The sequence below is a fragment of the Adiantum capillus-veneris genome, chromosome 17 (genome assembly GCF_014529385.1).
Source record: "Adiantum capillus-veneris isolate H3 chromosome 17, ASM1452938v2, whole genome shotgun sequence".
In the NCBI taxonomy this organism is placed as follows: Eukaryota; Viridiplantae; Streptophyta; class Polypodiopsida; order Polypodiales; family Pteridaceae; genus Adiantum; species Adiantum capillus-veneris.
Genome location: NC_140947.1, coordinates 59,001,527 through 59,073,615, shown reverse-complemented (window position 1 = coordinate 59,073,615; position 72,089 = coordinate 59,001,527). Strand labels below are relative to the sequence as shown.

The 72,089-nt window shown below is 41.9% G+C and overlaps 1 protein-coding gene and 2 pseudogenes across 2 annotated transcripts; 1 reads left to right on the top strand and 2 right to left on the bottom strand.

The window, feature by feature from the left end:
• Nucleotides 1-15,337: 15,337 nt before the first annotated feature.
• Nucleotides 15,338-15,896, bottom strand: LOC147437324 (large ribosomal subunit protein uL5 pseudogene; annotated as a pseudogene).
• Nucleotides 15,897-34,001: 18,105 nt separating this feature from the next.
• On the bottom strand, nt 34,002-34,692 carry LOC147437323 (uncharacterized; annotated as a pseudogene).
• Nucleotides 34,693-37,036: 2,344 nt separating this feature from the next.
• ATCSA-1 (Transducin/WD40 repeat-like superfamily protein) lies at nt 37,037-56,596 on the top strand. 2 transcript variants are annotated; one of them, XM_086486876.1, is made up of 9 exons: nt 37,037-37,393; nt 52,830-53,090; nt 53,213-53,372; nt 53,448-53,632; nt 54,841-55,009; nt 55,111-55,265; nt 55,344-55,433; nt 55,986-56,060; nt 56,150-56,596. In XM_086486876.1, exons 1-9 carry the CDS (start codon nt 37,229-37,231, stop codon nt 56,204-56,206), a joined length of 1,317 nt encoding a protein of 438 aa, XP_086343002.1. In that variant the 5' UTR covers nt 37,037-37,228; the 3' UTR covers nt 56,207-56,596. The 2 variants fall into 2 exon arrangements, with proteins under 2 accessions (XP_086343002.1, XP_086343003.1); XM_086486877.1 differs by lacking the exon at nt 37,037-37,393 and adding an exon at nt 49,527-51,373.
• The last annotated feature ends 15,493 nt before the right edge of the window (nt 56,597-72,089 follow it).

Genomic DNA, 72,089 nt, shown 5'->3' with positions numbered 1-72,089 from the left:
ATGTGACTACAACACCGTGGCCTAATGAAGTGTGCCAATGGGGAAATCATCAAGATGCTTACAAAACATGTGTACAAACAGGAGACAAAGTGCGAAGCTAACCTTGAGAAATGATTATGGGCGTACATGACATCCTACAATGTGGCCATGAACTTTACTCCATTTGAGCTAGTTTATGGTGGCAAAGAGGTAGTGCTACGAATGCATACACAGGTAGGAGCATTGAAGGGTATGTGGCGAGTCATGCCACTCAATAGGATGTTTTGTAGGACTAAATTGATAGTCTTGATGCCTTGCAGATGAATAGGGAAGCATCAACGGGTTTTTATGTGAAGCAGCCAAGAGAAGCAGGTTATGAAGTTCAAACAAAACCTACCAGACAAGAAGATATAGGAAGGTGACCTTGGGATGAATTATGAGAGCTACCTTGATTTCACTTTCCAAAAGAAATTCAAGAAGAAGTGGATAGGTCCATCCAAGGTGTATAAAGGTATTCCTAAAGGTACATATTAATTGGTGTGGACGAATGGTAAGCCTCTTAGGCATAGGGTAAAACGGTGCACGGCTCAAGCTATACTTTGACATAGGTTTACTGCTTGACGTTCATCAAATTGTGTTAAAGGGGGTTGGACAACCCACCTCAAGAATGATGGTGTGCAATGGAGATAGAGCCTTGTACATATTTTTTTGTACATATAGTTGTGGTTTTATTAGTTTGCTTGGTTGTTTGCTAGGTGTTGCAGTTTCAAGTTCAATAGACATGTTTGTGGTTGAACATGAATGTTCAACAAGGTCATTGGGAAATTATGGTACAACTATAGATGGCTGAGGCTAGAAGTGGTCATAGGAAGAGGAATATGTGCATACATGTGCATGGTGGGGTGCTAAAGCTAGTGTAAGGTCGAGAGCAGCTAAGGATATCGGAAAGTGTATGTTTATGGTGGTTGTTTAGGCTAAGAAAGATCCATATAGGGCTAAACAAGCTGGCTTCTCAAGGTTAATCAAGTGCTAGAAAAATGTAGCTGGATGTGGTCTTCAAAATTCTCTCGAAAGACGTCTAGACAACTCCTCAATCGGAGCTACAGGGTGAGAGTTATTGCAGTTTGAAGGTGGAGTGCTTTTCAAGTCCCCAACAGATTGGAAAGGTGTAGATGGATGAATAGAGTAGATTTGATTGCATAGATCTGAAGTGTCTTGTTGTGCAAAGCATGTTGGTCTTTTTGCATTGGCAATCGGAGTCCAAACAACCAAGTTATAAGCAATTGAAGTTTTTTTGGGGGTTAGGTATGTGCCAGTTTGATCGCATCGATTGGTGTGCCATCATGAGATTTTTTGGGCTTACCAGGGTCTTCATTGGTAGTATGCAATGTATGAGGTTATCCAAAAGTGATTGGGCCTCAATCAGAATTGCGGTTGGCAAGATATGCCCGATCGAAGTTTGTGGGTAGCAACAATAAAGTGGAACCTAGGGGTTTCCCCCGCTTTGGGGCCGGTTGTTTATAGCCATCAGATGGTCCAAGTGTAGCAGGGTTCTTGGGGATTGAAGTCAAAAGCACGGGCTTCTATTGTGGCTCTATAAAACTCCAGTCTGACATTTTAGCAAAAAAATGAGGCAGTTCAAAATGGGGGAGAAAAAGTGGTTTTTTTGGAAGCTTCATGAAGTAAATCCTTGAATTCATGAGAGAGAGAGAGAGAGAGAGAGAGAGAGAGAGAGAGAGAGAGAGAGAGAGAGATGAAGACTTGAGAGTCATAAATGGGCATTGCCCTACCAAAAAATGTAGCAAAAGATGCTAAACCAAGCTACAAAGGTGTCCAATGAGGAGAAAGTTGCCAAAGATGTAATCTCCCACCTATAAGGGGTTCGTTTAGTCTATTGGACGGCTTCTTTTTGAGAATTAAAGTCTATAAAGAGGTTTTTTTGACGGAGGAGTGTGTCTACCAAACCCATGAGATGTTTTTTTGTTGGGGATAGCCATAGCTTTGGCAATGATGATGTTGTAAATAAAATTTTTGAATCAAGATCAAGCCCATTTTTGCCTTGATTGGTGTCATTTTCCCTTCCCCCCTTCTATTTCTCCTACTCTTATTGTGTTCTGCAGTGTTGGCAGCAGATGTGTGTGCCCCCCAAACCAGTGGTGTTTGTGCAAAGAGAGTGAGATAGAGTAGTTGTGTGGGGTCAAGACAAGCTGTGATGGTGCATGTGGGTTGTAGGCTGATCTTGCTGAGTGTGTGAGTATTGGGTGAAGTGCAGGCGAGGTTCTTCTAGTGTAATTTGTATATTTTTGAAGGTGTTTTTGAGAGGACAAGGGTGTTGCAAATGCTTTGAGCTATAGACAGGTATTCTGTGTCTGTTTCAGGTGTGTTCCCTATGCCCCCTCTCCAACGTGCAGGAAAAAGGCCCCTTATGGAGCATGTGTGACGATTTTAGCAAGCTCCTCTTCACCGGACACATGTCCAAGTTCCCCTTGATATTTACAGCATGGGTGATTGCATGGAGCACCCCCCTTAAAAAGCCACCCATGTGCACCAGTTTCAAAGTAGAAGGCCAAGTTTACCTCATTGAAAAGGGGGAGACCCCATGGGTGCCCACGGTGTGAATCCGCCCCAACTAGACACCAACAATCCACCAACAAAGAGTGTTGACAACCGACAACACACACCACAGAATAGACAACAGAGTCATTGATGACGGCCAAGAGTGCCATAGCACCACCCCGGCGTGTCTAGCATCAGGGCAGTGCCCCGTATGTGCCCCCGCTAGGAGGGGGGTGAGGACTCCATTGGAGCCCTCTCTCCCTCTCTTGTGTTGCCAATAGCTATGTCTCCACACAATATATATACTTTGTGGCCTTGGGCCCTTTCTTTGCATGTGGGTTAAAGCCCTACCACGTGGCAACTCTACATGAGCCACCCACCCTTGAACTTTAAAAAAAAAAACCCTTTTCTTGTGTCTCTCTTTGAACTTGCCCCATTCATTGCAAGGGTGATCTAATGGAATTTCCACAAAATCCTCCCAGAAGCTCAGGTTCTTGACTACAACTCCCAACACTTGCTCTGCACTTATTTTATCATGACCTCAAATGGCATGCCTCAAAATGGCAAACAATCACCAGATTCCACACCGCCTTTGCTAACCAATAACTTCAACTAACAATATCCCCGTGCTCATAGCTCTGATCGACATCTTGTAACTTTTGGCTAGCTCCATACATTGCATACCATGTTCGCAAACCCTAGAAAACTCAAGAAAATCCTTGATGGTACACTTATCGAGGCAACCAAACTAGCACATAACTAGCCCTTGACAAAACTTTGACTACTCGTAACTTGGTTGTTTGCATTTTGATTGCCGATCCAAAAAGACCGATATGCCCCATAAGTCAAGAACTTCATATCCATCCACTCACATACACTTCAATGCTTTGTTGCACTAGTCCATACCGGTGGGGATCTACAAATCACCTCCACATTTCAATTGCCATATCCTACACTCCATAGCTCTGATTGAGGAGCCACCTAGACCTCCTAGGAGAACACTTCAAGGGACACCTTTGGCATTTCCATTTTTGCACTTTGAATACTTTGACCAGCTGCATTTCATAGGTATGTGGCAAATGACCTTGACTCAAAAAAACAACATAAGGTATACATTTCCGCAACCACCTGCTTGCACATGACCTTCATACCTGTTCTATCTCTTTAGCATGCACCTATAGACACACATAGCCCTGCTTTCCCCTCTTCATAGCATCGACCAACTTTAGTTGCACCATCATTGCCACCCCCCTTGGTGAGAATTTATGCTCAACCATAGTATTATGTAGATATATTAAGACTGCATCAAAGGAAAGGATAGATATAATCTTTATGGTAAGAGGGTATAAGAAGAAAATGACATATAATGATTGCTTAGTATAGAGAGATATGGAGAAAAGAGATCATTAGCTTCACAAATTCACCAGTGCTGGATGGAACCACAGGGATTATTATTGTAGTTGTAACTGCAAAACTCAAGAACACTTTGAGTAACTACAAAAGAAACCACTATTATATGTACAAAGTTTTATTCTTGTTGTCCATAACATGTGTTTAGGTGAGTTTCCCACCCCCTTCAACTATCACTTGATGCATGGAGGCACCAATTCTTTTTTAAAATACAACTTGAGATACATTCCATTGACCCTACGTTTGAGATGTCTACCATTCAACCTCGCCAGCTAGTAAGTACAATAGGGAAAAACCTAGTGAACTTTGTACGATCTTGTCCATTTCTTCTTAAAATTCCTCCAGAAGGTGAAGTACAGATAGCTCCCGTACTTCATAACTAGATCTCCCTTCTCTATCTGCTTCTTCGAAAAATGTTGCTCGAACTTTGTAGTCCTCTTTTACTGCTGCTTCACATAGAAATCTATTGTTGCTTTCATGCCATCTTTAAGTCTTCAAGGCAAGTGATTTTGTCCTGTAAAACATATTGATGAGCTTTTTCAAACTACCGCAAACCTTTTAATGCTTCCAATTGGACATGTACAAGGAGCACTACCTCTTTTCCATAGGCCAACTCATATGGATTTAACAACATAGTTTATGTCATCATATCTTACACAGACATGTTGTGGATGGTGCAGGCAATGGGACTTGCTTCCAAAGAAGCTGTCATGGCTAAGATTCAGTGTGTTGTCTATAGCTGTATGGAAGTTGACATCGACAAGAGAGTCAAAAAATGCGTGGTACAATGTCCTTGTGGCTCTGATGTCGCAGCTATTGCATACAATAAGTTATATCATTATGCACATAAGTGATCTCTTAGACTATGTCTCAGATGTCTCCCTAGTAATGTTAGTGTCTGAGATTCTCCTCTGTATTGCACCACAATGCCATGTTTATTTGTGTTCTACATAAGAAATTGCCAAACAAGGCCATGTCCGTGTTCCATACCTCCTGCAAAATGAAATATGCTCATATAAGGGTGTGAAACTACACCTCTTACAGTTTCAAAATGGCATTTCTAGGATGCATTCCTCTCAAATAAGCTTCCATGTGAAGCTCCACAACTCTTTAGGCTTACCAACCATGCTAGAAGTTATGATCCTGCTACAATAGTGGAATCAAACTCTTCTACTGGGGTTCTTGTCACATCCTTGTAACTATGGTCCTTAAGATTTATTCTCGTCGTGGTTTCCATATGTCTCAGGTAGATACTGTTATAACTCCAATCTTGGACCATTTTCAATTGTCGCATGAAGGGTCTTCCTAGAATGATATCATTGTTGTTCTTCTTGCCAAAGTCAACAATAGTAAAGGTTTTCTCATATTCAATGCCATAAGAAGAACAAATGCTTTTTATAGCAATCCTATGGGCCTTTCTATGGTGTCTGTCTGTGAGCTCAAGTTTCATCCTTGTAGCCTTCACTGCTGGTTTTTCCCATTTTTTCTAGATCTCTTTTGTTGCAATGGCAACGCCTACTCCACTGTCAAGGATTGCCATGGTTTTTACACCTTGGAATTTCATAGGAAGAGTGGTGTTCCCATCTTCTCCCTCATAGTACTCACCTACCTTGTTTATTGGCATTGGTCAAGTGTTTAGATGAGGCATTTCAAGCTCTTTGATCCCTTCCTCGATTTGAGTCATTGGTTTTTTTACACCAAATTTCTCTAGGCATTTTCCCATGGTAGCCCACATGTTTGGTCGTATTTTGAGCAACTCGGCTAACGTTATTGTACAATTGACTAGTGTCGACAAAATGTATATCAATCCTTTTGAATCAATGACCTTGCTGGAAGACAATCTCTGTGATGGGACTGTAATAACATCTGACTTGGCCTCGTACTCTACCGTATAGGATGGTAGTGTTCTTAGCGAATGGGGCTGACTATCCATAGACTGTACAGATCCTTTGTCTCCCCAATAGGATACCACTTCTAGATTCATTTGAGAACCAGTCTTAATTTCCTCTATTGGTGGAAGAGACAATCCTCTTCCATCACTCATTTGGTTTACTCATCTGCTTAGCTCACTCGCTTCATTAGCCTCTTTGACTTGTTTCCACAATCTGTCAAGACCATCTATTTCTTTACAACCCTCAGGTATAACTATGTGAAATCCCTTGGAACAGATATCCGTGGTATTTAACACTATCTTTGGTTCTAATGATGGGTCCTTGATCTTTTTTTCATGCTATTGATTGAAATTTGGCTCTTTTCTTTGTTGGTTTGCTGTAATTACTGGTGTAGGTGGGACAAGGAAAGGACAAGGATCACACCCTCAGGTTTTCCAGTTGGTGGTTCTAGCAAAGCGTGGGCTGTTTGAATCATTTTCTGGCACATTTCAAGCCAGTCCTTTTCTAGTTCCGCATATGGATATGCCATCCACCTCTGTTCTTGGGTTTGGTTGTTTTGGAGCTGCAGTTCATAGGCTTTCAATAGGGCATCTAATGGCTCATTAACCTTCTCTTCTATGGATGGTTCTTCTAGAGGTTGAAACGTCTGGCAAGAGAAGGTGCAACCTTTTCTTCATGTTGTCTTATCTTCTCTTTAGCTTGGGTGAGCTCCTCAGCTAGGGATCTCTGCTCTCGTTCCCTACGTGCTTTCATTCTTGCCTTTCTAGCTTTCCAACTATTCCGTTTTCTCTTGGTTTTTTGACTAGGTACATCGATCTTTGGTTCACTCATCTCTGGACTCACGTCAGTTTACGTTTTCTCTATCTCTTGCTTCTCCTCAGCTTCATTTTGAGCTTGTGCTCTCGTAACTACTTGAACTGGTATGATGTTTTTATTTTTTGAGCTGCTGGGTAGCTGAACAATTCCTGACACATTCGTTATGATCTTTCTGACTCGGTTTGGGTCTTTTGGACAGTTGGGGATCAAGTGAATGACACCACATTCAAGACAATAGGCATTCACTTGAGTCTCCGTCTGAGGACATTGTTTGACTAAGTGGTTGTCATGGATTTTGTGATAATCTACCTCTGGTTGAGGAGATTCTTCTTGCAATTCCTCTTGGCTATAAATAGGCTTTGACCTGCTAAGCATCTATTCACAATGATCCGCAATGTCCTTTCGTCCATCTGACACCTTCTTTGTTCATGTCAAAACGCAAGAGGTGGAGGTTGTATCAGCCTCACCACTCCATTTATTTCTCTCATCTTTTGTCGCTTCAAAGGACAATACCCGCTTTGGTTGTTATAGTACATTGCAGTTGGTACTAGCACTTGTTTATTAGATGCTTCCATCATCGGCATGTATCTCATGTCTATAGGCATTTTAGCACTTGGTAGCAGAGGTTGTTGTCCCAAGACAGGCTCTGGTGTTGTAACTCCTACAAGACGTGGTGCATTCCTCATAATGTATCTAGTGGAGTAGGTGCTACTAGAATAGGTTGTACATACCTCTCTCTAGCATATTCCATGCCATAGTGACACTCTTTCCTCATGTGGTTTGTCCTTTTTTCTCAATTTCCCACCACCTAAGCTCCCTCGGATCAGAATTTACAAAAGGAGCTAACCTCTTGACCATTTTGTTTTGATAAATGTTTCTTAATTGATAGGTGCCACTGGGTTTTCTATGGACTCACTCATCTGTGAATCACTGTGTTGAGAGGATGTGTTGTCCTCTTGACTCTTACAATCATTTTCTTTATATTTCTCACAGTTATCCACCAGATAAAGAGATTCTTTGATAAAAAAAATTAGTGTCATATGCACATCCTTCTGAAGACCCGCATGTCTCATTCCTTGGATATAGAGCAACATTAATCGTGCTTGCGTAGGATGTTCTGCTCTTGGATAGAACTTGACATATCTCTTGAGCCGTAATGATGCTTTGCGTATTGATTCACCCTCTTTTTGTTTGAATCTATGAATTTGCGAGACAATATTGTGAGCTATGCCTTTCTATAAGAATTCTTTGATGAATTCCTCAACAAACAACTCGTCTAGAGTCTCAAAATCACATCTTTCTGAGTAGAACCATGTAGCCACGTCATCTTCTAGAGTCAATCCAAACCTCGCAAACTGTGTTGCAAAATCCAAAACTTCCTCTGCTTTAATCACTCTTCTGAAAGCCGCTACATGATCTCTCAGATCTTTATCTCCGACATATTTCCTCTTTACCCATTTATGGACCTGGGATGGTCTAACTCACCGATTGTCTACAAGTCTAACCATAGACTCTCCCAATACTTCTCTCGCTTCAGGTCTTCTACTATGCCTAGGTTCTTCTTTAAAGGAATTGGTCATTCTCTTGGAAATTGCTCCTTGAGAAGGCATGTTTGCCATCTTTGTGATCACTTCATCTCTCCTTATGGCTCTAGAAGGGAATCCAGGTGGCTCCCCTTTTGGAATTATCGTGTTTGGTGGAGGTATATGTGGTTCTTCATTGACCAAATATCCACCTATGTCTAACCCCGGGGGATTCACCATGGAAAACTTTCCGCACCATGTAAGTGCAGGGGAGGGTTTTTTTTTACAAGTTACATAAGTGTATAAATCAGGGGTAGGCCCCTAATAATTCATCTCCCAAGCTTAAAAATAAGGGAGGGGGGTATCATATTTATGGGTAAACCGGTGGGTGGAGGGGAACCTGACCCGGGTTGATTATTTGTAATGATTGGTCACTGGTGTACACTAGAACTTGGATGAATTTTGGGGAAGTTTTTTATCAGGTCACACATAAAATTTGCATCAAGACGGTCATAGACAGGGGATGATCTGGAGTAGGTCAAGGGTTGATTTACACCAACTTCGGATGGGTCAAAATTGGATGAGTAGCCACAGTGCAAGCTGATCGGGCATATAGTTTGAAACTCAAAGTAAGAAACATTGAGGGTACATCTAGTTATCAGTAGAAGTGGTTCCTTAGTACATTGTCAGTCACTATGCTACACACTCTTTGACTAGTTTTACTTACATAGATCATGTGAGACCTAAATTTTATATGTAAGATAGGGGTATGATAGTTTTCTTCATTGATTGTCGTATAAGCATAGAAAGGGGGTCATATTTCCTAATATAAGTTGTATATAGGGTTTTTATCAAAATTGTTCGCTCGCACGTCGCGACCCATTTTTATATGGAGTGAATCCCCCAGGTGTCTAATGCAATCCGTGGATTTGTGCTTTCTACAACTCTATATTCTTGTCCATACTTGTCAACAACTATAGATTTTCAGTGCTAGTCAACTCCGTATGTATAGACATTTAAGAGCTTGTAATCTGTCATCTCTTTTGGATATGGCTCTGAGCACCTATAAAGGTTAACCTTGTTGTCATCAATATATCTATATAGTTCCTCACTCTTAAGATATGTCATCCAAACTCTTTCAACAAGCTTAGTATTTATCAATTGCAAGTTTGGAAGATCCATTATGGGCGGATGCTCCTCTATCGCCGTTGGGATCCTGAAGCTTGTATAAGCTGAGCTTGACTCTAAAGAGGACATGATCTATGGGCTTAACAACTCTAGCTTAATGTAAGAAGGCTTATTCCAAAGTGTTCAAGTACTTCGGTTAGGGAAAAATTGAAACTATGTCCAAAACCGTGATCGTTTTCTCACAATTCTCTCAAATTGTCGGGTTTAGACATCCCTAACTTTCGGATGAATTTTGAGGCCCTAAACAACGTTTTTTTGGATGTTGACCAACAATGAATGATAGAAGAGCCTTTAATTGTTGTTTAAGGATAACACTAAATCTTGTAGAGCTACTTTGGAGCTTTGTTTTGATTTTAAAAAAATTGAATCCGATATTGGATGCTCAAGTTATGGCCAAAACAACCAATCTGTGCCTGAAGAATTCATACGCGTATAATGCCTACTGGCTCAAAATTGCTCCAAAATTTAATCGTATACTCTCCTTGATGTTCTCTAGCCAGTCAAATTCTCAATTGCAAGTTTTAACTTCAGTCTTGAGACATCATACACATATGATGTCTTCTAGGCCAGATTGAAGTGACTTTTAACCAGAGACTCCTTATCACTCAAGCAACTCTCTCAACAACTTTCAAATTTCAATTTGAACACTTTTTGTGCAAGTTATGATCACTACAAGCAGGACCTTGCCCATTTTCTATCTTTTTGGCACTTTTTAGCCCAAATGAGCTCCAAATGCAATGAAATTTTGGCTAGGGACTTCTTTTATGCTCTAGGATACTAGGGTATACTCAAATGTTTGATTTGACCCAAATCTGAACCCTAAAACATCATACACGTATGATGTCTTTTTGTTTAGATTTCACTTAGATTTCTATGTAAAGCCCCTTGGGGAACTGCCTAAGAATGATCCTCCCAACCTCCATTAAATAGCCCCTTGGGACTCATTCCCTATGCACACTTGCAGCCGGCCCCTTGGGCCTGGTCCTTGACCACCGGGCATTGCCCTTGGCATGATGTTACTCCCCCTTGGAAAAGCGTTTTCATCCTCAAAAACACAAGTGATGATATCTTCGTAAGAACACTAATGTTTTCCACCGGGTCACCCCTCATGGATCCAACGGTTCGTTAGAGCGGAACCCGGTTCAATAGGAGGTTCAATGAAATCAAGAATAACATCTTGATTTTCCACATTGTCGTCCATGTGTAACCATCTTGGTTAACCGACTCATAACCAACATAGCGTGAAGACTCCATGTAGAACTAACTTGAGAATGCTAAACAAATTATCACAACTAAGAGGTGTCTAAATACAAACCCAGGTTTCAAACTTTTTGAAGATACTGGAACGTGCAATAAAACCTCTGCTCAACTTTCCATGAAAGTAGTATGGTGGCATACTCATCGGTGGCGACAACCAAGTCCTTGACTTGCTGTTGTTTCTTGCCAGTAGAGCGAACCTCATCAAAACTGATGATGAAGGTTGAGAACTTGAGAATAACAAGCAGAGACTAAAACTAGTCACAACATGCCTTTCATCATATGAAGCAAACTCCCAACCAAAAAAGTAACCAATCCAATTGTGTCGCTTCGTGCTAACGTATGCACTTAACATATCCTTTAGCGTGGTTTACTAACGTATGCACTTAGCATATCCTTTAGTACTAAATAGAATGCTTGTAAACTGTCCATCCAACGCAGGGTGAATAATAGAGAATAAGAGTGAGGTACTTTCCCCAATCAATTAAAGAGAGTCTTCCATGACCGACGATAACCTACGACTAACCAACTGAGGTTCCAATCGGATACTTGATGTGAATTGAGTGAAGTAAATTCATAGAGTTTAGATCATCCAATCCCAAACACCCATACTAAACCATTATTGTATATGGCCGGGTGTAAACTCATACTAAATCCACTAGAGAGGTTGCACTTGAAGTGCAAAAACTTGCAGAAATAATAAAGTCCATGAATTTGCATGCCGCTTCGAACAAATTTGTGCTAAACACTAGGGCGCATAACACCTAGTGTGCATGCGTTTAACTCAAACTAATTTGAACCGCAATTTCATGACGAGACTTTCCTTGGTACTGACGTGAAAGCCGTGCAACATAAGTTGGGCCATAATAGAATGTGAAAACGCAGTCACACCTAGGTATCGTGAGACATTCTCATTAACATAGCGTACTTGGCTATACGTAGAAACGACCCTCTGTTAAGGTGGTTTCACAACACTTGTAATCACAACAAGTCTATACTTATACCAAACAATTTCTGGCCACTGAAATTGTTCCTGATACTGTGTGCTCCAAATGGTCTAACAAATAGAGGCGACCAGCACCGACGGACGTCATCGCGACACATCATTAGGAATTAGGTGCCAGTGTGAGTCCTAGAGACTCATATTCTCCACATGTGGAATATGTCTCAAATAAGGATGTCAGGAAAAGTGACATCCATCAAGAAGGAGTTGTACTTGTGTGTGGAGGTAACTACAAACACTCTGCGATGCGAGTGAGAGGGACCCTCATTATCATGCTCCACACTGGCTAAACTGAACTCCTTGAGTTCCTAGACCATGTTGTATCCCATGTGACAACATGTGCCAAATCGAACACGACAAGTGGGTTATACCTGCATAATGTATATTGGACACTACGGCCCAAAATACTTTGTTCCGACATGCCCTTAGCATGGCCCTAGGGATTGAACTAAAAATTCAATTACCCGTATTCAAAATCACAGGAGCACGTCTCCCACCTGTGAAAAAACCAAACAACATTGCACTGGAAACCTTGGGTGTTGCCTTCGCAATCCAAACCCGTAGAATCTACCTAGTCAAACCCCTTGGGAAGACCCTGTGTAGAAACTGCTCAACTAGCAGGTAACGGTAACCAACATAGTTAACCGTGTACATAACAATGGGAATCAACTTGAAAAGTTGAATTTGTCCGCTACCACGTGGTAGATTGTGGAATTCTTTCCTTGAAAGTATAATGGGAATAGATCAAACCGTGATCCTCAATGCCTATGGGGTGATTTAGTAAGCACCGTTGGGTCTTACCCCAAAACTATGCGTCCATAGACACTCGTAGTGCTATAGAGAGAGCAGGAGATCTACACAAGTGAAATGCCTAGCTCTTATAAACAGCCATGCTGTCGCAATGGTTTGTTGCATCTAGACTCCGTGGTAGAGATCAGCTAATGTGATTTTATCAAAAACTCAACTCGAACGTCGCACTAAAAACATGTAGTGCAAAAATGACACTCTAAACATCCGTAATGACAAGACTCTGGCTTGTCCATTAACATCGATGTGTACTCCACTGGGTAGATTTGTTCGATCTTAAGAACAATCACCCAAGGAATGCCAACAGCTATGTCGTACCCGAGATCTAACAATGACTCTTAGCCAACGTCTGTGGCTCATAGCCCTTATGGCAATTAGTGTTCAATCGACGAAACAATGAAGACTAATGTAGAGGGCATCTTGCCCAATTTCTAGCTGAGAGTTAGAGCACCTTGGCTTAGGTTGACTCCCAAACAAAATAGGTATCAAAAGATTCATAAAAGGTTTTCATTATTCTTCAAGAGAAAGAATAAAGAGAGAGAGAGAGAGAGAGAGAATGATGGGCTGAGGAACTTTCCTTAAGTTACTACCTTGTATATACTGTACCCATGCTCGTGTGCATCTTATGCGCAGTGTGCAGCTTATCCTATAAGCATGCAATAATCTTGTTGTATAACGCTCTCATCAAGAGAGGTAACAAAAAACTCAAGTCACATCTTGCCCCATACCATGTAGGGGATCGTGACTGTATGAAAATGACTTAAATATGGCACTTTGCCGGTGAACTAAGTCTTAGATTTAGGTTCCTTTTAGTGTTGTTGTGAGTTGATAGCAACCAAAAAATGATGTTTAAACAATCCAGAACTTATCTTGTCCGTGACAAAGTGGCGGGTGTTATAGCGGAAGCATATTGCATGAGGCGGTAGAATTGAATCTACCTAGCTAGCATGCCGTGCATGCAAAATTTTAAGCCCTTGGCAAAAGTGATGGCCTCAAGCGTGAGAGCCAAAACCGTAAGTGACTTGCACATATGTACTGGTAGGGATGAGTGATATTCCCTATTTTGCCAGTTCCCCACACTTGTGTGCCACTGCCCTTGATGCCAAGTCATTGGGCAGTACCTTGGAACAAGGGAGAAGCCTTGCTTCATGTAAAATTGTCAGAGCACTTTGTGTTGTACAAAAGTAGTAGTTCCCAATGTAAATGTATAAACATGGAAAAATAAACAGTTGTGAACATGGTCTAACCTGGTCATCCTACTGTAACCAGTTGTTTTGAAATTTGGAAGGGCAAACGCAGTGGAAGATGGCTCATAGACATAGCTGCTGCGTGAGAGAGAGTTGTTGCGTATCGCATATACGCCCTCTTTGCATGTAATGAAAGAACACACAGACAAACTGACAAATTCCTCCAAGTTTTTAAGCTCATTGCATAAGTCGGACGGAAAAATCTCAATGCGACATGCCAAATTGGAAGCCTTGCTTCCCTTAACAACTTATGGAGTTCCTGAGAGCTCATAGCTAAAGGATATTTATGCTCACAAACAGATGTTATAGCAAAACAAAGTCTACCATGTCAACCATTCACAAAAAATAGACCTTGTCCATTTGTAGATCTGTTGGAAAAGCAGAATTATGTGTGCAAAGTATGTGCATCTCGTACATACTTAAATCTAAGAATGATATCTGTGATCAATCGTAGATGTCGAGGATTCCCAAACCTCGAGCAAGATTTTCCGAGCAATCCCTAAACCGAGCAAGATAGGGCAAGGTACACTATTAAAAAAACAAACAATGAAATAATCTTTTTGAGATGATTTCAAGCACAAACAAGAAATATAAACAATACTCCAATTATTTGTAACGCTAAACCCATATTATATTTTTGAGTAGAGAGATATCCTTGAGCATGGGCTTGGTAGAATGTTGCTCTTGCTAGGCTATAACAGTTAGAAACATTATAGTCACACCAGGGACACTATATTCAGGTGGTGGCATGACGTTGCTGAAGCTCGTTATGGTGACAAAGGTGATGAGGAAGGTGGTAGGGTTTATTTATGGTGCTTTAATAGAAGAGTTACCAAGGCTGATAGATTCATGAGGGATATACTGGGGACAACTTTGTGCTTGTACATTCCCCCTCCCTTTCACCTACTCAGACGTGTTTACTCATGCTTACAACCTCTCCACTTCTTGGACTCTCTCTTGGATCTTATTTGCATGTGTTGATTCCTACTGACAATGCTCAGAAAAAAAAATGTCTAGTGTAGTCCCACCTACAAATTTTGAGTTTACCTTTAAGATTTAAATTTGAAGGTGTGAAAACCTACTAGTTCTATATAAAATTAATGTGAAAACCTTGATATATATAGTCTTCATGTTGTTTATTTTGAGCATGTATCTGCCATGGCCTCGACCCATTTTCCTCGTGCAACGATCAACCTTGTACAAGGGGCTCAGCTAGTGTGCACACCTCTTGGAGCCCTGGTTGAAGTTCTGGCCGCTATAGCAATGTAGCGACTCCGCTCTTAGTCTCTCTCTCTCTCTCTCTCTCTCTCTCTCTCTCTCTCTCTCTCTCTCTCTCTCTCTCTCTCTCTCTCTCTCTCTCTCTCTCTCTCTCTCTCTCTCTCTCTCTCTCTCTCTCTCTCTCTCTCTCTCTCTCTCTCTCTCGGCATACAACTCTGAAAATTCTAGGTAGGCTTTGCGATACACAAAGCAGACCTAAAAAAACCACCACACAGAATTTCCAGCCAATAGTAGCTCGTTTACATAAGTATTTCAGGCTCTGAAAATTTTCAGGCCATCAAAGCCGTAAGTCCTGAGATCGATATATGATGTAATAGTCACAACCCTCATAAAGCTACCCAGATTTGAAATCATGGGACATTAGATACTAAAGTTTGATTTACCACCCTACAAAGATTAATTTGTGATGGCTTGAGATCTGTTCAAAATGACTCCTTCATACTTCACTTGGAACCACTTCATCGCATCTTCCTTAGTCACCTGGTGGTGGATGCCAACATGTGCCTTGGCCCGCCCTCTTTCTCCTACCAACTCTGTAGCCAGCACGCTCAAGCACCACATTGAAATCCATGCCATAAATACCAGTAGATGGGTCATATTTGATACCCAGATCAATGTGCTCTTGAATGCCGAAACCAAAATAGCCAATGTCACTGAAATTTCTTCTGATGAGCTCATACTCTTTCACCTTCAAGCCACTCTCAAGGAGTTTCATGGCCTTAGCTCCCCGAACAATTACATAACAGGCAATCTTTTCGTTCCTCCTGATTCCAAAAGACCTCACAGTGTAGCGAGCCTTGGAAAAGACTAGAGTTTTCCCACTTAGTTGCTCAAGAACCTTAGCAGCCCTTGTGAGACGATCACCACTCTCACTGACTGATATGTTCAGCACAACCTTTTGCACTTGTATCTCCCGCATGGGGTTGGCAGCCTTCTTCTCTGACACGTCCTTATTTGCGACGAGAAGAAGCCCCCACCGATCTCGCTCATGCACTGCTCTCTCTCTCTCTCTCTCTCTCTCTCTCTCTCTCTCTCTCTCTCTCTCTCTCTCTCTCTCTCTCTCTCTCTCTCTCTCTCTCTCTCTCTCTCTCTCTCTCTCACACACACACACACACACACAGAGTAACCCCCATTCTCAGAGTGCATATGATGTGTCGATTTCAACATTCATCCATTCATTCGTACTTGAGGGTATAAGCATATGTGTGTGTGGGTGTGTGGGTGTGCAAGAGCCGCCTTATCTGGTGCCAATAGAGGGAGAGAACTTAGAAGCTGTTGCCTTTGTGTTATAAGGGCATGTGCGATGCTTCCTGTAGCAAAAGACAATTTAGTGCAGTCGGAGGAGTTTGTACTGTGCCACTTCAAGCATGGATTGCACCCTGCGAGGTTCCCGTTGTCAGCTGGAGCAATATCGTCATCATTATCCAGTCCCGCCCACCCTCCTAAATGCATCTTAAAAAACTCTCTCTAGCCATCCGCGCCGGCACGGACTGCTAGAGGGCGATTGCTTGCACCCTGCGAAGCTGCCAGGTGTTAATATGCCATCCACCTTTGCCCACCCTCCAAAGTGCAAATTGAACCTTTTAAAACTCTCTCTACCCATCCGCGCCGGCGTGGATGGCTAGAGGGAGAGGAATTTATTAAGAGTTGAGTGAAAAAATGATCATCCTCCTTATATAAGGGGTCCCACGTGGAGGACACAAATCTGTCATAGTTCAGGAACTATGGAGGGGGTAAGCAGAGTTTACAGGTTTTGACTCGAGTAGCCAATTCGTCCATGCTTTCAACCTGTAGATGCCCGTCCACCCAACTTTTTTTGCACCATATGGATCTTGGCCTACCTTCGCACGCTACCAGCTAAAACATTCTCTAGTTTCCAAAAGTTATAGGCACCTTGTATAAACCCATTGGGTGCGACCTGCTTTTTGTGGAGATAGCAATTTGTAGCATTAATCCAACCTTATAGTCCTGGGAACCCCACTACCTCCATGCCCGACTCAGCTCTAAGGGCGCACTTAGAGTGCACAGCATCCCAACATGAATTATTCCCTTTTCTAGCATCCTCACATCTATACTAAAAAAGAAAAGGTCAGCAAATGAAGCCAAAAATGAAGCAGCAAATGAGATACGAGCTTGTGGTTTAGGGTTTTTGGAGCTGTAGACGAGGGTCAGAGATCAAAACATCGTCCGTGTTTTGCACCAAAAAGAACCGGACATGCCTCTGTTTTGAGAGGAAAAGGCAATCCGACCGTCTAGTGGGTCCAAAAATTGAGCACCTTTTCTAAACCAATGGAGGCTTGCCACCTCAATTGAGAGTATGAAGGTCTCGGTAATCCGAACCCCCCTAAATTTATTGCATGGCTAACTAGATTGGATCTCTCTCTCTCTCTCTCTCTCTCTCTCTCTCTCCAACCATGCCAGCTAGAATGGCTTAAGAGAGATTCGCCTTCAATCTAGCTTCCCTTTATTGCTCTAAATCTACTCCTTTTGAATAGCACGTCTTGAGGTCAAGGCTCGTTGAATAAATCTTTGAGGTCATTTGGGATTGTTTGTACAACGTGAAAATTTTATTTTTCTTCTCTCTCTTCTCTCTCTCTCTATATATAAATGAATATATATATATATATATATATATATATATATATATACACACACACACACACACACACACACGCATATGTATATATAAATATATAACAATATGGTATGAGATAGATGCTTCTTCTTTTTCTTGCTCTCTCATGTTCTTCGCTACTCAAAACAAAGCATTTAAATATTAGTCTTCGTTTTAAGGTCAAACATCAAGTAAATTGAGTTTATGTCCAAACTTAAAGTACTTACAGGGATTTTGTAACCAAAAAAGTTCCCAACTTTTTACCTTGAAAGTGAAGGCCACATGAAATTACAATCGTGATCTGTTTGTTTAACTAGGGAATCTAAAGCACAATCCTAAATAGAGAAGCAGCCGTGCTCTCTCTATCACTATATCTGTTTTGAGCTTGACATGTTTTTATGCATCCATGTAAACACTCACACCCCTAGGGTTTTGCAGTTATCACATTGTATCGTAGAAAGATCCTAACCAATGTACTTGACAATGGAGCACTATGAACATCACCAAAAAAATTGAAACACATCATGACTTGAGAATTGATATAACTAGAGAGCTAGAGTTGTGCTAGATGCTTACAGATGCGTACAAAAATTTGCTCGGGCTTGTCTTTGCTCAAAAAAAATCGCTCGGTCCGTGGTAAGACTCTAGACGTCCATTCCATACCATAGTTATCAAGCACATGATCAATAAACAAATATCAATTGCGTACCTCATTAAGTACATCTGCCGACGAAGCTTGCCGCCATAAGAATCGAATGAGTCACCAACAAGAAGAAAACCGAGAAATGATTTTTCTAGATACCGATGTGTGGTTCAACAGACATGGCCGACAGTCTATTCAACGTCACCATTTTGGATTGCCTGCATCTTAGAGTTGAATTAATGATCGGCCTTGCCAATCACCGTTGCCTTATAAGGCACAGGCCACTCCTGAGTTGTCTTTACAATTAGACAATCGTGCCTCGTAGAAAATCGTGTAGAGGTTATCTCTATCGAAGCCGTGCTCCTTAGTCCAAATCATGGTAATGACTACCAAAATTGGACGTAATATGTTGACCTTGGTCATGACGGTTTTGTGTGGTGCTAGCAAATAAAAGGAAGAATACTTAGATATCAAAAGAGGTGATGCAAACCTGTTGTATTTGTCGTAGGTAATGAAAATCATCGATAATTAGCCATGCTAATTACATGATGTTTAGGTAAGGTCATCCCTTCACATGCGTTGCTGGTGAAGCATTGCTATTCCGTTGGAAGCCGACCGGCCATACGGAGCTCGCTCAAAAATATTGGCTATAGCGAGGGTTTCGAACCGCAATCTTCTTCTTGAATTCCCGCAAGCTCCTTCTTGAATTCTTGGATTTTTGAGATTTACAAAAATTCTGCATGTCGAAAACCCTTTGCTACTCCGTCGTTTGCTCACCCCAATACGGTGGCTTGCCGTGGTGCCGAGAACGGCAAGCAAAGAGATGAAAGAAAGAGGGGGGGGGGGGGGGTAACCCGCGGGCACCCTCCCTTGTCTTGATTAGAAGGCCCTAAGGTTCTTGACCTTGGGTGCTTGAATCTGAAACCGAAGCTCCCTTGGAGCTATGGCGTCGATGCAGCGGCAGTGCACAAGAGAAAGAGAGAGAGGGCGCCTGATGTGAGGCTCCCCGGCTTGCATGGGTGTGTCGTAAATTGTTAAGCAGGTCGAAGCGACCTTGCCAAGCCCTCCTACACCTAATTTCAAGCAGGTCAACCCGCCTTCTTCCCCCTTTGCTAGGGTTGCTGCACACGGCCCTTCACGACTCCGACTTGATCTCAACTATTTCCCCTAGGACCATGCCCACACCATGTCGGCTTCTCCACACGTCTTGGATGAACATGCAAAAAAGTGCAGATGAGGACCACGCCCTTCCCTTCAAAAACGTGAGGCTCTGATACCAATGTAAAGCCCCTTGGGGAACTGCTTGAGAATAATCCTCCCAACCTCCCATTAAATAGCCCCTTGGGCCTCATTCCCTATCCACACTTGCAGCCGTCCCCTTGGGCCTAGTCCTTGACCACTGGGCATTGCCTATGTAGCCTTTGTATTGCATGTGTATCCGTTGGCCCTTGGCCAAGTCCATGCCCTCCTATAGTCCTACCCTTGGCATGACATGTACTTGGGGAACTGCCTGAGAATGATCCTCCCAACCTCCCATTAAATAGCCCCTTGGGCCTCATTCCCTATCCACACTTGCAGCGGCCCCTTGGGCCTGGTCCTTGACCACTAGGCATTGCCCTTGGCATGACATTCTACCCAAGGTACTCCTTGATGCATACAACAAGAATATGTGATCACAACAAATTTTGGATGTCAAAATTGCTCAAAATCACCACTTTTTCACCTTTACCTTCTTGTATCTACAAAAATCTCTTTAAATGCAAAAGTAGGTGACCAAATGAGTTGAAATTTCACAAGCAAGCTTAAATCATCATTCCCAAATCCCCTATGTGGTCAAAAGTGCAATTGGACTGTCAGATCTAGCCTTGAGACATCATATGCGTATGATGTCTATGTGCTCAGAACTAGATGAAATTTGGTATGTGAGCTTGTTTTGTGGTGCTAAACACCCTGGTATGCTCAAATTTCAAGTTTGGTCCCTAAAAGTGACCTTTAGACATCATACATGTATGATGTCTAATTGGTCAAATTGAAGTAAATTTCACTCCACAGGTTCCTCACTACACTAGCAACTCACAGCAAGTTTCAAAATTGAATTTGACCACTTTTTGTGCAAGCTATGGTCAATTCAAGCAATCACTTTGCCTAGATCTATCTGTGGTCTTTGCAAGCCCAAAAATGCTTCAAATTTGATGAAATTTGGCCTATATGCTTCCTAAATGTTGTAGATCACAAGGGTGCACTCAGTTGTAACTTTTGACCTCAAATCTGGCCTATAAGACATCATACGCGTATGATGTCTAGGTGGTCAGAATTCAGTTGTGTTTCTACCAGAGGTGCCATTGGTGTGTACAACAAGAATATGTGTTCACAACAAATTTTGGAACTCAGTAATGCACAAAATCATCTCTTTCTGACAAGAAAATCCCCTTAATCTATAAGCCCAAACGATATGAAATTTGGTGTATGTGCTCAACATAACATGCAGAAGATGGGTATAATGTCAAAAGTTCAAATTTACTGTTAGAATCATCCCTCACACATCATCATAGCGTATGATTTTTGCTGATGAATGTTTGGACATAATTCATTCACAAGCATCCCCAAGTCTCTAGCACTGGTTTTCAAGCCCTTCTACCAATTTTCATGGAAAAATGTGCTCAAAATCACAAGTTTCGCTTTTTTTCCATTTTTGACACTTCGTCTTTTGTCTTTTGGGTGTCAAGAGTTGGTCAAAACTCTAGTCTCAGTGTGTACCTAGGGTATAACCCCCCTTTTGAACACTCTGGTGCAATCAAATTTTTAAAATTTGGTCTCCAGATGCCTCTTGAGACATCATATGCGTATGATGTCCCAAGTTTACAGAATTGCAGTTTTTGTTCACAGAACCCTTGCACATGCCCTCTTATATGCACAACACCAATTAGTCATGCAAAAAATCAATAGAAAGCTGTTTATTGCATTTTTTTCTCAAAAGCAGACTTTTCAAAGATTCTAAATGCAAACAAGCACTTTAACAAATAAATGAGTAATGAATAGCTTTAGATCAGAATCATATCACTTACCTAAAGCTACTCCTATAAATCATCTGGGGTTTTGCAATTATGAGTAGAAAAAAGCTTCAATGCCACACACGGACTAGCAAACTCTTTTATCACCTCACAAACCACTCAACCACCAACAACTACTCTAATCTACATCTAATACTATAAATCCTAACTAAATCTACTTAGTAGCAGACCCTCGGCAAGACACACGCTTCTTGGCTATCCACTTGATCTTAGAATAACCTCTTCCAGATGCACTTAAGAAAAATGCTTCCTTTAGCCAAAACTAAAGCAAGCAAGCAACCATCACATGAGTGTTAGTAGGATTACCTACTCAAGCCCTTGTGTCCCCGACAGTGGCGCCAATGTTGCGGGAGCAAATTACACCACCCATAAAGTGCATGCAACACAACCTAGATCAACATAATGTCAATCGAGCACACATATGACACGATAAACGCACAGAGACAATCTCTTTAGCTTATCAGGCTGAGACCATCCCACGCATACAACACTCTTGAAGGCTAACTAAACCACAATCTAGAATCTCGCTGCTCTCAACTACACCACTCAACCCACATACACACAAACGGAAGGAAACTCAGTAAACCATACCAGAATTGTACGAAACGTAGGGAACAACATCCTCTCACTAGGATACACCTGTCCCATAGCCTCTACATTTAAAATCCTAACTCTAAACCCATCTGTGGAAAAAGCGTATGAAGACAGAGCCAGATTTCAAAAGTGCCCAAAACTGAAGTCTATGAGTACTTATGCGTAGCTTATGTCGCCACGATTCTAATGACTACTTACACGCAGAAAACAGACACCGTTTGATATACTTATGGCTGCAAATAGCTTGTAGACAAGTGAACGTGTGGGCTCCGTTCCGCAAGGAATGCTTGGCATTGTCGCGTAGCTCTTGCCGAGGCTAGCGCAAGGGTGTTGTCAAATCTCCAATGTGATGAGCCAACGGGGAGTTGCGTCAGGGAGAAGCTCACGCTCTCTCTCTCTCTCTCTCTCTCTCTCTCTCTCTCTCTCTCTCCACAGTCGATAGCGCTTCTTCGCCTTCTAGGTTAATTCATGCCTTAGTTGCAAACATATGGATAAATATGCGATAAAAATTAATATATTCCAAGAAAGAGCTCAATTCATATACATTTTGCGGTGCTCTTGCTTGCTGAACACACTTAATATTATCATTAGCCATCTCAATACCATTCCTAGAGATAATGTGTCCCAACAGCTGACCTTCCATACCATGAAAATTGATGTAAACGGTTTCAAGCAAATCCTCTTCTCCTTGCATCTCTCAAAAACCGTCTCTAGAAAAAGTAGATGCATTTCTTCTAGAGAAGATAGTGAAATCATCCATAAATATTGCCAAGAACTTGTGCAAGAATTTGCTGAATATTTCTATCATACACCTCTAAAAAAGTGTCTGGAGCATTACAAAGTCCAAATGGCACGACTATGTACATGAATGCTCCCCATTCAGTGATAAATGTCATTTTGGCTCTTATTCTAATGCTATTTTCAATTGATTGTAGCCACTATAGCCATCCATAAAACTATACATCTCATAGCCAACAATCTTGTCGAGAAGCATATCCGTAAATGGGAGTGGAAAGAAGTCTTTAAAACTTTGAGTATTTAGCTTCCTATAGTCCATACACACCCTTAACTTCCCTTTTTCTTTGAGTATTTAGCTTCCTATAGTCCATACATACCCTTAACTTCCCTTTTTCTTTGGAACCACTACAATTGGGAATAGCCGGTCATCACTGCTTGCAACCTCAATAATGAACCCTTCCTTCAGGTGATTGCAAATCTCCTCTTTGAGCTTCTTAGCATAGCTGGCGTTCATCCTGTATCTCTATAGTTTCACTTGTCTCACATTAAGTTTCAGTGGTATCTGTTGGGCTCGAGTATATGGGGGATGTCGCCTGAGGGCCAGGGCGAGAATCTGTGCGAGTTGCAGAGAACGAGAAGGTTGAGAGAGAGAGGAGAGACTCGACACAAGCCAAAAACAAATAACACACTATATTGTATTGAAAGCCTTACAATATAAAAGGTAACCTTGCCATGCATAACTTGGAGTCCAAGTGAAGTCACCTGCATGCTCCACAAAGGGAATTTCCCATAAGTAGATGACCGACAAGGGCTTGAACCCAACAATCCCCCCCTCAAGCCCGAACTGGACAAGAAACTCATGATACTTCGAGTGTTTGGTGTACTCATCAATCGTGAGTTTTAGGTTTTCTCACAACCAAGGATTTGTGGTGTATTCATAACCTGGTGCTAGGTGAGTAACCCCCCCCTTGAACAGATAGGGTGTAGGTCAAAAAAGTTAGCTACCCAAAATGATTGGAGTTTTTGGTTCACTGCCAAACCTTGGGTTTAAGGTGTACCTAGTAAACTCATGAGAAGTGAAAACAACAGGCTGAGAATTGACAAAATGGGAGGTCTTCCCATTTATGGATGGCAGTGTCTATATCCCGTACAAATTTTTATCATGGCATGACTGACAACAGATAGACTAAAAGAGGCTTTGAATGAAAAATATAATTTTGTTGACAAAAGACAAACCATAAGTCTATGATACTTAACAAAAAAACAATTTTGGATTGTGTATATGTTGTTGTAGCGAGTGATAGAGCTTGCTATGCATGCATTTGAATCTTGTCCAATACTGACATAGACTTAGAAAGTCAAATTTGGAATGACATACGGACCTTTATTGCTCACGGACCTCGCTAGCGCTGCCTTTATTGCTCACGGACCTCGCTAGCGCTGCCTTTATTGCTCACGGACCTCGCTAGCGCTGCCTTTACTTCTCACGAGCCTGGCTGCCGTTTGTTAGCCCACTGTGGTGGAGCCAACTGAATATTCAAAATCTTTTTGCTCGCAGCTTGTCTTCCTGCTGTGAGCCGACTTGAGGGCCTTTTGCAGCGCCCTAGCCAACTTGGCTATGAAGCAACAACGCTTGAGAGCACCAAAGCTCTGATACCATCTGTTGCGGTTCGATTCTATGGGGGATGCTGCCTGAGGGCCATGGCGAGAAGTTGTGCGAGTTGTAGAGAACGAGAAGGTTGAGAGAGAGAGAGAGAGAGGAGAGACTCGACACAAGCCAAAAACAAATAACACGCTATATTGTATTAAAAGACTTACAATATAAAAGGTAACCTTGCCATGCATAACTTAGAGTCCAAGTGAAGTCACCTGCATGCTCCATTAAGGGAATTTCCCATAAGTAGATCATACCGACAAGGGCCTGAACCCAACAATATCATGTGCTGACACACTTTAGAATCAACTCCTTTCAAATCAATGTGTTCCCATGCAAAGATATCCTTGTATTTTTCCAATAAATCTTTGGTCTTTTCCTTCATCTCTGGCTTCAGATGCTTATTGATGACCTTTTTGGTCTAGTTGCTACTCTCTCCTCACTTGACTGCTTGAATTAATTCTCTTCCTGAGCCCTTGAAGGCTAAGGCTGTAGTTTTTGAATTATCCTAGCAACTGAACATTTTGGCTGTTTTGGCATCTTCTTTGCCAATTTCTCTGTAATATTTCCTGCCATTCATCAACTACTTTCCCTTTGCCTTTTTTCTTCCACGTGGCTCTTTGCTACTCCCATTTTTTGGTTTCAGCACCTTGCTTCTTCTCAGGTTCTTTTAAAATCTCCTTAATGACTACACCCCTGCTTTTGGTTATTGCTCTTAGTGGCATTGGTTCAAGTGTTTTCTATTTAGATCCTTCTGGTTTGGCATCCTCCGGGCACTAAGTTTCAAAATGGCCATATTTTCCACCACAAGTATAGAAATCTAAACTCTTTTTTCAAAAGTGAGCCCTGCCTCTACCTCGACCAATACCCGCTTGGTATTTGTCTTGACCACCTCTTGTAATGGTGTTGGACTCATTCTATTTGGAGCCACTTACCCCATCAATCTTCACCGCTTCTAGATTTGTCAATGTGATCATAGATAAGTCCTTTTCTTTCTTGAAGTGAGGAATCCTTATGCCACAATTGTTCCACACATGCCCATAAGATTTACAATACATGCAATGGGAGCATTCATACGATCTAGGGTCTCTAGACCTACACTTGGAACACCAGTAGGTTTTGACCTTTGCCACTACTAAAGCTTTGGTTTTGGCTATCTCAGATATTTGTTTCAACATTTCTTCCAATTTCATGGTCCATACCCTTTCTTCTTGCTTTTTGGACTTTTCATATGAGCACTATGAGATGAGCTAGAAGTTTTACTAGAATGTGACCCTTCATTCAAGGTTTCACTACCATTAGAGTTTCTTCTCTTGCGGTTCTTTTCCTTTTTGGCTTGTTGTTCTAGTTTCAAAGCCCGTTGAAGCAGATCATTGAATTTCTTTGTAGGTGCTAGAACTTCGTGTCCCCTTAGCTTATTATTTCTAAAACCATTCAAAAACTAAGCTCTCATTCTCTTTTTCAACGGTGGTTCCTACAATTGTTTGTTCAATTCTTTGATTTTTTCAAATGTAGCATTTGACTGACAATTTGCCTTGCTTTATCTTGTCCACTTCACACAAAATTTCTTTGTCTTCTTTGTTATTTGAGTACTCTAGGCAAAATGCTTATTTGTCTTCTTTGTTATTTGAGTACTCTAGGCAAAATGCTTTAATCACTTTATTGTATGACATGAGGTGACACACTGGATAATACCACTTTTTGATTGCCTCCTTCAATGTTTGAGGAAAATACTCCCTCCATTCATCCTCATCTATGTTCTTCATATCAGCGTACTGTTCAGACGCCTGAATGGGAACGTTTGGATCATCTTTCCTCCCCCCATTCAAAATTGAAAAAGAAATTTTCAGATCAGCAAAACGTTTGTCATGATTTGATCTGGCTTTCTTAAATGATTTCCTATCTCTTTCCTTCTTTCACTATAATGATCCGCGTCGGATTCCCACTCAACATTATCATCAATCTCGATCACTATATCTATTTCAAGCTTCTTTGATGGCTTTTGTCTTGTGGACCTGTGGCTCCGCTTACTGCTCTAACTGTCATCAATATGCTTTTTGCTTCTACTCGCACCAGCTCTCTCCTTGTGGGCAGCTAGGCCTTGCAAATTCTATGGACAAGGTGAACGCTCTCTGCAGCACTATTAAAGTCAGCTAATAAAAAGCGACAAAAAGGGGTTGCTATTAATGATGCCAACTGCAATTGCCATTTTGCATTAGTTAAATTCTCAGGGGATTCACCATGGAAAAATTATTGCACCACGTAAGTGCAGGGGAGGGGGGTTTTTTTACAAGTGAAATAAGCGTATAAGTTAGGGGCAGACCCCCAATAATTTATCTCCCAAGATAAAAAAATAAGGGAGGGTGTATCATATGTGGTGGGAGTAAGAAAAGGGAAAAATGAGAGGAAATTTTTGTTTTTGAAAATCATGGCTTCTTAAAAGAGTCTTCCTCAAACTTGTGAGTTAATAGCTACAAAGACCCATGCAAGAACTAACACTGCTTCTAACACTGCTTTGTATCAATTGATTATTTTGTGATTATACTTCATTTGTTGAGGTATGAAAGTTATAATGAACTCATATAGATGCAAATTTACATGGAGAACCTAACACAACTTTATAACCATGTTTTTTGAGTAATTTAGATAGGTCCAAATTGGACGAGTAGCTAGAGTGTAGGCTGAACAAGCACATGGTTTAAAACTCAAACTAAGACAGATTGAGGGTACATCTAGTTATCAACATAAGTGGTTCTTTTGTACATTGCCAGTCACTATGCTACACGCTCTTTGACTAGTTTTACTCAGTTAGATCATGTGCAACCTAAATTTTATATGTAAGTTAGGGGTATGATAGTTTTCTGCATTGATTATCGCATAAGCATAGAAAGGGGGGTCATATTCCCTTATATGAGTCGTATATAGGGGTTTTATCAAATTCGTCCGCTCGCAGGTGGCATCCCATTTTGTATATAGAGTGAATCCCCCAGGGTTAAATTAAGCCTTAAGGTTTTATATTGGTGCTTCCAATTATCACAATTTCTTACGTCAACTTGGATATCATACGAATATGAAAGTGATGTCTTCATGGCTTGATATCACTTGAGGATGAATAAGAAAGATACATTGGGATATTTATTTTCTAGTATCTTCATTTTGGAAGATTACTTTGAGAGACTAGATTGAGTGGTTTTGCTATGGATTGCCAAAAGAGATTCAAGAGTATTGTCTAAACTAGAAGTCCAACTCTATTTAGAGACTTATGGGACATGCTAAGCAAGGATTTGGAATGCATGATTGCTCACTGATTTATCCTACAAATAGGATAGTATCCACCTCACCAAGGTAAGAGTCATTCAGTGAAGAGAATGAATCAAGGGAACCAGATTACAACTCATCTCACAAGATTCTAGACTAGGAAGAGACTCACATGGTAGCACATCCAAGGGTTCCAAAGAACTAAGGGAACCAAATACAAGTTCATCAGAGGATTCCAGAGAAGAAAGGGGATGAGATGATAGTGTGTCCCAGGGTTTCCATGATTGAGATTGATGTGCCAACAAATAGGGGAGGCTAGTGAGGGTACCCACAGGTCCCAAGGCACAAGGAAAGGAAAGTGAAAGGTAAAGTGATACGAAATAGATGCTTTTGGGGTTCAGTGCTTTTGAACTAATTATTTTTGGGGCTCTACCTTTGGGCATCCCTTGTAAGTTAATAAGAGACCCTTGGGCCTCACTCTACATAGCAATTGGACGTAGAGTCTAAGAGCACATGGCTCTTGGGAGTTGTGCCTTGATGTGATCAATAATAAAGAAATACCAAAAGGGGCGCTTGTCTTTAGGGCTAGTGCTTTTGGGCACGGAACTCCACCGTGCAGTGTTGACTCTCTCTCTCTCTCTCTCTCTCTCTCTCTCTCTCTCTCTCTCTCTCTCTCTCTCTCTCTAAGTCCAGTGTTTTGAACTTTTTGTTCTCTCTCTTGAAAGACAGTGGGTTTCAAGTTTTTGTTCCTGTGTTGCTTTAATTTTTGGTTTGGAGCGTCCAAGATTGTAACAACTTTGTAGCCCTTGTAAGCTTCTGACAGGATGGGGCTCTCACTGAGTGGTTATAACTCTTAGAGAGCCTTGTTCTCACACTACAACCACTATAAAGTGGCGGAATTCACCAGTTGCTATAGTGCAAACAACTTTTCCAATATGTTGATGCTCCTTTTAACCAATTGTACTTGGGAGATGCACTACTAAAAGATGCATTGTCATTTTTTCTTTTGTTTTCTCCATTGCTTGTACTTTTGCCAAACCACAACAAGAACTATGATTCATGAAAATCATAATTGATGACGAGCTTTATGTCCTTCACAGCCAAGCCCCAAGCTGCATCATCTGTTTCTATCATTATAGTGCTATTGCCAGATCTATATTCAGAAAGAACCCAATCTTGTTCAGGTTTACTCTTGTCATCATGGATAGATAAAGCTCCATCCATCAATCGCTCCAACAAATCAGTCAATTCTGAGTATTTCTCATTGTCAGATACAACTTCTACAATCTGTAGAATTGAATGATTGGCTTTCAAATCTTGCGAGCCAATGACAACTTTGTAAGGATCCTGTAGAAATTGTTTGGCTAAACCTTCAACTTCTTTACTCCAATACCAAGTCTATCTGTCAAGCCGAATCTGGGAGGTAATTTGTCTTATTTGACATTGAAAACCCATGTCTAGCATTCAATTCGCCTCATCAAGGACAAGATATGTAACCGTGCAAAGGTTGGCTTGTCGACCATTCGTGTCTAATCTTCGTCATTGGTGACTCCTTTGTTCCTACATCAAGGTGATCAAAGTCGCATTTTCCAACCCCAATTAACTCCCCAAGTTAGTAACTTGCATCAAAAGGGACTTATCCGGCATCATTCACGATAGATGACCATTGATGAGCTATCATTGTCCATTTGTCCTTAGAATTCATATACATGATGTACAAGGTAATTAGATGGCTATCATGGCTTCAGATTTGAAAAAATTGCATCTTTGGCTAGCAAGGGGTTAGACCCTCTTTTATTTTTTTGGAAACCCTTAACGAAAATCGTGCAAAGTTAACGGTTCAAAATATGCATATCTCGACCCTCTTGACTATCTCAGTGGAGCTGTGGATGTATCATTTTGTCTCTTCTAATAAAGATTCAAATGTTTTACTGGTACAAAAGAACCTTTAATGGGAATATTGTAATACATGCAACATCTTTAAGAGTGCACATCAAACAAGGTGAAGGTTCAAACTTCATATTCGCATTCTAAAAGAATAAAACAAAAGGAAAGTCATCTAAGGTTGTGAAATGAAAAGACCTATTAATTGAGAAACTTGGCATGCCATCTTCTTGTTTTGTCTAGTCGGCCCCTACTAGCGGATTGAACTAGGTGTCTTCTTGTGGCAACTCTATGGCTTGGGTTAGCAATGGATGCTCTTTCCTCATTACAGAGACTAGCAAAATGAGTGCACAATCCTGGTCTGCTTCTTGCAAATTAGTGTCTTCAAGATGTAACATCTAATGCACTAGTAACTTGTGTGTAGTGAAAATCGGTAACATAGTGAGCATTTCATTAAGAACAAGTTCCTAATGAGCATAGAGAGAGTACTTAATTTGAGAAAGCAACATAGCAATTTACACCTAGCTAGTTTAGCATAGACAATACTTGAAAAGAGAGAGAAATAGAACAATTGACAATAGTTGAGGACCGGATTTACATGGAGCCAGTCCCCCCTCCAAAAAGGCTTTGTATTATAGCTTCTCCCATCCAAGGAGACTTTTGTACAATACAATCTTTGTGTTCCTTGACGGAAGATGGAAGCTTCATGCACCAAATTATGCTTGAAAAACACCCCTAGTGTCCCTAGCCTCAGTCCCAAGACCTCACACACCTTCAAAAATGGTGAGAGCTAGTAGGGAATGAAAAAGATTGAGAGGAAGAAGATGTATCTTATGAGAAAGAAATACTCCTCACATAATTACTCTAATAGCATAGCTTAGCTTAGTAATTAGGATGGTAGAGGAGATGAGCATGCCATTGAAGCTTGACTCTTGGTTGGATTTGTATTCCATAGTCAAGAGTTGTTGGTGTAGGCCTCCTCTTCTCAATGCTTGGAGAAGGAGATAGAGTTTTGGCTCAACACATAAGTTGTGTGTGTGTGTAGCAAAGTGAGTTAGAATAAAAATGCTAACTCTCTCTATAATTGGTCAACCCCTCTTGCTTTTTTCTCTTGCTGGCTTCCCATTGGCTCCTGCAAAGCTTAGCCAATCACAAATTAGAAGCATAATCGATAGCCTTGTGACATGTGTCCCCCTTTCCCCTTTTGTGAGAGCTTTAATTAAATAATTTATTTAAACTCTCATTGGACCTTTTAGTCTTCTGGCCAATAGGAATCAAGCAAGCCATTGGGTTGTTGGATTCTCATTGGACCCCTTGGTAGACTGTCCAATAGTCTTCTAGGGAGCTTAGTTTCTATTAGTTATGTTATCAAGCATTTTAAAATTGATTAGACTAATTTTACCTTAGCCTAATTCTAAGTGGTCCACCTCTATGGCCAGGGCCAATAGGATTTGAGGGGAGATTGGGGGCAACTGGGCTAGGAGCCTGCCATGTGTCCATTCTTCCCTTTGGGGAGAGCTTGGGAGTGTGTGTGTGTGTGTGTCTCATCCCCTACCATTAGGGCTCGCCCCCTTCTTCCTAGGGATGTGGGAAGAATTTTTAGTCTTCCCATAACCATCCAATATTTTCCACCTTTGGCCATTGGACTTATTAGTTAATTTTTGGAACCTTAGCCTATGGCTTATGGAGTTGAACCTTAGGTCTTTCAAGCCCCATTGAAGCACATTGCTCTTTTGCAAATTGTCTCTCTTTGGATACCTATTTTTTCTCCTTTTGATCCCTGGTGAGGCCTGGCAGCCTTACTATCGTCGGATAGTATTACCACCTCTCAATACCTTGTCTTCATGTCAGAGAATGAGAAGTATGTACAGTGTTATTGTAAGCATACTCCACTAAAGGTAAGTACTTCTCCCATTGGCACTTTTGATCTACTTCTGTGACATAAGCTTTTAGTAGATCAAGAAGTGTTAGGTTAGCTATTTCACTTTGGTTATGTGTTTGCGGGTGATAGGCCAAAGAGAAGTTTAGCTTTGTACCTAAATTCTCAAAGAGACCGTTCCAGAAATTACTGGTCATTCTAGGATCTCTATCCAACACTATGGACATTGGCAAGCCGTGATACTCGAATATTTGTGATATAAAGAGGGTTTCCATTTGATGGGCCTTAATAATCTTTTTATGTATGAAATGTGCTTGTTTGCTAAACCTGTATACTATCGTCCATATTCTTGTATTCCCATGGATAGACTTGGGCAATCCAAAGATAAAATCCATGGATATGCTCTCCCATGGTGAATTAGGTATTGGCAAAGGTTGAAGAAACCTAGGTTGCTTCCCTCTATCAAACTTCATCTTTTGGCATACCACACATTTTGAAACATACTCTTGTATGTTTGCTTTCATGGTAGGCCAATAGAAGTATGTTTCTATCCCGTTTAGGGTAGACTAAATCCCTCTATGCCCCGCATAAGGAGGAGCATGAGATTCATACATTACTTTCTCACATAGTGAGTTAGTAGCACATAGTCTATTGCCATAGAGAAGATAACCATCTTGTAGGGTAAATGGTTCTTCCTTCTTCCCTAGTGCAAGGGCTAAAATCACATCTCTAAAATCGGGATCGATAGCGTACTCATCTATCGCAGAAGATAGATCATTGTGAGTTGCTATGGATACCGCATTCACTCTCGCTCATCTTGAGAGTGCATTGGCCACTTGATTATGCTTGCCAGCAATGTGAGCAATATGAAAATGAAACCGCGAAAGGAAATTGCCACCTCATTTGTTTGTCGAAGAGCTTGGTCTGTGTCATGCAGTACTTAAGGCTTTGGTGATCCGTTCGCAGAATGAAAGGAGTCCCCAATAAATAGTGCTTCCACGAGTCTAGAGCATGTAGAAATGTTAAGAGTTCCTTCTCATATATCCCTAGAGCTTGCTCAACAGGGTCGAGCCTTCGACTTTCGTAGGCTATGGTGTGCCCTTCTTGTAGCAAAACAACTCCAAGGCAATCACCACAAGCGTCGCATTGGACCTCAAATGGCTTTGAGAGATCCAGTAGTGTAAGCACAGGTTGAGAGATAAGCTTCTCTTTAAGCTTTTCGAAAGCATTGTTCTCCTTGGTGGACCATATATACCTAACGTTTTTCTTGGTTAGGTCATGTAATGGTCCCGCGATTTGTGAGAACTTTTCTATGAAGCGTCTATAGTATGCACACATACCTATAAAGCTTCTTGGTTCATGCAGATTCCTTGGATTAGACCATCCTTTTATTAATTCTAACTTCGATGCCATCTTGAGAGATAATGTGACCTAAATACTGAATCTCTTGAAAGAAAATTTCACTTTTCTTTCGATTAATATAAAGTTTATTCTCTCTAAAACTTGAAATATTACCTAGAGGTGTTGCTTGTCTTCGTCTAATGAATTAGAGTAGATGATTATATCATCAAAGAACACTCCAGTAAAGGTTTGGCGAGGCCTGAATAGCTTCTCCATCAGGCAGTTAAATGTGGCTGGTGCATTGGTCAAGCCAAAAGGCATGACAATGAACTCGTAAAGACCAAACATAGTGCAAAATGCGGTCTTTACAATGTCTTGATCAACTATCCTTATTTGATGATAGCCACTTTGTAGGTCAATCCTACTAAAGTAGGTCGAAACCCTGTAGCTTATCAAATAGGTCTTCTACCCATGGAACAGGAAACCTATTCTTGATAGTGATCCCATTTAGTGCTCTATAGTCAACACACATACGATATGTGCCATATTTCTTTTGCACTAATAACACTGGTGAACAAAATGGAGATGAGCTAGGTCTAACCATGCCTTTCTGAACCAACGCATGCACTTGCCGGATAATTTTCTCTTGTTGAGCTTGGTAAACTTGATAAGGAGGTTTATTAGGCGGTGAGCTTCCTGGAAGAAGTTCAATTGCATGGTCTTCATCCCCTCGTTTGGGAGGTAGCTCACAAGGGATGTCGTCAATAAAAACATCTTGGAATCCCTTGAGAAACTTGGACAATTCTAATTCCTTTTGATTGGTTAAATCTTCTTTGCTAAAACATTAGGTTCATTTTGAGAATCTTTAATAAAAATCATGTACACGGAAATAAAGTTCTTTATTGACTTATTGAAAGCTTGCTTATGTACAATGGGTATGGTACTACCCAACTCCTTAGCATCTATGTACATATCTTTTTCCCTGAGCCTAAAGTAGATTTGTCTTTCAGGGAATTTAACATTGGCAACCATGTAATCAAACCATGGTGTCCCTAGGATTACATCATCATGCTTGAGAGGAGAGATGAAGAAATCCTCCTTGTCCACATAGCTTTGGACATGGAGCCTCAATTTCTCAATTAAGGGAGTGATTGAGGCTTCTTACCCCTTGAAAGCACCATCGGTAGGTAGGACCTCTCCCACCTCATAGGCTTGGATGCCTAGCTTGGTGTCCAACTTTGTGGATATGAAATTGTGAGTAGAACCAGGATCAAAGAGAATAAGAGCATCATGTTCTCTTACCTCTCCCCAAGCATGGCCTAGAGGAGATCCTTTGTGGTGTCGACCCTCATAACTGTGAATATAGTTGTCATCTAATATTCTCTCCCCCTTCAACAAGGTCATTGTCCACAATGAGCAATGGGAAGTGTTGATGGAAGAAGTTTTGTCATCCCCATGTAGCATCGGTAAGTGAAAGACCTTTCTAGGCAACTAGAAATTTGTGGAGGATACGATTTAACCATCTCTCTCTCCTATCTAGTATCTTATCTAGACTATAGTCATACTATGTTGATTCTTGTAAAAGAACACTTCCACCAATGACATTATCCTATTTTGAAATAAATATTTTCACTTTACTAACATAAAGCATTGTATGAACTCAACATTGTGGAGGTAACTCTAGTCGATAGGCAACATCATTAAGCTTTTAAATAAGCTTCCAAGGACCACAGTACCTTGGGGAAAGCCTGTAACATTGATTTGTCAACAAAGAAGTAGACTTTGAAGGAGGTTGGAGAAACACTCTTTATCCTTCTTCTCAAATGGCCTAAAGGATCTCTTTTGATATGCATAGATTTTAGCCCTATCAGCTACTTTGTTGAATCATTTTCTTGGCTAAAGCTAGCATGCCTTGCATCTTGGCAAGAAAACTTGCCACAATAGGGCAACTAGCCTGAGAACCTCAAACTCCTAGGGCTAGTGGGGGTCATACCATAATTCAATTCAAAAGATGTAAATTTTGTAGCTCGTTGTGGACAACTATTATAAGCAAATTCCATCAAGGAAAGATATGTTTAGGACAGGTGTGTCTCAACTTAGCCTTGAGCAGACTGGAAATCAAGATTAGCTAATTACAAGCAATGGTAAGGAAAAAAAACGGGTAAAATATACAAGAAAATAAATTAAAATCCTACAAGTTTGAAAATTTCTACTAGTAATTCCGATTTGCATCTTTACATGCAAGAGACTCAATCGCTTAGAAAAAAAGACTTTCTCGAACACTATCGAGAACTATATATATATATATGTGTGTGTGTGTGTGTGTGTGTGTGTAGAATATACTAGAAATATTATGCAAGGTGAAGCTTCACTTTGCCATTCTAAAACAATAAAATGGCAAGAAAAGTCAAGACATGTCAAGGATGCTAAATGGAAGGTGATATAAAAAATATACATTCAATATTTTAAAACCAAAATAACATTTAAGGTAGGTATCAATTATGACCAAAAACGTTGAAAGTATCACTAAGTATCACTGAAAACATTGAAAGTATTCTTAACTCAACTCATCTTTAAGGCTTCTTTTAGAAAGCTAAAAAGGGAGGAAAGAGAAAATACAAGGCCTCAAAGGCATGGAAAGAGGCAATCCTATCAGGAGATGTTCTGTTCAACTACAATGACATTACATTTTAAAAGTGTAGGGAATGGTCGTGCACTGACCATTCCTATTAATCATGGGCGATCGATGGAGGCCGAGAGCCCTGATTTATGGGAATGGTCTGTGCACGACCATTCCCGGTCGTCAATGGTCGTGGGAGAGGGGGCGCATCACATAGCCTGCAAACGGGTGACAGTCATGAAGGCACATGCAGATCCAGTTTTTCGTGCGCTGATGTGGCAGGCCTTGTGTTAATCCATGCTCTTGCATTTCGCTCGTTGAGGTGTTCACAGCAGATGCGATTTCGCGTGCTGATTTGGGATGCAATTATTGGTTTGCAGGCCTCCATATTCCAAGTGCTAATTTGGGATGCAATTATTGGTCTCCAGGAGAAAGGACGGGGGATGGACAGCTGCGATCAACTGCCCCCCTCCCCACGACCTTGACAGAAGATTCATAGTAGGATCCCCCATTTTGTTTACAATGAATAAACCAATAATAAATGAATGAGAATGCATTGAATGGTGAAAGTACCTTTGAAGATGGAAGATAGATGCCACATCTCTCTCTCTCTCTCTCTCTCTCTCTCTCTCTCTCTCTCCCTCTCTCTCTCCGCTAGTGGTTCCAGAGTGACTATCGGGGTCTGTTGGGCCCCATCGCCACCTTCGATGGCGGACTCTGGACATATAGGGAGATTTTGATGAAATTTTAATCTCAATAGGGTAACATATGGAATTAAGAGACCTGCAAGGTTATTTTTCATGGAGCAAGCATTCAAACAAAAAGAGTACAGTGGCACAAAGGGGTCACTCGTAGGGAAATTGCAAACCCTTCCCTTTATCATACAGAACACACAACACACCAACCATTATGTGTTAAGAGTTAGATGTGTCATGTGCAAAATCGAGTTGTGCGCATAATATTTAGGTATTATAGCGCTAGTAACAGGGTCACAACAACATAGAGCAAGTGTCCTTCTCCCTCTCTTCTTGGGATAGTTTCCTACGATGTTAAACAATCTTCTTTTGTGTGTGTGTGTGTGTGTGTGTGTGTGTGTGCGCGCGTGCGCATTAATAAAAAGAGGAAAATGGTATAACCCTTCTATCACCCAAGTGTGGTAGATTGGTTATGCCATTTCCCTATGGAGTAATATGTCTTGAGTTCAACTCTTCTCGTCGCATAAATCTTTAAGGTCACTTGGGATAGTTTCCTATGACCTTAAAACAAGGGAAAATTACCAAAATACCCCTCTAATTTATGGAAATTCACAAAATACCCTTCAAATTTCAAAAAATCCCAAAATACCCCCGATATTTGGTCATAAATTCTCAAAATGCCCTTCAAATTTTCCAAAATTCCCAAAATACCCCTGGTCGTGAGATTAAATTTCTTCAAAGATAAAAACATTTCTAGCTTTTTATAAGAAGACTTATTGTGTATCAATACAAGATGCTAAAACTGGAATTTGAGTTGGTTATGTAGGCTTTGGAGATGAAATGCTTCATTATTTTTAGACATAATTGGCTTTTTTACGAGGTAATTTGTGAAAAAATACATGTTAAGCACCAACAAACGAATCTCAATTGTCAAAAAGGAATAAAGATTAGACAATTTTGAACTATCCAACCCAAATAGATACAATGGTATTTTGGGAATTTTTGAAATTTGAGGGGTATTTTGGGGATTTCCACAAATTAGAGGGGTATTTTGGTAATTTCCCCTTAAAACAATCTTCTTCTTCTTTCCCTTCCCCTCCTCCTCCTCCTTCTCCCCGATAGTTTCCTACGACGTTAAAATTCTCTTTTCTCCTCTCTCTCTCTCTCTCTCTCTCTCTCTCTCTCTCTGTGTGTGTGTGTGTGTGTCGGTGAAGTTTGACAGAATTCACGACGAGACTGGCTGTTGGAAAGCGGGATGAGACGTTTATTTTTCTTCCCAGCATGTGCGTAGGCAGGATGTGGCAGATGGTTGGCAGGAGAGAAACTGGTGGTCTTTCTCCCCACCGCTTTCGTGCTCTTTTGCAACGAAAATGGCTTCACAGCATGGAACTTGCCAGCCACAAGGAAGTCGTCAGTGCCCACAAGAGCGGGATCAACAGCCTTCAGGTGAGTAGAGAGAGAGAGAGAGAGAGAGAGAGAGAGAGAGAGAGAGTACCTTCGTTAAGAGGCTGAAATGGCCCACAGGACCAACCATGTAGTTAAGTTCTACTGTGGAAAGATTGAATCTTCTGGGGAAAAACATAAGCATACCTGAATTGTGCTACAAATTTGAGTTACAAGATAACTGTTGAATTGAAATCAATAACTCCATATATCTTGGATCGTTTGTGCCAATATATATGCTACAAATTTGAGCTACAAGATAACAGTTGAAGTAACTCCATTATTTGGTCGCTTGTGCCTGTTGGATGCTTGGATGCTCTGATCATTGATGTACATCACTTGAAGTGAAATTAATAACTCCATTTTTTTTGATTGCTTGTGCCCGGTGGATGCTTGGATTCTTTGATCACTGCTTTTCTTCTTCTATGTTGCCCTTCACCCGTGTCATGTGCTTGCTTCCTTGACTTTAGCTAGCTTCAATTTCATATCTTCAGTTGTGATGCTGTCAATCCATCAACAGTTCAATGTAAAGATTTTCACTTGCTTATTGGCCTAACCCTAATCGTACGTGTAACCCTGCAAGGCCTAATTGTCAGAGTTACCAGGGATCGCCTAAAGTCATGCCTGGAACGCCGTTGCGGTGTTCTGGCCGGCTGGGTATGCTTGGAACGCCCCGGAATGGGCTGCGGAATGGGCTGCCGTTCAGACAGTCGGGCTCAAACCGGAACGGATGGAGGGAACGCCATCAGAACGCCGGGACGGCCGGAACGGACTGAAACGGCCGGCCAAAATTTATATGGGCAGAATCAAAAATTGGAAAAACAGCCCCTCCCTATATGTTGTGCCACCCCCTAACCCCTTTCCTTCTCAAGCTACCAAGCTCTCAAGCTCTCTTGCTCTCAAGTTGAACCAACTTCTAAGTTCTCAAGGCTCTCTCTCTTGCTCTCGAGCTCCCAAGCCTGAAGCTCTCAAGGCTCAAGCCTCATCTCTCAAGCTCTCAAGCTCTCAACTTCTCTCTTGCTCTCAAGCCTCAAAGTTCAAGGCTCTCAACTTTCAAGCTCTCTCTTGCTCTCAAGGCTTCAAGACTCAAGCTCTCTCATTTCATGGCCTCTTCCTCTCGTACAACCCCCTCCGTTCATGCGGGCAACACTTAAAAGGCGAAGGAATGGTCGTGGTGAGATGAAGTGACGGAAGGCACCTTGTCGACGGCGGGAGGTTCTGTGCATGGACATGCAAGTTATGCTCTTACACGCGGAATGGGGGGCATGACAAAGTGAGGGCACACTTTCTTCGAGTGCTGGGACATGAGGTGAAATTTTGCACCAACGTAACCATCGAGAAGAGGAAGAAGCTCGAGGAAAAGGATCGGCAATTCAACCATAAAGCCAAGCCCGCACGCAAAAGTATCGACCCAAAGACCCTCATTTTTCCTTCTTCCTCTCTATCCGATTTAGGCGTCGGTGGATCTTCATCGGGTCCGATTTGTCGCCAAAGGACCCTTGCTACCTCTTGGGACCCAAAGAAGAAGGAAGAGGTGGATGCGGCCGTGGCCCGATTCTTCTATCACGACCATATCCAATTTGTCGCAGCGAGATATGTTTTATGATTTATCAATCTTCTCTTTCATTTCTCCCGTTATCGTCGTTTTCGCCTTTTTGATATTAACCTCTTCTATGTTTGATCAAAATAGGTCGGAGTATTGGAAAGTTATGGTGCAATGGATAGGAAAGTATGGCACTGGCTATGTGCCGCCATCTTCAGAGGATCTCGGAAACACTTTGCTCGATCGAGAGAAGGCTATCATGGAGCAAGCAACACTCAATATTCAGCGTATTTGGGCAAAACATGGTGTTTTTCTCATTGCCTACGGGTGAAGCGATACAAGGAAGAGATCTATCCATGGTCTCGTTGCATACTCGAGTGGAGAGATGTACTTTGTGCACTCTCATGATGCCACCGAGAGTGGCAAGTCCGCCGATGTCCTCTCTGCAGAGTGGACAACGGCCATAGAAACGATCAGTGAGCAACACGTGGTGGCCTTTGTCACAGATGGGGAGATATCAAACATGGCAACAACAATTATTATAGAGGGCCACTATCCGTATGTGACAGTGTGCTTTTGCATGGCACATTGCTTGAACAACCTTCTAAAAGACATCGGCAAGCTAGACTGGATCGCTCCAGTCATTGCTGATGCCATGAAGATTGTTACTTTCATCAACAATCACAACTTGGTTTGGAGTGAGTACCTTAAGAGGTCGGGCGGCAAGGTGCTTCTAAAGTATTCAGACACCCGCTTTGCATTCAACTTTCTTCTTGTGCGCAGGCTGTTTGAATGTCAAAATGCGGTCCGACAGGTCTTCATCAGTGATGAGTTCACCACCTCCCCCATGCAAAGACAGTTGCAGGGATTTTGTGCAAGGATAAGGCAGAGGATCTTGAGTTCTGGAAGGAGCTCAAGAGTCTAGATGCACAGGTAAAACCGGTGGTTCATTTGCTTCGAGTTCTGGATGGCATGGATCCTTGCATTGGCAAGATTTATGAGGCAATGGACCGCATGATCGAGCAGCTTGCACAGCTTGAGCCGAAAGTAGAGCGATATGAGAAGATCCATGCGCTTTGCAGCTCGACATATGCCTCTGCTTTACACGGGGCAGCTTATATGGTGGATCCAGAGTTCCAAGGTGCAGGCAAGAGACAGATAGAGAAGTCATGAACCAATTTACAGAGATCTTAAATAAGATGGTTCTAGACAAAGATGGGCGACGCATTGTTAGAGATCAGTTGAGACAGTACAGAGAGATGCGAAGGTCATTTGGCAATCCGGATGCTTAGATTGATCGCAGGAAGATAGGTTCATTGCTATGGTGGGAGGACTATGGCTATGATGGCCTTGAGCTTCAGAGATTGGCAATTCGTATTCTCAGCCAGTCAGTTAGTACCTCATGCTTGGAGCAATTGTGGAGTACCTTTAGGCACATTGCTTCCAAGAAGAGGAGTCGGCTTGGAGTGGAGAAGGCTAATGATCTTGTCTTTGTCAGCGCAAATTTGAAAATGCTTTGCAAGAGTACATACAAACAGACAGATTCTTTACACAGTGGGAGATAGAGCAAGAGGCTCCTCAGGCAAGTGGAGATGCACATCCACCAACACCAGGTACTTCATCCGTGGCTGAGATCGAGCTCGATGATGGAATGGAAGGATGTGCATGATTTACAGCCGGCTACTACGAATTGGGAGGCTCTTAGGCTAGTGGCTCTTGAGTCTTGATGCTCAAGAGGTGCGACTTTAGGACTTCCATTATCCTTACCTTTTTGTACGACTGCTTGAGCCTTACCCTCTTTGACATTTGTAGCTACTAGTATCTTTATGGTATTTGTCACCTTCAGTCTTTTGGTATTGTGGTCACTTGTTTGGCCCCCTTGTAGTCTCGACTCTCATTATGGTATGTCACCTTTGGTTTTTTTTGTAGCGCCTTGGCGGGCCTTGTTAGCCATAATTAAGCGAAAAGTGTTATCTCTGACTTCTACTCTTGCAATTATTTGAGAGCTTTGATCTGTAATTACATATGTTATTGACAATTGTGTATGGGCATTGTGTTTGTTCAATGTTGTGTATGTGCTATGTACTCTGGGCGACGCACATCCCAATCAAGTAATAACAAGGTTGAATGGTCTTCGAATCGTGTTTTTTGTGGGTATTAGAGTCAAAGGACTCTAGTACTACTTGTATTAAAACATATACTGTCACAAGACGGACACCACGTGCCAATAGAAAAGAACAGACTGAACAGACTTTTAACACTTCAATAACAACTGAACTGAGAGAGAGACGACACGCGACACGGAGTGGCGAAATTCCACCCAAGAGAGTATTGGCCCCAAACCTTGGTGCCCCTTTCGGTATTTCTTTATATTGCATCAACACAATACAAGCCGGTACTCCAGACTCTGCACCTTCGCTAGGAAGCATGCCAGAGAATGAGCCCTAACCTCATATTTAAAGGCCCTTGGCCTGAAAAGCAGTTATAGTGAAAAGCCTTCAAAACTCAAAAGCTTCTGGCCCAAAAAGCAATGCCAAAAGCTGCCAACGTAATTTACGGAAATCCGTACAACCTGCCATGTCATCAGCCAATGCAAAACGCGGAAATCCGTATAGCTTGCCACGTCATCATGTCAGTGCAATTTTCGGAATGTGCCACATCATCAGTTTTTGCGTGTGTGCGGGTCCTGCTTTATGTTAATCCTTTATGTCACATGGGGCCCCATCGAACGGGGTCCCCATAAGCTGGTAGGACTTCTTCTTCTGTTACTTGTTCTTCTTAGGGTTTAGGCTCCTTGGCCGGCATATGTAAGTGACAGGTCAGCAGTTTGTGACACATAACGCTAACAAAAACAATATTTGGGTGTTTTTTTAGCCTCCCGTTCCGTGTCGTTTGTAACCGGCATGTTAACTTCAAAAAGGGCGGTAGACTTTACTTCAAACCTTGATTTAGCTTTCATCCATTATTAGTCGTCTATTCTACCTGTGCTATAATGACACAAGAGAGGGGAATGGGATACAGATGCTAGAATGCATCTGTATGCGAGTCAGACACCAGATTGGCCCCTAAATAGGCGCCCCTTTCGGTATTTTTTTATTCTTTAAAAGAGGGAATAAAAGCTGTGGTTCCCTACAAGCTGCCCCGCACAATCTGGGCTGAATTTCTTCTGTTCTGGCCCAATTTCGGCAGCATAACTGTACTAGGACCCTTCACAGTCAATATCCCCACGCATTAGATGACTTTCCCGACGCATACGAACACTTTGCAAAACCTGGCGAGAATCTGCAGCACGCTGAATTCTCTATTTTCTGCCCTGAAAATGCGCCAGATCACCTGTACAGCGGTCCCCTTGCGTCCCCGAACCTCTTGGGGGTATTAGGGTCCGTTTAGGGCCGAAACCCTAAACCTGCAAAAATACACAGCAGGCTGTAATTCACTGTTTCGGGCTCCGTTTCGCGTGCCGGTCGCATCCGTAGCAAGTCCTCGAGCTCCCGCACCTGTAGGGCTACTTGCCCTTTGAATCGGACGAGATTTCGCACGTGAAACCTCTCCGAATCACCTGTACCTGCGGGGGACTAGCCGCTAGCTAATCTAGTACCTGTGCAAGAGGCTCTTGCCTCGGCAATCGCGCATGAACCCACATAACTGTACATTGATCAAATGAAAAGCCCACTAGAGGGGCATAACCATAAAGAATAGGGGAGAGAGAGAGTAGTGAGAGGTGTGCAGGTCATGACATCCTGCACCTCACTGTACATAGAGGGTAAGCCAGCACTCCATTGAAGCTCTCCCACCTGTGACAGCACTCAAAAACGAGCTCACAGCTGAAAATCACGTTTTTGCCTTCTCTTTAAGTAGTAAACTGGCCTCAGAGTGCCAAGTGTCACTCATTTGTACATTTTCCTGCTTTAGACCCTCGGGTCTAAAAATATCTCACCTGCAGCCTCTGTTGACTTGGCCACAGAGTAACTAAATGATTCCCATGTCAAACTGCACGTAATGACGCGAAGACATTTTGCCGTCCAAAAATAGCAGTCCCTAAAATTTAGGAGTTTCTGCCATTACATTCTTCTAGGTCATCCGACCCTCTTTGTACACTGCAGCCACACCCAAAACTGAAATGTAGCCTATGTAGCAAAGGATTCCTCTTTGGCTGGCCAATGACCCCACTTTGGCTAACCATAGTCCTTGTCCAACCTTAGTGCTCTTTAGCCCTCAGGCCTGGACTCTCTCTGAACAGTTCCACACTGGCTATGCAATGCAAGGCAGTTAGATTTCCAGAGGGGTGTTTCCAAAAGGTAAAACAAACGAAATTCCCCAAAGAAAGAGAAGATAAACAAAAATGGAATTGCCACTAGTTGGTGACACCGTTCCCGTTCCGAGCCCATTCCCGTTCCCTTGTTCCGTAGGGAGGCCCATCGCCATTCCCGTTCTGCGTTCTGGGTAACTCTGCTAATTGTGCCTGTAACCCTATTCGCGTTAGACGCAGGTCACCTTGCTCGCCCTCCACCCTTTGTTGCTGTTTGGCGCAAGCTGAGGAGGTGACTAAGCTGTTGCTGCTGCGTTCTCTGCTCGTGGCTTTGCAGGTCGAGCCCCACTATCGCTGCATCATCTCCCCCCTGTTGAACCAACCCACAACACCTTCGCCTTGCTAAACGCTATCGCTCTGTAATTGTTGCACACTACCTCTGTTGCTGCTTGCTGTGCGTTTTATGGAGCAATAGTGAGCTGCTCCAGCCCCACATAGTTGTTGCTCATCACATAGCCTCCCTCGCCAATGGCTTCTGCCCATTTAGACCGCCTCCGTCACATTGCCGTTTTCTCATCAAAGGAGCTTGCCTCTAAAGTCATCAACCGCACTTCTCTCGCTTTCGGGGACATTGATTTTTTTGCATCCGTTGTATGAGGATTTCTCATTAGCTGCTTTCGAGGACAGATGCAAGTTTCCGAAGTTCCGTGAAAAATTGCTTTTTCAGAGTTACTTGCATAGTATTGGTTGCCAACATGTTGAGGTAGACGGATTCTATTTTTGGCATACCATTCATGTGTTCAATACAGACCGTGACATCTATGCCATCTATAAAGGTGTTGTTAGGTGCAGTGGAAGTGATTAATGGTGATAGGTCAAGTCAGTACGTACACAAGGTTCCTTTTACTTTAATGAGAGAGATGTGTAATAGACAAAGACAGAAAATAGAATGAATTTTGTGAGTGAAGGTTGTGTGAGTGATAGAGAGAGGAAAAGAAGACTAACACCTGATGGTGTCAAAGGTGGTAGCGGAAGACGCAATGAAGACAAGAACTGGCTTGTGATCCGGTGGGCACCTCGACTCCAATCTAGAACACCTGCAGTGCCAAACACATGAACAAGGCACACCTGTGGAGAATAGAGATCATTGAGGTAGAAAGAGACAAGACGTGTGTCTGTGTGTGTGTGTGTGTGTGAGAGAGAGAGAGAGAGAGAGAGAGAGAGAGAGAGAGAGAGAGAGTGTTTTGGGAAAGGCTCTCCATGCTGATAACAATCTGCACATACAAGTGACCAAGGGTGGTCTGGCATAGAACTGATTTTAATTTGATCTTGTCGTGTTAGCTGCAGTCTCAGTATTGTAACAATCTGCACATACAAGTGACCAAGGGTGGTCTGGCATAGAACTGATCTTAATTTGATCTTGTCGTGTTAGGTGCAGTCTCAGTATTGATGTGTCTTCCTTTTTGCTGGATGTTTATTCCCGATTCACTGTGAGAGTGGGGTGATATTCTGTCACAAATTGCTGACTTATCAAGCCACTGAATAACGGAGCCAACCTTCAAATTCCGGTTGAGGGACCTAAACCCTAAAAAGTGTTAAAGTTTTGGCATCTCAAGTAACTGCCCAATGTGATCCCATTATTTAGTTTGGCTTTTAGGTATTTATTTTACTTATTTGTCAAAGTCTTGGGTAGGGCAATTTACTGAGGTTGCTATATAAGCTTTGCCTCCATTGTATACACATTCAGTTATTCATTGCCAAGGTTGATTGGTTCAGGAGACTCTCTCTCTCTCTCTCTCTCTCTCTCTCTCTCTCTCTCTCTCTCTCATGCTCACTCCCCTTGGTCTCTACGCTTCGGCATCGCCGACTTTGACATGGTGTTAGAGCTTGCTGTAGCTCATGCTTGAAGCCCTTGGCGTGGAGGAGCAGCTCTCGGAGAGAGATCTAGGAGATCTGCAGCAACATAGCTAGCGTTTTTCATCAAGATCAGCCCCAGCGTTTTGTAGTTGCAGATCAGCCCGACGGTAGGAGATACACAGCAAATTCCCTAGCGTTTTTGCAACAGGACAGCATTCAGCCTAGCATTTTTGCATATGCAGACCTACACCAGCGTTTTGCAGATTCTCCGCGATAGATTCAGCCTTTGGATCAGCATTTTGCATTTTCAGTAGATAGGCACCGCAGAATAGCCCCCAAACCTTGAAGATCTCACCTTCCTGCAACAGATCCTCGCCGCACGGCCAGATCAGCCAGCGTTTGTAGATTCAACCCTGAAAACGCGATTTCAGCATTTGCGTTTTCAGCGCGTCGTTGTCTTATCGTCGTCATCGCCATCTTCACCGACATAGAGTCAGAATTCAGTAGATAAAAGATTTGCAGATTTTAGCCATTAGCGTTTTTAGATTTAAGTCCGTCTCGTTGTCGTCCTCATCGTCGTCGACATCGTTTCGGCAAGTCCATTGCATCGTAGAGATTTGTGCAATCAATAGTAGACCGCTTTCGCCATAGAGATTGGGGCCTTTAGAGGAGGGTTTGACAACATTCTGGTGTCGTATTCTTCTCTCTCTATCTCTCAGTCTCAGCACCTTGATTCACAGTGTTTATCCACTTATTGTTATCATTTGCACTCTCTCAATAAAGGAACGGAAGGCTTTCCCTTCTGTAAGTAAAAGGAACCCTTGAGCACAATTTGGAGCACTCATCTTGAGCAAAGTTCAACATTCACTTCCGCTGCACCTTACATTGGTATCAGAGCTTTGGCAGTGTTCTGTATCACTCAAGGAAAGAACCACATAATTTTTTTTGCTTGTTGAAATCGCACGTGACCCAATCCTCTCGGGTGTGTTGATTCCTTATCGTGTTTTTTGAAGAGCGACAGGAATCCCAAGAAAGAAGGGCTTGTCCAGTCTCCCCTTGTTTCTCTTTTTACTCATTGAGAGCGGACCGTGCACTTAGCGGCCGGCCAATCGACGTGAGGTGGGAAAAAGCAACCTTGGTGTGAGCGCAAGGCTGCCAAGGGGTGCGCCCGCATGAGAGAGTAGAACTCGGGTAAGAGAAGATCCTTCTCTAACACAGATTGCAAGCTAAAGAAGAACCTCAAGAACCTCAAGAACTCAAGACTCTCAAGAACCTCAAGAACTCAAGACCCTCAAGAACCAAGAACCCAAGTTCCTCGTGAACCAAGACTTCAGTGTATGGTCATCACCCGAAGCGGAATGGATACTTCGCATGGAGGTGGTGCGCATGGAAGTGGCGAAGAAGAATTTTCCCCACCAGGAGGTCCGACCCTCCCCGTTCCCCATCTATGCCAAGGATTGCACCAAATCCTATGGAGGCTTTGGTCAAGACGATGATGGACATGATGAGACAACAAGAAGCGTGGCGCGACGAAAGAAAGGTAGAATTGGATCGTGAATACGAAGAAAGAATGACAACCTTAGAGCGTGAGCGCGAGCAAGTGCGTTTGGCGGCAGCGCAGAGAGACCAACACATGCAAGAGTTGGTCCTACTATTTTCTAATGTGCAGGCGCAGATTGAAAAGAATCAGGAGAAGGAGAGTCGAGACTCTCTTAGTCTTTTCTTCTCCAAAGTACGACACACATGATTTGTATGATCAAGATGTGATTATTCACTAGCATGATGAATTGCATGATAATGATAAGCATGATGAAATGCATGATAATGATAAGCATGATGATTTGCATGATAAAGATATGATTGTTCACAAGGATGATGGTTTCGTTGATACTTTTTTTAGTGAAGCTAACTTCGTTGCAGATATGATCAATCATGAAAAACTGATCTTGGCTCTCGAGTCAAGGTCCAAAGAACCCCCACAGGAAGTATTTTGTGTTCGAATGATTAGTCAGCACATATTGTTCGAGTGTTTCATTCGTGATGCTTTCCTGTATTTTAGTCATCGTCCTTATGTGATCCCTTTTCACAGGCATGCCATATTGTACGATAAACACGATTCACTTATGAATGAGTACGGATGTATGCGGATTACTCATGAAAAGGTAAAATGTTTGCATTCAAGAAATTCACATTCCATGTATCTTCCTTGGCATGACACAGTCTTAGAAAGAGCACAAGAAAGATTGACCATCAAGCATCGGCATTTCCATTGTGATTTGCCACAGTGGATTGATTTAGATCAGAAATTCAAGTTTCGATTCCATTGTTTGTGTGTGTTTGATGAACGGTTTGGCACTCCGTCTCTATGTTCATCTACATTGCATGCACAGTCTTTAAAGAAGACTAGAATTTTTCCAGTCACTTTACATGGAATGGGTATGTTCATGTTTTTGTGTTGGAAGTGGTTTCAAGAATTTTTATCCTCGGAGATTCTTGAAGAAGGTAGACGCATGACTATAGACGAAGTTGAAGCATTGAAGGAGCCACATATGATTTTGTGTCGCTTTCGGCGCGGCCCAAGGAAGCAAGCATTGCAGACCTTTATGAAGTTCAAGTATTGCATGACCCACACAGCAGAGTGGGTCGGCGAAGAGTCCTTCCAGGATTCCAGACGCTGTTGGCGATCTCCCTCGACGCCATACAATTCGGTACCAGTACCTCACTTTAAAAAGGAGGTCATGTCACGTGCACATCTAACCCTATGTGTACGTGGACAAGCTACTTCATGACTAGGGTTCAGTTCAGATGAGTTCAGTTAGCTTAGGAAGTGTTCTGGCACTTTTGTGAGTCTCTTCGCAGACCGTGCATGTCCAGACATTTAGAGTAGATACATATCCTCTGGTTGCACACAACATGATTATCAGATTACCATCAGAACCCATTAGGAGCATTTTTACAGTGCACAGGCCTATTTTCCCTATTTTAGCCATTTTTCACTTATTATTAATAAGTGATTTTGTTGGGAAACTGGGTAGGGCAATTTAGCCAAGCCAATATACGCATCCAATGCCGGATAGTTCTTGAATTTAACCAAGAACCATCGAATCACTTTACCTTTCATCTTTCTTTCTTTGTGTGCCGAAATCTGTTCAGGGAGAGTATCTCCTCGCTTTCTTCCACTTCGGGTTGCTCATCAGGCTCCCCATCAACTGACACATCACCTTTAAAAGGTTTCAAGAGACTCACATGGAATGCATTGTGAATCTTCCAAGTATCGGGCAGCTTAAGTCGAAAGGAGACATCATTTATCTTTTCTTTTATTTGGAAAGGGCCATAATACCTCATGCTAAGCTTTGGAAAAAGCCGCTCCTTTCCTTTTTGTTTCCTTAGGCGTGCGCTCTCAAAACTTAAGAGCACCCTATCGTCTTCCTTTAATTTCAAATCTCATCGATGTCGATGTGCTACCTTCTTATGTCGTTCTTGAGATTTCTCTAAAGCCTCCCGAACCTTGGCAAAAGCAGTGTCCAAGTCTCTTGTGTACTGATCGACTTCAAAAATCTTGTCTTTAATGTTGAGAAAGGGTGGAACTTTCGGAGCACCTTCAATCATCTCAAATGGCGCCTTCCTGTCGAAGAGTGAACCGTGGTGTTGTAGGCAAATTCTACCAAAGGCAAAAAAAATTCCCATTGAGTCTTCTGATTAGAAATGTAAGACTTTAATAAATCCAAAATAACTGAATTTGCAATCTCAGATTGCCCATCTGTCTGCGGGTGGAATGATAACGAGAAGTGCCATCCCGTATGGAATATTTTGAAACTATCTCCCCGGAAAAGTCCAGATCGGTGGCGTATTGATCAACCATATCCTCGAAGCGTCTATGATGAATCACGGAAATAGCCAAGACTAGGGGCTTCCGAGACAATGCATCTACCACCAAGTTTTTATGTCCCTGAACATGGACAGTCTGGAAGTGAAACTATGACAAGATGTTAGCCCACCGCATCTGCTTTTCCGAAAGCTGCTTCTGTGACAAGTAGCAGCGTAAACTCTGATGATCAGTAAAGACCGTGAAATCAGCTCCAAGTAGGTAATGTCGCCACTGAGTAAGAGCATGGATCATTGCCAATAGCTTTTTACAAAAGCTATTGGCAGTGATCCATCTATATATACGGGCCACAACATTAGAAATGTTGTGGATTTAATGTGGATTTAAGTCAATAGCTTTTTACAAAATCTATTGGCAGTGATCCATCTATATATACGAGAACTGCCATCCCGTATGGAATATTCTGAAACTATCTCCCCGGAAAAGTCCAGATCGGTGGCGTATTGATCAACCATATCCTCGAAGCGTCTATGATGAATCACGGAAATAGCCAAGACTAGGGGCTTCCGAGACAATGCATCTGCCACCAAGTTTTTATGTCCCTGAACATGGACAATCTGGAAGTGAAACTATGACAAGATGTTAGCCCACCGCATCTGCTTTTCCGAAAGCTGCTTCTGTGACAAGTAGCAACGTAAACTCTGATGATCAGTAAAGACTGTGAAATCAGCTCCAAGTAGGTAATGTCGCCACTGAGTAAGAGCATGGATCATTGCCAATAGCTTTTTCTCATAAATGTGTGCTGTCAATTTTGGCATTGAAAACAATCTTCTTTCATAAGCAATCACATGGCCTTCTTGCATTAAGATTGCTTCGACACTACGACCACAAGCATCAGAGTTTACTTCGAACTTCTTTTCTAAGTCTGGCAAAGGCAACACTGGTCCAGCAGTCAGTTTTTCTTTAAGTGTCTGAAAGGCAATCATCTCTGTCTGTCCCCATGAGAAAAGGACTCCTTTTTGAGTCAATATGTGCGAAGGGGAAGCTACCTCTGCAAACTTGCGGATGAACCGCCGCTAGTAAGAACACAAGCCCAAGAAGCTTCTAACTTCATGAACATTCTTCAAGTAAGGGCAATCGCGGATAGTGTCACTTTTGGCTGGATCCATCTATACCCTTTTTGCTGAGATGATGTGTCCCAAGAAATGTATCTTAGGCAAGAAAAACTCGCTCTTTTTCACATTTATAAGCAACTTACAGTGTGTGGAAAACCCACAAATGATTAGTACTCTGTGAAAATCCAAAAAGTCGTCCTGAAAGCTGTCTTGTAGACGTCTCCAGGAGCAATAGAGATCTGATGATAATCAATCTTCATATCAATTCGGCAAGTAGAATTCTGAAGTCTGTCAAGTATATCATCCATCCTCGTAATGTGGAAATCTGTTTTGGTTCATTGCTTCTTTATTTTGGCCTCGGCTAACTCTGTAAGGTGGCCGGTTCGGTGGTGTACTATCAGGAATCAATCATGTGATCAACTCGCTTTGTACGATTTCAGAGAAGCACTCAGCCCCTATTGCAGAAAATCTTGTCGTTCTTTTCCGAGGTCAAACATATTCGACCTTCAATTATATTTTCTTACCCAAATTGCCCTACCTACTTTTGTTGGAAAGTCACCTAAATTAATAAGTGAAAAATGCCAAAAATAGGTAAAATAGGCTAAATGCACTGGAAAATTCCCCTGATGGAATCTGATGGATTCTGGTGGGAATACTGATGATCATGCTGTGTGCAACTAGAGGATATGCATCTACACTAAGTGACTGGGCATGCACGGTCTATGAATAGACTCACAAAAGTGCCAGATCACTTCTAATCTAGACTGACTGGACTGACTGAACCCTGATCATGCTGTAGCTTGTCCACGGACACATAGGGTTGGATGTGTCACGTGACATCATTCAGTTCTCTCAAGAAAATCGAGTAAAGAAACTGAATTTCATCAAGTACATTCTCTTTGCCCTTCTTTGTCAAAGTCGCTTTCTTAGCCCGATAGTCAACCACGGCGTTGTTCTTGTGGTACCAAGGGATTCCTGGGCGAAGACTACAGTTTAGAGCGTATTTTGGTGACTACAGTTGGGGAGACTTGTCTCGTCAGTATTGGAGTTTACATTCTTGGGCATTGCATTGCTTGGGTCTACGATATTTCGGGCAAATTCATGTAGTGCTGTTGAGTGGCTTATACTCCCCCCACCACTTTCTGCTGCGGTCCTTTTGTATGCTTTGTTGTATCTAAATGTGAAGTTTTTTCCCTAGATAGGGCTTCATTGTATATTCTTGGGGTTTTTTTCACGTCAATTGATCCTTGTATATCGGCTAGTGGCTATGACGATGTATTTTCTATAGTTAATGAAATGGGAACGCCCACCTTCATCCATTGCAGCTTGCACAAATGTCCACGTTTTGGAACTCCATGAAATAACTGCAGCTCAACGACCTCAATGCTTGAAGGTATCAGTCCAATCTCAACCTCCAATAGCTACTCGTGCGTGCGTTCGTGTCCATGCTGTGTATGTGGTGTGTTCATGTGTGTGTGTGTGTGTGTGTGAGAGAGAGAGAGAGAGAGAGAGAGAGAGAGAGAGAGAGAGTGAAATGAAATGAAATGTTCTATTAACGTCTTCAAAAGGCCAAAATGACCTACGAGACCAAAAAGTTACAATTTGGTGAATCTACTACAATGTCTTGGTACCAAGAATAAAAAATGTACTGAAAAAAGATACTATAAAATCCTAACTGCTGAATGTGAGCTAAGCAGCTAGCTGGGACTGTATAGGCTATGAGTAGGGGTGGATGTAGTGAGTGAAGACTGATACAAAAGCTGATACAAGGGCGGACGTAAAAGCTGATACAAAAGTGTTATAAAAGCTGACACAAAAATGGGCAAGATATATAATCCTCATCTGAATCACAGGATATCTATCATCGGTCGCTGGCATATCTCATCAATCTACTCCATGGTCAAATCTGACCGGGTGTCGTGAGGGCTAAGGTGATCCGAATCCACTGATGTAGCCTCCGTGGGTGATGTGTAGTTCTCCACAGCCGTGGGCGTCTGGATCTCCCTAGCTCGGTCGCGCAATCAATCAGCGTGCCTCTGATGTGAGGAGCGTGTGAGCTCTGCTGTGGTATATGCTCCTCTATCTGCTTGGTAACTGCTCGGAAGAAGTCTGTGATCCGTCTATGAGATTGGCTAGCCTCTCCCCTCATCAGGATCTCTCTGTGTCGACGCAGCTCCAGTAAAAACAATCCCAGATATCTTTGGTCCTCATACCTCATGACTCTAGAAAGTGGTCCAAAGCCCTCTCTGAATAGACAATGAAAGCGACCTCGTATCTCATAATATACTGGGCAGTGGCATATGTAGTGAAACTCTGTCTCAGGCTCCATACGGCATAGGGGACATGTCCTCAGTCCTGGCCTCTACTGGTACTCCTCTATATCTGCCAGTCTCCACCCGAAGCTGGTGTGAAGATGTGCGTATCTGGCCAATAGCACATCATATCCCATGAGATAAGTGGGTGTCCATGTATGTGGGCCTCGTCACAAAACCATCCTCAGTGAGCTGGAGAAGATGCTCTCTATAAAAAGCCATCTTTGTGCCCAACTCCTATGCCAATTGTATCCAAGTCCTCCTAGTATCAAGCTGAATCAGTTCATAGTGGATGAGCTTGGTGATCTCAGACTGTGTAAGGGTCAAAGAGGGTGCATCCAATGAGTACTGAAAGGGGGGCATTCTATCCATGCTGAATCCATGTAACCGAAACCATGATGTCATCTCCCCATACCAGCATGCTGTTTCTCCACACACGCACGCACGCACAGAGAGAGAGAGAGAGAGAGAGAGAGAGAGAGAGAGAGAGAGAGAGAGAGAGAGAGAGAGAGAGAGAGTTTTTCTGTGCATTTGTAGATTGATGTTACAGATGCAAGATATCTTCTTTCTGGAGCAGCAGATGGTTCAGTGGCGGTGTATGATATAGAACTTTCGACATGTTATGAACATAGTACACAGACTTCAAAGCATGAAGCCCTCTTTATGGTCGACAAAGGAGTGCCACGTGGACACCAATACTCTGTTTCCTGTGTGCATTGGTATCCTATTGACACTGGAATTTTTGTCACGGGATCTTTTGACAACTTTGTAAATGTGTGGGATACAAATACAGCACAGGTTGGTTTGGCCCTTTCAAGAGAGTGCTATCCTCCCCCTTTGATCTTCTATTTTCCTTTTGTTGAGTATTTAAGTTATCAGCCTCTGCTGACTTCCTTTGATATGGTAAAAGTTCTCTTCAGGTTGAACTTCAGTTCAATATGTCAAGGAAGGTTTATGCTGTTTCCATGTCAAACCTTTCAACAACACACATGTTGATTGCCACTGGAACAGAAGATACAAAAATCAGATTATGTGACATAGGATCTGGTGCATTCACACACACACTTACAGGCCATAGGGGTATGCAGGTTATCTCTTGTGTTCTTTAATTTTTCGTGAAATCGACCATTTCCCTGACGCTCTGTTGTCTGGCAGACAGTGTGTGGGCTGTGCAATGGTCCACGAAGAGTGAATGGGTGCTTGTCAGTGGTGGTTGTGATGGAGCCATTCGTTTCTGGGATATAAGGAGAGCAGGATGCTATCAAGTTTTGGATCAACAATGCTCACAGACGGGTCGTCGCCCTCCAGTGTTGAAAGCTGTTTTAAAAAATCATGAAAGAGTTGAGTATATCTTTTGATTTAGATTTGTGGTTGTATTTCTACTTCAGTTTGCCAAATCTGAATGAACATAACACCAATGAGCCTTTGTTCTGTTTTTCTTTACTTTGAAAATAAATCTGGTACTTGTTGGGAAATAAGTTCAATTGCTTTTAGCATGAGCTTGGATAAGAAGGCAGTAAGGAGGAAATAAAAGCAATGGCAATGGAGACAGTCTTGATCTGGAAAAATGGGTAGTACATGGGCTTTATCTGGGATGGTTGCAATCAGTAAGAGGAGAAGATCAAAGAGGAGTTCATACACGCTGGAAGATGGTACGACTTGATGAGAAGAGAGTAGAGTAGTGCACTGATAAGAGGAAGAAAGAAAAGGTACTGCTGAGTCGTTATCTGCTGGGATGAATGTGCTGAGTCGTCTTCTGCTGGGCTGAATGGCAATGCATAAAAGACTGGAAACGTGTAGCGGAGAGAAGGTTGCAGGATTCCATGTCCTTGCTGGACTTCCTGATTTCTTTAGTTGAACACTTCATCCAAACTATCAAACGTGCCCTTGGTAAGTCCGAACTCAAGATGTTTGTGAAGCAGTGCTATTTAGTCACTCAATGTGTTCCTAAGATGTATCCCATTCAGAACTCACCCTCAAGTGTCTTTGACTAATCTCCACCACCGTAGTGCTAGGGGCAAGTTTGGAGACACCTTTTGTTGTAGGGCATCTGGGCTACATTTACTTAATCTCAAATTTTACTTACTGCTTTTCATCAACATCAATGGTTGTCCTTGACTTGATAATTTTTCACGAGACATTGGTGGAGGTCAAGGAAAGACAACTTGCCAAGCCACACACCCTCCTGTTAAAGAAGCTTCTATGTGCGCTCTTCTGATGACACTAAGCTTTCAAGTCAGGGTAGATACATAGTTATATGGATCCGTTGCCTTTCTCTTGACCTTGGGAATATGATATTTTGTTTTCCTCATGTGGACTACTGCTTTTTGACGACGGTGAACTTGTCATGTGCAGTTGCCCAATTTTCTGTAGAGCGACTTGCCAACTCACCTTAAGCCTCACACCCTCCTGTTAAAGAAGCTTCTATGTGGGCTCTTCTGATGACACTACTTTGATAATGTGCTGCTAGGAATAGCTCTTTTCTGGTGTATTGTATGAATGCAACTATTTGATAGCAAGAACATCATGGCAGTTGTGTCTGCTTTAGATGGAGAACAACACAATGGCTAGCTCTTCCTTGAGAAAATCAAGCTCAACGAAGCAGAGAGGTCAAAAGCGGCATTTTGGTGTTTCAGCATCGGACTCTCGAACTGCACACTATGGATCTGTAACGGGGCTTCAAATGACGTCTGATGGCTCATACTTGATTAGTGCAGGTCTTTTGTAGGTTACTGCTTTTACTCTTTCTAGACACTAATTTTGTATTTGCTTTCACCTGAATCTTGCCATGTTTGCTTATGGTTGCGGTTGTTTGTAGGGAAGGACTCTAGGCTCAGATTGTGGGATGTAGAATCTGGCTGCAATACTCTTGTAAACTACCCTTCAGTGTACGTTCGTGGGCACAAGGGCATGCGGATGGCTTTGTCACCAGACTCGTCCCTTCTTTTCATACCTTCGGATAATTCCATTCAGGTCGATATTTTGCCACTGTAGTTTCTTCTGTATCATAAACTTGGTTTGACGTTCTGTAACTGGGTTTGCTGCTTGCAGGTCCGTGATGTCTGGTCAGGTCATGCTTATCCTTCTCTCCGTGGTCATTATGACCTCACGAACTGCTGCACGTTCCACCCACAAGGACAGGTAGAGTTTATGCGCTCGCTGTTATGGACAATCTACTCACATGACAATTCTAACATGGAAATTACATACAATGATAAGTCTTTACAGGCTGTGGAGTTTTTTTTTTCCACAGTAGGTATTCCTCACAAAGAGAGGGTGAGCGTGTGTGTGGAGTGTGTGCGCGCGTGCGTCTCTTTTTGGCCCACGTAAGGCCTTAGTAAGGCATGGAATTCTTGGGAGCAATTGTGGACTGTTGGTGGCCGATTAGTGCCACATGCAAGCTAATGATGGCAAACTTTTCTCCCCCCCTTTTTTTTAGTTGTAAGAGGGGCATGAAGCAAGCATCGTCTTATGCGTATGTAGGCCACTGTGAGATATAAATGACATTTGTTTTCCTGTTTCTACAAAGAGGGACGCTGAGTAGTTGGTCACGGATACTCTTTTTTATCTTCTTATGTAGGCCATTGTAACTGGTGAATTGGGTCTTTTTCTGTTTGAAATAGTCTTGTGTAGTGTACATGAATGGATTGTAGCTTGTGCTTAACATTCTTGTGCTGATGTCACCAACTCTAGGAACTCTACAGCGGAAGCAATGACAGGAAAATATTGGTTTGGGCACCACCTTGCCATTCCGATACCGAAGAGCCGGTAAAAGAAATCTCTCAATATGCCTTGAGTATGTTTTTGTAACATGTGGGCGGACAACTTATATCCATGAAAATGTTGGCTGCATACAGGAAAGGGAGGTTTGTGAACAGACCATTCGGGCGGATGAAGATGCATGGAGTGACTAAAAGGATTGAAGTGCATGGGAGCTCACAGTGAGGTCTTCCGATATTTGTAGTGCAGTCCTTTAGAAGCTTCAGCTGGGGTGGGATACCTAAAGGAGTTATATCAAGTCATGCTTTTAGGAGGGTAGTCAAAATCTGTATGAGTGTCATGCTTTTAGGATGGGTACTCTATGTATGGTAGGGCATCACTAGTTTTGTTATCAAATACGAGAAATCTTGAGAGTTCAAGGTGTCCTCTCAATGCTTTAAAACAATCTTGTATGAGAGCCCTTGTAAAGGAATGGTAGACTAGCATCACACTTTCCATGCTACACGGTTCATTTTATTAAAAAATTCACATGTACAAAAGAACAGAAATTCGAGAAATCTTTAGGAGTCCGTGTCCTTTCTTGATGTTATCATGCTCTAATGGTTTCTTTGGATGAAACATTTTTGTTGTGCTGAGAAATAATTACAAAAGCCTAATAAAGCCGCCAAAAACTTTTACGTACGAGTATGTAAATAAAGTGCTTTAGTGACTTTGTCTTACAAGCAATTAAATGCTTAGATAGTCACCTCTACCACATCGTATTGAGCAGTTGATCATTTCAAAAGATGGTATTCAGTGATGACATTGCAGGAATGCTTTCACCAAAACAAAATTTTTGCAGAGTGAATGAAAGCTTTTCTTCACACCTCCACATTACTTACAACTTTTGATATCAGAGCAAAGCTTGAAGGAACCCTGATGTAGAAATGAATGTGGAAAAAGTAGTAATGAGAATGTAGCCATCAACAAAGCAAAGCTTGTAGACAATCATTGAAGAAAGTGACAGGTTTTTGGACTAGGAGATCTTATAAGCAATGACCTTTTTACTGTATGTGTTTTCATGCTAGTTAATCAAGCAAGCCACTTCACTTCCACGTGATTGCATACAATCAAATTTTCCAGCTATAGACTACTTGCTTTGAGCAACATTTGATTTTGTGAGCTTCAGTACAACATGCAGGCATTGGACGCTCCAAAAGACGTGACTAAGGAACCTCTTCATGACATGCTCGCACATCTTTTCAAGGCAATTCCTGTCTTTGAAGAGGAGCCATGCCTTCGAAACTCAAGTCATGGAGATGATGGAACATATGCAAAGAGGTGACAAAGGCTTTTGAATCTCCACAAATCCTTGATGAGGGGATGAAATGATTCTCAAACATCTCGATCTCTAGTGTAGAGCGATAAGCAGGATTCCATCTTTGTGTTGCATATACTACTTGTATGTCCTTGAGCTTCTCCTTTTCATCATGTGTGCTTTTGTGCAACCCTAAATCCAACAACCAGTTCAAACTTCTTGTCCTTTGTGCCTTTGAGAGGGCACCTTGCATGCACTCCAGTAGCAACCACTATCTATGCTGCAAGGTAGCAACCACTAAACTTGCTACCCTACTTAATGTGTAAGTACAATGATGGGTGGTGATGCCATAGAGCTATGGACGTTGTCTAGCTTGTACGGTACGATTTGGGTTCTCAATGTAAGACAAACTCATTGATTACCCAAGGATGGTGCTACATCCTTGGACCAGAGCCTTGTTTGACAGGTTGTTGATATTTTTTGCTGGTTTAGAAATGGATCACCAATCTTTATGTGTTATTTCTTCAAGGTAACTTGATTATTGATTTATAAACTCTCTATGAAAAGTTTGATACTAATCCTTTAGTTCTCTTTGTTCTCAATGAGCCTACAACCACTTGTTGAGTGAGGGGTGGGTGGGTCTCTCTCTCTCTCTCTCTCTCACACACACACACACACAATTTCCTTCACAGATTTATTGGGTTAACCCAAAATTGGACCACCCATATTTTTTGTCTTGGGACCGGTCCCAAGTGGTACCCATTTGGTTACCAATTTTAGAGCGGATCTGCACAGTTCTACCCCTGCCACTCGAACTACAACCTGGTTCCTTAGAGGCGCAACTCTAACCATTACGCTATGGGTGTGCACCTGCTAGGAGAGAAACACATGCTCATTGCTCTATATATTTTTGAGGTTTGTTCTATCACCGTCCCATCTTGACAAACTAGCAGAAGGAACAAAATAACTGACGAGTAGAGAGTGTTCTCTTGTGTTGACTTTTTAGTCATAGGTTGCTAGCCGGTTGCATTCGAATGGTAACCACCGAGGCTTGCTTAGCCACCACTACAAGCAATCAAAACTTAACGATACCCCTTGCACATGGTGGGAATGACTGCTAACCTAGCATGCGGCTGGACTGGTAACTTCCAGGAACAATTACTGTGATAACTAGTACAATGTACAGTCAGTTAGCTCTATCCCTACTAATCCCTAATCCCTGGTATCCTAGTTCCCTTGTATCTTGTTTCTTGGAGCTCTTTACGCTCTTGTATTCCTAATCAGCTCAGAGCGTACTTGACTCAATGTTGTACTTTTCAGTTCCCAATTCTAGTGTTCAATCTTATTTGCAGTTTAGTGTTCATTGTCATTTTCAATTTTAGTTTTATATTTCATTCCAGTGTTGTCTTCTGAATGCTTATACTGATATGAAGTAACTCTACCTGCCAACTTGGAATAGCTGTCTGAAAGTGTTCAGTTCATTCCATTTCGGCGATCACGGTGGCTTGAGCTAAGTTGCTCTTGACAGATGAACTACCTTCCAGTTGGTGTTAGAGTCATTAGACGAGAAGAGTTGCCCGAGGTATGAGGCAAGCTACCAAATTTATGGATGATCCTGACCGTGTCAATCCAATCCAGGAAGAATCTAAGCGAAGCTCTGAGACTGAGAGGGAACCTAGGAATGAGACACATGTTCCTCCAGGGCCATAACAATTGATGAATCACGGGATTCTCAACACTTAACTCATTCCAGGCGTAGACAAGCAGAGTGAGCAGAACGACGGAACCGGTCTCATGGATCTCAACGCAACCGAAAACATAATGAAGAAAGTGAGGGCAGCAAAAGAAGTCACCAATCAGGACATAAACCAACAAAGAAGAGGGCAGAGGACACAATGACTGAAACTGAAAAAGAAAATGTTTGGGAAGCTGACACTGACCATTATAATAAAAGGAGATTCAAAGACAAGAAACCAATTCTCTAAACCAGAACCAATCACACTGAGCATTCCATTAATCTAAAAATTTTCCTTTCTAGTTTTCAAAGGAGGTAAGAAATGACCCCGATGTCCACATTCAAGCATTTGAGAAATATGAAGGACTCAAGGATATTGACAAAGAGGAATGGGGGGAATATTTTCCGTAGACGTTGAAAGGCTTTACGATTGGAATATTCACACAACATGAGAGATGAGGACATCCTATGCAAGCTAGACAATATCAAACAAGGTAAGTTGTTAATCATGAGCTACGTGAAAAAGATAAAAGAATTAACCAGACAACTGCAAGAGCCTTCGTCAGATAAACAAATGTGAGCCTGGTTTCTGAATGGTTTCAGAAGCAAAAAATTACGGGAACAAGAAGTACCAGCACCTACTGACAAGTTCAATGATTTGGTGCAAAGGGCATTGAAGCTAGAATAGTAGGCCAAGAAAGAGAAAGGCCACAAGAAGAGATAGTCGAGTGATAGTGAGTCATCGACGATTGAAGAGTCAAAATCTAGTACCAGTTCCAGTTCATCTGAGAGTGAGTCCGGTAAGTATGGTCACTTTGCAGCCCAGTGCTTAGATGCTGCCAAACAAGAGGCACCTGAACAAAAGGCACCAAAGCCAATGACAGTCAGGGTCGTGACTAGAAGTGGGGGTGTTATCATTGAAGAGATTCCATATGAATTGAGAAAAAGAAAACTACTGAAATGAAGAAGTGGGAGCAGCAAAGAGTGGTATAAGAAGAAGGTAGTTGATGAATGGAAAGAACAACGTGAGCTTGTAGCCAAGATCACCAAAATCTGGCAAAGAATGTTCTCAAGTCCGAAAGATGCAGAACTACCTCCCCAACCTTCAGACGTACACGAGCACCACACAATGAGAAGGCAGTGTCAGGATCGAATGAGTCTATGATTGCTGCAATACACTGTCTGGTAAATGAAGTTTGGCAAGTCAGATCATACTTGATCGAGGCTGGAGCCACTGAAATGATGAAGGACCAATCGGAGAATCCATCACACGTCCAGCCAGCAACCAACAACCAGAAAAGGGAAGACAATTGAGTGAAACTATGAAGATAGTCAAGAAGAAAAATCTTCCAGTTCAGAATGTAGCTCTAAGAATGAACAAGATGAAATTTATGTGAAGATCTATGAACGCATCCAGAAATTGATGGTGGAGCTGGATGACATCAGACACACATTACCATAGACTACGAAATTTATCAGACAGAAGAGAAACCCAGAGGCTGAAGCAAGAGCAATAGACTTGGCGGCCATTAGAGATGATGAGGTTCCAATAATTCAAGTAGACTATAAGATGATGATGCAGTGTCAACCACTGTCAGGTGTGATACTAGATGGGAGAGCTGGTGTCAATATAATGAGATAATATTTAAGGCAAAAATTGGGGATCAATGATTTGAAACCAGTACCATTCAGGGTCAGAATGGTTGACCATAGGGTTGTTGAGGCTACTGGCTTAATTGAAAATATATAGATAAGAGTGGGAAAATAAAATTTCAGAACCAGATTCTTCGTCTTAGATGTACAGGGAGCATATGGAATGATTTTGAACAAACCATGGCTCAGAATTGTTGGAGCCATACATGACTATGCCAACTAGACATTGACAATTCAGGGACCAGTAAGAGACTAATAACACAAGAAGCCGGAAGGAAGACTTAATACCAGAAGAGCTGTGCAAGAAATATGGAACAAAGAAGATAAGAGAGAATGCTTGCTTTAATGAACATCTTTCCATTGATAAAAATAGATTTGAGTGGTGTGCTAATGGACAAGGAACAAGCTGAAAGACAGTGTGTGCTAATGGACAAGGAACAAGCTAAAAGACAGAAAAAACAATACCTAGAGCAGTTCCTGAGCTGAATGTTGGAGAGAGGTCAGTTCAGTTAAATGGGCAACCAACAGAGCAGCAAGAGAGAGATAAGCTTGTTGAATTTAGACCAGCAGGGGAAACAGGTCATGCAACTTTGGATCAGAAAGACCCAATAATCAATGAGACAAAAATGTAGAATGGATTATTGGAGTTGGGCAACACAATTAATGATTACGCTGATGGTATCAGAACTGAGAAAGAAGCTGAGTCACTGGCAAAATGAAAGGGAGGAGGCACAAAACTGGTTGCTTCTAGACGATCGAGAAGTTGAAGAGTGGAATCTCGGCTCAGAGAAGAACCCTCAAATGATCAAAATTAATAAGCATTCGAAGCAAGAGATTAAGGAGAGAGCTAAGGCACTGTTCTAGAAATACAAGGATGTATTTGCTTGGGAACATACTGATATGAAAGGAGAAGATTCATAGGTGTGCGAACATCGAATACCACTCAAACCAGATGCCAAGCTAGTAAGGCTACAAAGATACATAATGAACCCCAACTATGCCAAGAAAGTCAAGGAGGAGATAAAAAATCTTCTCAAAGCATAATTCATAATACAAGTGACAAGCAATGACTCGCTATTTTGAATAGTGGGAGTTCCCAAGGAGAATGGAAAGCTAAGGGTATGTGTTGACTACATGAAGCTAAATGCTCATACCATCAAGGACCCCTTTCCACTATCCTTCACAGACATGTTGTTGGACGAGATTGCAGGCCACAAAATGTACAGTTTTATGGACGGATACAATGGCTACAATCAACTCAAGATTGCACTTGAAGATCAGGCCAAAACCACATTCATCACTAAATGGGGAGCATTTATGTATCTGGTAATTTTATTTGGACTCTATAATACCCCAACAACCTTCTAGAGATGCACGATGGAGATATTCATTGAGTTTCTACACAAATTTTAGGCCATGTTTGTAGATGATTTTACCATCTTCTCCACAAAGGAAATGCATTTATCATTCTTGGAGATGGTCTTTGAGAGGTGCAGAGAGAAAAAATATGCTTGAATCCTTTCAAATTAGTGTTCATGGTATGGAAATGACAACCTCTGGGACATTGTTTCTAGAAATGGTATTGAAATGGCCAGTGACAAGGATAAGTGTGTGTTTAGCAAGCCAGAGCACCAACAACCGTATTTGGATTAATCTCTTTTCTGGGGTATATCAATTTCTGCAGACGCTTTATTCATATGTTTGTAGCCAAAGCACTTCCTTTCTTTGAATTAACCAAGAAAGGAAATAAGTTCATATGGACCCACAAATGCAAACAAAGTTTCTAGTGCTTAAATGATGCAATTGTTAGGAAGCTAGTTCTTCATCAAGCAAACTGGAATGTAATCTTTTATGTGCATGTCAATGTATCTGGAATGGAAATGGGAGCCATACTGGCTAGCCTAATGGGAAGACAGACTACCCATTTTACTTTACCAATCGCAGGTTTAGCGTGGATGAACAAGGTTCTAGTGCTATTGGGATTTCCTCTAATCTGGTATAATATAGTTTGATCTTGGCCCTGTTGTAAACTCCATGCAACAATAATCTAGATAAGTCCCTTAATCTTACTATTCCATTCAACCTCATAGGGTTCATACCAAGGTATCTTTAAATTAGGTTTCTTTGGTCCACTAGTTCGTCTATTAATGATGCTTCTGAACACCCTTATATGCTTCTCGAAAGAAAGTGAGCACCACAATGGGTTTTCCCTAGCTTATGGAAGATCTAGACTTCAAATTTCATTCTGAATCAAAAGGGGAGCCACTGATCAGACCAGTTCCGAAGGTGTGTATGATACACAATCAGAACTAGTAAAGTCTGACAAACTTAACAGTCATAGAAAATCAACAATCAAGGCCAGAATCTTCTAGATAATGAGTAGGCAGCCATACAAATGCATGAATGACGTGTGGTTGACAACGACCCTAAAACCAAGAGAGTATGATCGTGGAGCATTCATTGCACGTATAAAGATAACCATGCAAAACGTGCACGATCCTACACTTTTATCTCAAGCTATCGCCCGACTTAACGCTCATGTAGAACCTTCATTGTCTACATAGCATACATCAAGCTCCACATCTTCACCATCTTTACCCTTCACTGCTACACCTTTTCACTCTAAACCCGATACTCCAAAGCTTTCTTGCTTTTCCATCTCAATCACCACAGGCGCATTGTTTGCTTCACAGGAAGACTCAGAAGGTACAGCTATGGGAAATACAAAGAAAGTGTTAGAGTAGATGCAAGAAAGTGTGGATGAGGCCACACAATTCATTGAAGAGCAAGTAGAAAATACGTAGCAGGATTGCTCAGTGCCACATACCAAGATTGAGAAATATGTGTTCCATCTGAATGACGTGCATTACTGAAGATTTGGGATATAGAGGTGGTGCTTGAGACCATGAGAATGGACTTTGATGTAGAGCTCATTCAGCAAATGGTTTTGATCACGAGCATGGAATTGCAGAGATCAATGGTCGAGAATTCCAGGCCACATCAACAACTCTGGGACATGTGCTTAGAATGCCATACCATATCAAAGCTAAACCCTGCTTAGTTGAGGAAGTCAACTGACATCTAAAAGAAGATGCAGAAGCCACAAAGAAACAAAAAAGGGGACCTTGTATACAAGTTTATTGCTAAAGCCATAATTTTAAAAAACAACCCCACTTATGTTGCGGAGAAATTATTCGGTATGCTACTACAAAAACTGAGAATTTGAAGGCCAAAATCAACTTAGCTACCTTTCTACACAACAACCTCTTTCAAAAAACTGCTAAGGTTAAGACCCAGAACCAACATGTATTCAAGGCATGGTACGCATGGAAGTTCTTGTACAGGGTGACCTGCATCCCAACACACCCTAATGCCACTAAGATGTGGGATAAGGCAGTGGGCAATGGGATTGGGCACCAGTCAGATTACTAAGCAGTAGGATTCTGTTGGCGAGCAAACCGAACAAGACACTACCAATGAGGGTTCTAACTTAGCTATTGTCACCACTAGCACAAACAGAAAAACAACACAAGCTGAGGTTGGGACAGCAGGAGCTTATACTAGTGGCAACACTAAGCCACCTGAGTGTTATCATATACATGCGGTAGTGATGTGTGTGAACACATTTAGGACCGTTGGGGCATTTTTTCCCTCACTAGGAGGTTTTTCCTGCCGTGCATTATATATACGTCCCTCACTCTAGGGCTAACTTGTCTTTCCATTATGCACAAAGAAATAATACTCTCTGTTGTGTGCCTTTAGTTTCTTCATCTTCTCCAAGCTATGTGTGTTTCCCTACAACCCTACTTCCAACAATTGGTATCAGAACAGTTTGTGTCCTCTAGGCTTAGTCATCAGCGTTGCCTACACATGCCTACTCACTTTCTTTGATTTTGGTGAGCGTCAAGAGGTCGACAAGTACTTTGGGTTTGCTTGTAGAGCTTGGTCTTCTCATAATATCCATTCAGGCTCATTTCGGCCTCCGTTTCCACCACAGACAGTATTGTACATGCTATTTTTTTTTCTTTTGTGTGGAATTTTTTGTCAGCGCCATTTTGTGCATAATAGGTCGATTACAATCTTCTTAGGGTTGTGCTATATAGGACATGTTGGTCTCGCTGCGTTTATCCTCTTTTCGAGAAGTTTTCACATCATGTGCAGGCCCTCGCCCTCCACTCACCTGGCTGACAACAACACATATGTGTTCAAGATGTTTGTTGTTGTGAGGATAAATTGGATGGCGATGATTACCCAATGTTGGATTACATGCGTTTGGAATGTTGTGTATGGCATTGATGTACGTCCTGGTTCTGTGGATACACGTGATGTTGATGATGTTGTAGGTTTTGGTGGCAAGATTGATGCTGCTAGAGTTGTTTTGCCTACGGCTGAGCAGGCTTTTTGGGATGTTAAAGATGCGTAGGATCATGCATTAATTGCATTATCTATGAAGCGTACTATTACTCCTCACTTTCGCTCAGCTAAATCAACAAAACAGGATTGGGATATTTTGGCTGGTATTTATGCAAGTCGCAATGAGGCTATAATTACTTTGCTGCATAAAGAGCTGGAGTCAAAGATAATGCATGAGGAAGATGAAATAGACACTTTCCTTGATGGTATCAAGGATATTAATGAGCAACTCTTTTCTCAAGCGAAGTCATTTTTGACAGTTCCCTTATGAAAACCATTCTTGATGCTTTGCTAGATTCTTACCACACTTTTGCTAGCACTTGGGGACTTATGACCCAAGGAAATCTTGATGTTGTCAAGTTTGATGCATTATGCACATTGCTGTTCTGCAAGACTCACTGTCAATAAAAATAGGGCTAAACAACATCTGGTTGAACATGCCTTTATTGATGCTCAAAGAAAAAGTGGTAACAACAATGTATGGAGCTAGGATATGGATCGAGCTTGGTGAACCGAGCTTTGGAGTGAGCTTTTTTTTTTGGGAAGGGGGACCCACCAATGCACCACCATTGCCGCCCTGATTGGCCAGCAAAGCCACCAGCTCTTCTCCTCTGTCCTCTCCTCCTCCACCACATCCTTGGCCACCATTATTGCCGCCCTCCTTGGCTACTTAAGCCACCTCTCCTCTTCCACCTCCTCCTAACCCCTCTCATCCTTCCAATCCTGTGCTCTCCACTCTCCTGCTCTCTCTTGCTCTCACTACCTCCACACCTCTTTCTCACTAACTTCTTCCCCCCCCCCCCCCCCCCTCCCTCTCTCTCTCTCTCTCTCTCTCTCTCTCTCTCTCTCTCTCTCTCTCACCCATCGTATCCACCCTTGATTTCACTGACTCCCTCAATCTCACTACCATGTCCTCTGCCCATTACATACCTTTGTTGTCTCCCTCCTTTGGCCTCCACGTGTCATTTTAGCATGCTTCTTTTCTCTCTCTCACCCATTGTCTCTCTCCTTCCTTTGGCCTCCATGTCATTTTAACCTTCTTCTTTCCTCTCTCTCTCTCTCTCACTCCTTTGGCCTCCACCTGTCATTTTAACCTTCTTCTTTCCTCTCTCTCACCCATTCCCTCTCTTTCCCTCCCTCCCTCTCCTGCGTAATCTCTCTCTCTCTCTCTCTCTCTCTCTCTCCTCTCTCTCTCTCTCTCTCTCTCTCTCTCTCTCTCTCTCTCCCCCCCCCCCCCCCCCCCCCCCCCCCCCCCCCCCCCCTCCATGTTCCATTTTAGCCTGCCTCTTTTCTCTCTCACCCATACCATCTCCCCCTCCTTTGGCTTCCACATGTCAATTTAACCTTCTTATTTTCTCTCCCTCATCCATTCCCTCTCTTTCTCTCCCTCCCTCCCTCTCTTGCGTATCCCCCCCCCCCCTCTCTCTCTCTCCCCTACCATCACCTTGCTTAAGTGCATCTCTCTCCTACAACCTTCCTCATTGTTTCTTTCTCAATCCCTTTTTTTAGAAAGATCCCTCTCCCATTATGTCTCCCCCCCCCCTCTCTCTCTCTCTCTAAGCATGTACATAGAGAGAGAAGGAGAAGAGAGACAAAATACAGCAGAGGCAATATGTGTGTGTGTGTGTGTATACATACGTATACATATATAGGTAAATACATAGATATATATACCCATATATATGTACACACACACAACATTCGTAGCTCATTGTGGGTGGGATGTCATTGACGGATTGACTGAACAAGCAGCAGCCTGGCCCGGACACCACATGTTTAATGAATTTGTACTATGTTATTTTTTCGAGCTAGCATAGCTACACTGTGTGTAAATCGTGATTTTGGAGTAGCACCTCAATTCCTTGAGTTGTAATTCTGCCATGATATGTATAAAGGCCCATGTGAGCCGACCACTAGCCATTTAGAAAACCCTAGGTATAAAATTCAATAACCTTAATGTGAAAAGGAGGCTTATCTTTGGAAGAAGAGAGAGCTTTGCTGTACGTACGCTCAAGTGGCCAAGCTGCTCCAACTTGTAATCAACTTTCCTAATGATTGGGTAATCCATTTTCAATTTTGAAATTTGCATCGTGTTCCTTTTTCCATGCTCTTTCATTTAAGTGTGAGCATTGCTACTTTTGTTGAGTTTTGCGACTACGCATTAGTGAGCCTAATCTTCAGATTTGAGTGCTTAAATCACTATTTTTTGACGTTTCGACCATAGGAGAGTGTTCCTAGACCATACGATGGCCTTTCTAAATAGTTTTGTTGCAATTTTTAGGATCTTGATCATGATGGATCATGATTTTTGGTACCTTGTTGGATTGGGATTAGATTTGGTAGGATAGTGCCCCTAGGTGTCTTAGAACTCCTCCTAAAGTTTCGTTGCATTTTGACTTTGTTTGAGTGCTGAAATGACGTCATGACCAAGAGCGGTGAGAAAGAACATAGATGGATTTTTCAACCATTGACTGGTGGTTTGCTTGTTGAGTTGTTGTGTTTGCTTGTTAGGATCACTTCTTGAGGATTTACAACCCCAAAGAGTCTCCGTGCCCCATCTGAGTCACTTCCCTGAGTATTGACATTATGTTAGTGCCAGGTAGCTATGCTACAGACGTTCATCGTGGAAACCCTCTATTATTGGCTCCACTGTCAAGGAATGATCCTTAGATGGTGAGTGACCTAGTGCATATTTAGAGCATTGTTTTTTGAAGATTTATCTTTCCATTCCATTTACACCAGTAGTGAAGCAGCTTGATAGAGTCTAGAAGTTGAGGACTTGCTAGATCTATTCTTCAGAGGTAAAGAGATTTACGGGTGAGATAACCAAAAGCATTTTATTCTTTGATTTTTTCATTACTTTCAGAGTGTTGTACTGTTTTTCGTTACGACCTTTTTTTTGCATTTTTTTGTTTGTTTTTGTTTCTAGTTTCATTTCAGCACTTAGAAGTAGGTCAGGTAACAACCCAAACCATCAAATTGAGCTGAGAAGTTCAGGAAAAAAACTATCAAAACCATATTTTGGTAAGAGAGACCATAAAATCTGAGAAAATGAAAAGCTGATGGTCAGAAAAACCCAAAAGCTAATCCAAACCTTGAAATAAGTGTAAAAAGGGCATGACCAAACCACAGAGAGTGAATCTAGAAAGTTGTATGCAATTTGGTGCAAGAACAAGGATTGCAATCCATGTCCCCCTATGATAGTTTGAGTAGAAACTGATACGATTGGGTCGAATGTGGTTCAGATCACGGAATATTCACTCTTGGTGAGAAATTGACATTGAAAACTCTCAAATCAAGAAATTGGGCCAAAGACACAAAAACCTTGAATATTGATCGAAATTTGGCCTTGTTGACTTTTTGAGATCCAAATCCAAAAATAAGAGAAAATCTGGCATCCACAGAGTACACGCATACAATTGACCAAATTCCATGTTCAGATGTGGTCAAAGATCCATGTACCTTTTGAACATGTAGGGTTAAGATTTGACTCATAGGTAGCTGATACCATTTGGAACAACTTTCCCAAAATACACGATAGAAAAAAATTGGAAAATGTTGGTCAAAATAACCAAACATTGGAAACTACTCAAAACTCACAGGGCAAACATAAAAATTTGCTTTTGATTGACTAAAAGTCTCCCAAATCCAAAAATAAGTGGTAGAGTATACTATTGACACTGTAAGTAATCAACATGCTAAATTTGGGGTCCACATATGATGGAACATGGATCAAAATCGATGTACTTCATCATGATTTTTGGCTAAGATTTGAGCAATAGGTAGCTAAGACCTAAACAAACATGTTTCCTGAAAGACTCATTGGCAAAAAAGTTGTAAAAAGTGGTCAAAAGAGCAAAAATCAGAACATTGTCAAGAAATTCCATAGCAAACTGAAGATTTCACTTTTGGTCAAGAAAAACTGACCCAAATTCAAAAATATTTGTGAGATAGGCTACAAATATCATAATCTATCAACATCATATTTGATATCCAAAAGTGATGGAGCTTGGATCGTGATCCATGTACCTCATTTGAGTTTTTGGACAAAAACTATACCACCCTAAAGAGGCCATTGTGATCAAAACTTCTCGAAGGAGGTTTGTCAAAAGAAGTCCAAAAAACTCTTCGAAAGTGTCAAAATAAATTCAAGGTGAAAAACAACTAAAAAAGATCTACGGATTGAATTTTGATTGACCCAATCAAGTCCAAACCACACAAAACCCATAAAGCTAGCATCAAGGGACCAAGGACAAGGTGTGTGTCAAGTTTCATTACATTCAACCACAAAGGTACATGGATCACGATCCATGTTCCTTCGTCACAGACTGAGACCAGATTTGCACCATAGATAACGAAGGTCACAAGGAGTCTAGTGGTCTTTTCAAAACTAAATTTGGACATCAAAGCCCTAGTCAAAATCCCAAGATTGCCAAGTACTCTGACAAAGTACAAGAATTGAAATAATATCCAACCCAAAGGTCCAAATCCAAATTTTTTGATACCATAGTATCTATTAGTCATGCTGATCTTGATGGTACCATGAAAACTGAATTTGGCCTCCAAACATGGATCGCAATCCACGTATCCTTGGTAACAGCTTGACCCATAAGAAAACATATCCCCAAGTCCAACTTTGGAAAAAAATCAACAAATTTGGGTCAAAAGGAAGCAAAACAGGTGATAAACTAAAAACTGCAGTGTAGACATAGTGTTGGGTATTTGACGTATCAAAACAAGTCCAAATTCAAAAAGATTTGAGATTTAGCTTGTAGACATAGAGTGCAACAAGCTCCACAGAGATCAAATCCAAATGTGGTTGAACATGGATCGTGATCCATGTATTAAGAATTTGATGAAAATTGGTATGAAGCCGTGCATGACCTTGTCTATCCACTGTCAAAATTTCAAGTCAAAACTTGACACAAAGTCATGAACCGCGATTGGTGTACCTCTTCATAGTGGGGGTATCTGACTTGATGAACCTTAGATATACTTGAGTACATTTCAAATCTCAACTTTAAGATAAAAGTACATTTTGGGACCAAGATATAAGCCAAAGTTCATGTGTCCTAGCCGTGAAGCTATTTTGAGTGATGTTTCAAGTGCAATTCACCAGAATTGCTCTAACTTTTGATACACAACTCCAAATTGAGTAAGGTATTGCCATGAAGAAAGATTGCACAAGCAATAGGATGCAGCTAGATCTAGGTTTTAATTTTAAAGCTCATTTTTTTAGTTTTTCTAATCCCAAACTTTTAGGGTATCCCAAAACTAGTTTCCACAGGCCAAAGGGTGACAAAGACCTGGCTTTTGAGAGACCAGACTAGGAGCAAAAAGGTATAAGCTACACTAAGCCAAGGTGGGCTTGGCAAAAACTATCTTAAGGATATTGAGTGAGATTTGACCATGAAAAACCATCCACCACTAGGGTTTTCTATTCAACTCCAAAACATGCAAACTGTAAGAAACACTGCAATACCTTTGACTGTGGGATTGGAAGAAGTCCTAGAGGAGAGGCATCCTCTAATCCACAAACCAAATGTGAGATTCATAAAAAGCAATGAAGCCATGAGAGTTCTAAAAAATTACACTCATGAGGGCTTGTATAGGTTCACAAACAGGGATCAATATACCTTCTACAAGTGTGTAGAACCCTATGCTAGAGAGTTGACATTCCATAAGAACCTCTATGCATTCACGTATATAGATGTCTAAGGAGTGCAAGTTTTGATGCTAGATAAGTGTGGGCAAGAGTACAAACTTTTTGATCCAATTGACCTAGAAGATACACATACAATGGTACTCCAATCTCTACTTACTTTCAGTCAAGAATGATGCCAAAGCACATATTAGAGAGGATTCCATCGGGATTATCTCCAAGATGAGAAGAGAGAGCGAGAGACGTCTTTGTTGCAAGAGACCATGAATTGGTTAGATTGGTGACTAAACCACGACAAATGAGAACATCTCAAGAGCCCACATGCATCATGAGAAAGTGCAATGGGTCAGGAGACCCATATGATCATCTCTCACTATTCAAATAAGTTCTGAAATCTGAACAAATTGCGGTTTTCCATACATACTATGAGGGATTTGGGCTAACATTGGAAGGAACAACCTTGACTTGGTTCCAACCCCACTGAACAAAGATGATTTTTTACACATAGAAAAAATCTTGCATGAATTTGCAGAGGAGTTCTCTAAAAGGGAAATCAAGCACAACACGGTGTCACAGATCCACGCTTTCAGGCAAAAAGCAAACAAGAAGGTGAAGGAAGATTTGCTTCACTTCAAACATTATGTAGAGAGATGTCCAACACGAGAGTTATTGCAAGATGAGAGACTCTCAGTTATCTTCATTGAGGGCTTGATGAATGAGACTCTCAAAAGGACTTGCATTTGAAAGCATGCACAAACTTTGATAAAGTCACTAGGGAAGCCCTATATCTACTTGACAATTTTAAGCCTTACAGAGAGGTGATGGACAATGCAAGCAACGCAATGAGTAGAACCTCTTCCACAACAAGCGACTCCACAATGGAGCTGGATATTCAAAATCCTATGGTTTGAAGCATTGATCAAGTGGTTGAGGAGGTGATTGGAAGGATAAACCAAGGTTACAAACAAAAACCGAATGTACAAAAACCACAAGTGAGGATATGTGACACTTGTAGAAGGGATCATCCCACCCCATGGTGTAACACTTAGTTGAGGCCACAACATATGCTAGGGCAACAACCACCTCTTTTGAATGATGATAGAGTAATAGTCAACTACACTCAACCATCGTATGTGCCACAACCCACGAGAAATCAATATTCCATGGATGAGAACACGCTCATGTTCATAGCCAATCAATAGTATGGTTCAAAGACCATTCTTACTAGGCAAGAACAACTAGCTGTTGGACCACCAACTATGCAGCAAGTAGGGCCATGCTACAAGTGTGGAGGTAATCATTGGCCAAGAGATTGTC

Coding starts and splice junctions, on each gene's coding strand:
- ATCSA-1 (XM_086486876.1), top strand. CDS start 37,229: ATGTGCGTAGGCAGGATGTGGCAGATGGTTGGCAGGAGAGAAACTGGT. Junction 37,394..52,829: donor GCGGGATCAACAGCCTTCAG/GTGAGTAGAGAG, acceptor GTGCATTTGTAG/ATTGATGTTACAGATGCAAG. Junction 53,373..53,447: donor CACACTTACAGGCCATAGGG/GTATGCAGGTTA, acceptor GTTGTCTGGCAG/ACAGTGTGTGGGCTGTGCAA.